The 60,948-nt window shown below is 37.3% G+C and overlaps 2 protein-coding genes and 1 non-coding gene across 3 annotated transcripts; 1 reads left to right on the top strand and 2 right to left on the bottom strand.

Moving 5' to 3' along the window:
- Positions 1-730: 730 nt before the first annotated feature.
- Positions 731-837, bottom strand: LOC145007775 (small nucleolar RNA R71). Its single transcript, XR_013663141.1, has one exon. It is a non-coding gene; the product is annotated as a small nucleolar RNA R71 (small nucleolar RNA).
- Positions 838-1,912: 1,075 nt separating this feature from the next.
- LOC145006752 (uncharacterized) lies at positions 1,913-2,290 on the top strand. Its single transcript, XM_078965806.1, has one exon. It carries the CDS (start codon positions 1,913-1,915, stop codon positions 2,288-2,290), a length of 378 nt encoding a protein of 125 aa, XP_078821932.1.
- A 14,328-nt stretch (positions 2,291-16,618) lies between these two features.
- LOC145003882 (F-box protein At5g03100-like) lies at positions 16,619-18,229 on the bottom strand. Its single transcript, XM_078962787.1, has 2 exons — positions 17,125-18,229; positions 16,619-16,972 (listed from the first exon to the last, which is right to left on the bottom strand). The coding sequence occupies exons 1-2, from the start codon at positions 18,124-18,126 to the stop codon at positions 16,886-16,888; spliced, it is 1,089 nt and encodes a 362-aa protein (XP_078818913.1). The 5' UTR covers positions 18,127-18,229; the 3' UTR covers positions 16,619-16,885.
- Between the last annotated feature and the right edge of the window lie 42,719 nt (positions 18,230-60,948).

Below are 60,948 nucleotides of genomic sequence, written 5' to 3'. Positions count from 1 at the left end.
TTTTGTTGTTTTTACATGTGTTTTTCTATTTTCTTTCAGGTATTTTATGACCCGAGGATCGAATTCATCTTTGGTACCACTTCTTGAAAATCCGAAATCAGCTTCGAGGAAGGACAATGATAAGACCGTTGAAGAGACTAACCCACCAAAGAAGTCACCTCTCAAGGACATTAAATCTGTTTTTGGAAAGAAGAAAGGAAAGAAAGTGGGTGAGTCTAGCAATCAAAGGAGCGAAGAAACTAAGGCATAAAATTTTGAACATAATCCCAATCCAAAAGAAACCAAATACGAAACCGAAACAAAAACCGAAGAAGAAAGCGATCTAGAAGGCGAACCTTACAACAACATGGCTAACATTGTTGATATCACCATGAGCAAATACAAGAAGAGGATGCGTGATGATACCGGGCCGGGACTCATGCAAACCGTGATTCCAGAAACTGCTACCTTCGAGCTAAAAGGCCACATACTCGCCCAACTCAAGGACATCTCATTCTACGGTAAAGATCACGATGACGTATACAAGCATATCGACGAGGTCAACGACATAGCCGACTATTTCAACATTCCCAATGTGCCTCGCGAGATTGTTTTGATTCGTATGCTAGCGGTGACATTTAAGGGAGCCGCAAAAGACTGGCTAAAATCACTCCCTCCAGGGTCCATCACCACATGGGCTAAGATGCGTGAAGAATTTATTGATCAAGTTTGCCCTCTTTCAAAAATAGCAAAATTGAAGAAAGCCATTGCCAATTTTGAGCAACAACCCAGTGAGTCACTATATGAGGCGTGGGAGAGATACAAAGGCTTGTTGAGGAATTGCCCCCACAATGACTTGAACATTCAACAAGAAGTCTCAATTTTCTATGATAGAGTGAACGTGACAACTAGGCAGCTCCTTGACTCCCAAGGACCGCTCACGAAGAAGAACCCCGCAGTCATAAAGGAGCTAATTGAAGAATTATCTATGCACTTTAGAGAATATCATAATTTAAGGAATGATTTGACTCGAAGGGCAGTGAACTCGGTGTCCGACAATATGGCGGCAGTGATGGCTGAATTAGATAGTTTGGACCGAAGAATGACAAAGATGGTTCAATCCATCCATGCCATCCGAGTGGGATGTGAGAACTGTAACGGACCTCACCTTACTAAAGATTGTGATCTAGACGAGCATGGGAACCGAAAAGTGAAAGTATGTTATTCCAATGGTGATAGATATGATGAAGATTGGAGAAAACCGAAAAAAGAGTGGCTACCATACGACGAGTACAAGAGGACGAAGGAGGAGAAATATAGGCTGAATACAAGAGGGTTCTATCAAAAGGAGGAGCCGGTGCAAGAGAAGAAATTGGACTTTGAATATATGCTCACAAGATTTGTAGCTGCATCCGAAAAAAAACACAACGAAACCGATGATGCAATAAGAGAACACCAAGCCATGATGAAAGAGCAACAAGCATTGACAAGGAACCAACAAGCTTCTATTCTAAACATTGAAAAATAGTTGGGCCAACTTGCACTAAAAATCAATCAAGTAGCACCGGGTGAACTTCCAAGCAATACCGAGAAAAATCCGAGAGGCGCTCAAATCAACATTGTAACGACTAGAAGTCGGAAGATAATTATCCCTATGACACCTATAATGAATGAGAATACAAAAGAAGTGCAGGAGGAGAAGAATGAAGACCCAAAATCCCAAACAGTCGACCCAACTCGTCGAGTCAGGGAAACGGACTCGACGAGTCCACAGTCTGAATAGGAAAATGATCCCCCTTTGAAACCTTTTCAACCTCCATTGTCATTTCCAAGTTAGGCTAGACAAGAGAAGCAGATTGAAGATTCTCAAAAGTTCCTGGAACACATCAAAACACTCCAAATTAATATTAGTTTCATCGAAGCAATTGCAAAAATGCCCAAGTACGCAAAATTCTTAAAGGATCTACTCACTAATCGAAAGAAGTTGGAAGAGGTGTCCAAGGTAGTGCTTGATGAGAATTGTTCAGCCACAATGTTGAACAAATTACCAAAGAAGATGGGGGACCCGTGTAGCTTAAATTTGTCATGCCAATTCGGAAACCTAGCTACTAGCTATGCATTAGCGGATTCGAGGGCGCGTATTAATATCATGCCATACTCTTTCTTTAAGAAATTGAACCTTCTGGATATGAAACCAATCCGTATGGTGATTCAGTTAGCAAATAAGATGGTGATATTTCCAAGGAGAATATGCGAGGACTTATTGGTCAAAGTTGATAAATTTGTATTCCCTGTGGACTTCAAGTGCTAGACATGGAAGAGGACCACCAAGTGCTGATCATTCTTGGAAGACCTTTCCTAAACACCGCAAGTGCCATAGTAGACATGAGAGAATCCAAGCTTACCCTTCGGGTGGGAGATGATTCAGTTACATTTGGAGTTGATCGAGCCATGAAGCATTCCAAGTATAGCGATGACACGACATTTTCGGTGGATACTTTGGAAGAACTAATGGAAGAATGGAATGAGGATCACCAAAACGAACCTGCCAATGTCCTTGAAGAAAGTTTTGATGCTGAAAAAGACTTAAAGAAGATAGAACAACTAATCGAAGAAGCTGAATCTGAAGAAATAATCAGAAATGCGGAAAGGTCGACTCGCCGAGTCGTAGGCATTGACTCGACGAGTCCGCTTGAAAAATCACGATCAGACGGGGATTTTGGCTTGGACACAACGATTCCTCTCTATAGACTCAACGTGTTCAGTGTACAAAATACGAAATTAGAGCTGAAAACTTTTCCTAAACATTTGGAGTACGCATTTCTCGAAGAAGGTGATCAAAAGCTTGTTATAATTGCTTCCAATCTCACCAAAGCTGAAAAAGAAGAGTTAGTCCAAGTTTTAAAAAAAAGGAAGAATGACATCGCATGAGAAATTATCGATATAAAAGGAATAAGTCCTTCATATTGCTCCCATAAGCTAATTCTTGAAGAAGGTGCGAAGCCGGTAGTACAACACTAAAGATGCTTGAACCCAAACATGCAAGAGGTGGTCAAGAAAGAAGTTGTCTAGCTCTTAGATGCGGGGATAATCTACTCCATTTTCGATAGCCCATGGGTTAGTATCGTTCAAGTAGTGCCAAAGAAAGGAGGAATGACGATCGTCACCAATGAGAAGAATGAACTTATACCCATGTGAACGGTAACTGGTTGGAGGGTGTGCATCGATTATCGAAAGCTAAACGATGCTACTTGCAAAGACCAATTTCCTCTTTATTTTATTGTTCAAATGCTTGAGTGTATATCGGGCCATAGCTATTATTGTTTTTTAGATGGGTTTTAAGGCAATTTCCAAATCCCCATAGACCCAATTGATCAAGAGAATACCACTTTTACTTGTCCAAGTGGAACATTTGCTTATAGACGCATGCCCTTTGGGTTATGCAATGTGCCGACGACTTTACAAAGATGCATGACGGGTATATTCCATGATATGGTGGAAAAATTCATGGAAGTATTCGTGGATGATTTTTCTATTTTTGGCTCTTCTTTTCATGATTGTCTTACTAACCTCGATTTGATGCTTTCTAGGTGTGAAAAGACCAATTTAGTATTGGATTGGGAGAAATGCCACTTTATGGTGAAAGAAGGCATTGTATTAGGCCATAAAGTATCCAAGGTGGAGACTGAGGTGGATCTAACGAAAATTGATATAATTGCTAAATTACCTCCACTAACTAATGTGAAGGGTATTAGGAGTTTTCTAGGTCACGCTAGTTTTTACCGCCATTTTATAAAAGATTTTTTTTTTCTAAAATAGCTAGACCTTTAACTCAATTACTTTTAAAAGATGCACCTTTTAATTTTTCTAAAGAGTGTCTAGCTGCTTTTGAGATTTTGAAAGAAAAATTAACTAATGCCATTATCGCCCTGGATTGGAACCTGCCCTTTGAGATAATGTGTGACGCGAGCGATTGTGCCTTAGGAGTGATGCTTGGCCAAAGAGTTGACAAGCACTTTCGACCAATTTATTATGCAAGCAAGACCCTTAATCCTAACCAAGAAAATTACACCACAACGGAAAAAGAATTATTAGTCGTGGTGTATGCCTTTGAAAAATTTGGTCCCTATTTAATTTTATCTAAAACTACTGTGTTTACTGACCATTTTGCTATTAAGTACTTGTTTGACAAGTAGGATGCGAAGCCGAGGTTGATCTGAGGGGTGCTGCTACTTCAAGAATTTGGCATAGAGATCAAGGACAAAAAGGGAATGGAAAATGTATTTGCTGACCATCTTTCCATATTAAAAAATCCAATGAGGGAAGAGATAGACGACAAGGGTATTGAAGATAGCTTCCCGGAAGAGTACTTGATGGTGATTATGGGGAAAGAACCGTGGTATGTTGATATTTCAAATTACTTGGTAGGAGATTTTCTTCCAAAATGGCCCACTCATCAATAGAAAAAGAAGTTTTTCTTAGAAATTAAATATTATTTGTGGGATGAGCCTTATCTTTTTAGGAGTTGTGCAGATGGGAGTATTAGAAGATGTGTATTTGGTAAGGAAATTTGTGACATTCTAGAGCATTGCCACAATGGGCTAGCAGGGGGACATCATGGTGTACAGTTCACTACTAAGAAAGTCTTTGATGCGGGGTTCTATTGGCCTACCATCTTCAAGGATGCTGCTAAATACGTGAAGGAATGTGATGCTTGCCAAAGAAAGGGTAATATATCGGCAAGGAATGAAATTCCTCAAAGGAGTATTCAAGTTTGTGAAATCTTTAATGTTTGGGGTGTGGATTTTATAGGACCATTTCCTTCATCCAAGGGCAATAAATATATACTTGCGGCGGTGGATTATATGTTAAAATGGGCAGAAGTGCAAGCATTACCGACTAACGATGCTAGGGTGGTGGTAAAATTTCTATACAAATTATTTTCTAGATTTGGAGTGCCAAAAGCTTTGATTAATGATAGAGGAACTCACTTTGCTAATGATCAACTAGCAAAAGTGTTGCAAAAATATGGTGTATGCCATAGATTTTCGACACCATATCATCCACAAACAAATGGGCAAACCGAAATTACCAATCGAGCACTTAAAAGGATTTTGGAGAGATTAGTGGGTAGCAATAGAAAGGATTGGGCGGATAAATTGGATGATGCACTTTGGGCCTTCTGAACCGCATTCAAGACACCCATTGGAACCACACCCTATAGGCTAGTATATGGTAAAAAATGTCATTTACCCGTGGAGCTTGAACATAAAGCCTATTGGGCTTTAAAAACATGCAATTTTGAGCCAAATGAGTTGAGTGCCAATAGAGTATTGTAAATGAATGCTTTGGAGGAATTAAGGAATGAATCTTACACTAACTCATTGATTTATAAAGAAAAGACCAAAAGATGGCATGATGCAAGGTTGAAGGGTAATAAGGAGTTTGAAGAAGGGCAAAAAGTTCTTTTGTACAATTCAAGACTAAACCTTTTTCCAGGAAAATTGCGCACTCGTTGGTCCGAGCCTTTTACAATCAAGCATGTATATCCATACGGGTTGATTGAGTTATGGAGAAAGGATGGTTCGAGCTTTAAAGTCAATGGACATAGGATCAAGAGATATAAGAGGGATTGCCTAAGGATGAAGGACTAGAAGAGGGGTTGGACTTGGAGAAAGTCGCTGCAATGTAGAGTGGGAAGGTGTCCAGCTAAAGACTCCATAAAAGGAAGCGCTTACGAGAGGCAACCTGCTGCTTGAGTTTGCTTTCTTTTTACCTTTCCTTTTCGTTTTTTTTCGTGTTTTATTTTCTTTTGTGTGGCTTTCTTCAACCTAAATCTTCTTATTCGTCTAAAATGATTGCTTGAGGACAAACAAGGTTTGAGTGTGGGGTGTGGTGGAAGTATTTCAAAAGGAGTGAAAAAATTTCAGAAAATTTTCACACAGAGTAAAAGTCTCGCCGAGTCCATTTGAAAATGAGACCATTAAATCATGATGCTACTCGCCGAGTCAGGAACCTACTCGACGAGATGCCCTTTTAACCGGAAAAAATAAATAATTTTAACCTTTGTAAATTAGGTTTTTTACCCTAATAGGTAAACTTTATTCATTCCATCAGCCACCACAACCGACTCGACGAACAAGTTCCTCTCAAGAAACCATCTTCCAATTTTGTGCTTTCTTCCAATTTCTTCCAAAAGGTTAGTAGTTTCACCCATAATTATGTTAAAGTTTTGATCTTTGGTGGTGTGATGGCCATAATTTGTTAGAATCCCGATTTTTGAACTTGACATGAAATTTAGGGTTTCGATTTTGGTTAATTTAGAGTGTTATAGTTGATTTTTTTTGTGAATTAACACTTGGAATACAACCCTAGACAAACCCTTGAAACAAATTTCGAGTATACATGGTTGATTTGTTTCGAATCAGGTCTGATTTCCGCGAACAGTTCATATGACTCGCCGAGTCTATTCATCGACTCGACGAGTCCATGCTGCAACTGTCCAAATTTTTAATTTTTAATGTTTATGTGGTTTTTTGGTTTTTTTTTTGTGTTGATTTTACAGAAAATGTCCAGAAAAGGCCAGAGTTCTGGAAGCACTCATGAGTATATTCCTTGGTTGAATTTTCCACAAATAAATTAAAAGTCAACATTGATTCGGGCAAAGAAGAAACTTGAAACATTGAAGAAGAAAGAAATTTACGTCCTGAACGAGATAGATTGGGAATGGATACAAGTGGGTCTGGAAGAGGAGTTGACTCCGTATTTGGTCAAAGCTTTTGGACAAAATGAGGCTTCAGTCACATACAGTGGGTGGAGAAGGTTTTTTAGGATCCAAGAGCCAGTATGCCAAGAACTCTGCTGGGAATTCTTTTCTATCATTACCTTCCAAGGGGGTAATGACTACTACAATCCAAATGTCCTCACGTTTGTCTTGGTGGGGAATTCCGTCAGTGTAATATCGTGGAGCTAAGTTGGAGAATGGATATTTATGACCAATATGTGGTCATGTTTGGGGCCTTTGGTACTTTTCTAGACAATTGCCATAGGGATTTTCCATAGGGGATGACTAGTCCGGGTTGGTGGAACACGATTTCCAACAAATTTTACATCCTGTCTTCAGTTCAAGAGGGGAGCATAAGATCCCCCATTCACCGTTTGATTCGCCACTTGATTGATAGCACAATTAACATGAGGAAAGATGACGACAAAGTCCCGACCCTTGATATCTTCTACTTGTGGTGCATTATTATGCCAAATAAATTTTGCAATATTCCTTACTGGTTGGCAAAGTATTTGGGAGAGGGAGCAGTAAAAAATAAGACAACTTCAAAGATTAATGGTGGAATGTTTGTGACCCGCTTGGCAAGGTCGCATGGTGTGTTGGAGAGAGGAGCCGAAAATATGCTAACTATGATACCCACACCTCCGTTTAGTGTTATGATTTATAGGAGGGCAAGAATCATAGAAGATTATGGTGGTGGTCATCTGCAATCCCGGGTGATGATACATTTGTGGCACCCGAAGAACCGGGTAGGCGGGTTAGGCCAAGACAAGATCGTGCACATGAAGACCCACCGGTAATCACGGTGGAAGAAGAATTACCAATGGATTGGTACAGTGTGGAGTTGATTCGGTATCAAGATGATATTGGTCAAGGTATAAACTACAATTATATGGCTCTTTCCCGTATTATGAACCACATGCACATTCAAACGATAGATGGACCCTGGTACTCACATATTAGGAGTCGGGAAGAGAGGTGGAATGATAGGCAAAAAGGAGTAGGAGGAAGCGGAGGTGGGGATGGAGATGATGAAGAAGATGAAGATTAACTATCATTTTTGTTTTTTGTTTTTTTCATTTGTGTGTTTCAAGACAATTTTTATTTTGCTTGGTTTGGTTTGGTTTGTTTTTCTTTTGGTTGATGTTTGAAACTTGTAGTAATTAGGATTTTTAGTTGTTTTCCTTTTTTATTACATGTGTTTATTTTTGCTCTTTTCAGTTTAAGGGTGAGGGATGAATGCAAGAATATATAGTCGAGGTTAACCAAGAAAAAAAATCAAGTCTAGGCAAGAGAAATAGAAGTTTTGTGTCCGAGTATGAGTCTGATCATGAAAGGGGTTAAAGAGTGCCTATTTATCGAAGAAAAAAAAAATTGAAGGGGAGTATCATTTTGATGTTGCCCAAATACACCAGAACCGAACCTGAAGTAGAAAATATTTTTTTTATCCATACAACGCCTACTCGTCGAGTACACATCTAGAACTCGACGAGTCCAAGTGAAAAACGTAACTTTTTCTGCTTTTATAACTATAACTCGCCGAGTCAGTACATGGACTCGACGAGTTTCTCAACTTCTTATTTTTCGCTTGCTGACTCGATGCCCTTTGATGCTAGTTTTGGCTATATTATTTCAAGAATATTTTATGAGCATTACCAAGAGCTTGTTCTTTTATATTTGGAGCTGTACAGATGAGATTTGACTCCCGAGGTTTGGATGACTTGTTTCCATTCCTAAAGTCAATTGAAGATGGAACTTTAAATGAAGAAGATCAACCTCGCTACTACTATCACAGGGGAGTTTGTTCCATTTTCACTTTACTTTTACATTTTTATCATGCATAATATGCAATGGGGACATTGCATAAATTAAGTGTGGTGTTGAGGGCTGGTTACATATTAGTCAAATTTAGAATTTTAGTTAATTTTTTTAAAAAAATTGCATAAAAATTGCTAAGGTTAATTTATGAAATCATGGTATAGTAATTAGGATTCATGTTAGTATTGTGTTTGATGATTTTATGAGGACCCAAATGTTTAGTTGAGTCTATATATGTTATAATGCATTTGAGGCCACCTTTATTCTAGTGAAATCATGAGACAAAAACACAACCCTGCTTAGTTTGAAGGATGCAACATGTTTAGCATCCTTTACCAGAAATGTATCTAGGAAAACTTAAGTAGTCATTGCACATGAGACTAGTACCTTAACCAATAAAGGATGAAGTTAAGCTCCTTGCTTAAGGATGTAGGGTTTGAGTGAAAAAAAGTGAGGTACATGTAAAAAAAAAGAGAGAATTTACCGAAACGTTGAAGGAATTTTCGAGTTATCAAAGTATAAAGTATGAAGATCAAAATTCAAAAGTTGAAGATACCAAAAATCAAACAAAGAAGGTGGTAAATTTAAAGAGATCAAATATCAAATAAGTGAAGAATTCAAAGAGCTCCATTGTGGTATCAAAGTTGTAATTTTTCTAGAATTTATGTATGCTTGGTGGTTTAACCAAACATGACTTGAGGTTAAGGAAGTTTTCCGTGGATAAGTTTGGAGGGATGTATAAAATGAGCATTGTTCAAAAGATGTGGGCGAGTGTTTATGAGGATTGTTAGTATTTAGAATTAGGGGGGTCTTTAGGAAAAAATTTAGACACAAATGCATGTGTTGCAGTCTTGGTATAATGAGTGAGTTTGATTATAATTGTCTTATGTGACACTAGTGTGTTAATATTCAGTTTTGCTTGGGGGCAAACAAAAGTCAAGTGTGGTGTATTTTGATATGTGCATATTTAGTTATATATTTTATCTGAAATTTTAATACTTTTTGGCTAATTTATCCTAATTATTGAACAAAAGTTGCTTAATTGTGTTTAAATTGTATTTTTAGCCTAAAAGACATGCTCAGGTTAAAAAGGAAGCGAGATTAGCATACGAAATCTCGGGAAATAAAGAAAGAAGAAAATGAAGCTAAAAGAGTGAAGAACTCGGTGAGTTGGCCATCGACTCGCCGAGTAGACATGAATATTCGCGAACTATCAGGTGCCTTACCATGCATGGATTTTAAGTGATGGACTCGCTAAGTCGGTCTATGAACTCGATGAGTTGCCCCTGTTTTCAGAAAATTATATAAAGGCCATCAAGCCCGAGACAAAAACCTCTCTATGGAACATTGGAGCGACTAATCTGCGAAGAAAAGGATTCTTGGAGCTCTAAAACTCGAAGATTGCACCCTGGATACCAATTTGGAGGAGATCTAAGGGAAAAAATCATTCTCTTTTCCTTAATCTTTTGATTAGACTTTGTTTCAATCATTAGATTTAGTTTTTGAGATGTTTTCTGTTGTAATTATGAGCTAAAACTCATAACTTCTGTTTAGGCTAGATGAGTTTATAACTATGGTTTGATATTATGGTTGGATTAATTAGATTTGGTGAACTTGTCTTGTTGAGCTTGTTAAAGACCCTTATGTAACACCCGTAGATTATGGCTAGTCAATTTAGAGACGATAAGCGTCAAAAATGAATTTTTGATGAAAGATTATTTAGAATGAATAATCTTAACCAAATTATAGTATATGTTACAAGGATTCCGTACATATAAAGAACGCCGAAATCCGAGTTATAATGAAGAAGTTATGACCCGTCGAAGTTTCGCGACAGAACCGGCACGACACATCACGACGTAAATAGTGAATTTAAGTTAAAGAGATATTTGGCCTAAGCGATCTAAATGAAAGTTGTAGAGTTCGTTAAACCGTGAGCGTGCATAAAAAAGAACGTCCAAATCTGACTTTGTATGAGGAAGTTATGATTTTTCTAAGTTTCGACTTAGCGGTATGCAACCCGAATACTCGATTTGAGATCGAGTGGTTTTTAGCCGACACAATCTAAATGAGAATCGAAGATCTCGTCGATAGTAGTCCAACGCTAAAAAGACAGACGAAAACGGACGTCGGATGAAGAAGTTATGAATTTATAACAGAGTTTTCTTGTCCCGGCTTACTAAAAATAAATAATAAAAATAAATTCAAAATTAACCGACAGAGTCTAAACAAAAGTTGTAGAGACTAGTCTCACCTACGCGTGGATATAAAGAACGTCGAAAATGGAGTTCGTATGAGGAAGATATGAATTTTTAAATTTTATTAAATAATTAAAATATTAAATTTAATTATAAATTTCGATATTATCCAAAAAGTGGGGGGGGGGGGGGGGGAGCGACCTTATCCAGGTTACGCCCGGCGTAACTAAGGATTATGCCCAGCGTAATTCGGGTTTTCAGCTCCTATAAATAGATGTCGAGTGCAACCGAGTTATATTGCTCATTTCACCCTTTCTCTCGCGTTTTTACCTCGTTTTGCGTGCAAAAAATACCCCGAAGCCCCGATATCTTTCCCGAGACCCGAAGCAAGTCCCGAAGCCCCGAAGATCCCGAGAAGTGAAATTCCTGAGCCGAAGCTCTGCCCGCGAGAAGCCAATTTTTGTGAAGATCTTCCAGAGATACCGAAGAATACTATTTCTACAAGCCGTAGTGCTGTCCGATCATCTTCTGATCATGTGAGTGTATAGTTACTTTCTTCTAACACATAAATATAAATTATTAGCTATGAAATACGTGCTATGTGTTATATATTATTTGTCTATTTAAGATGGGCTTGGAATTGATGTTTTTATACGGGTGTTAAATGATTTAAACTGTGCTTGTATTTATATCTACAAAATTTTTGGGTAGAACATGGGTAGATGGAATCGTTGGTGACGATGCGACTTCGTACCTATTAAGTAAATCCTTGATGACGATGCGACTTCGTGCCTAATGAGTAAACCCTGGCGACTATGTGACTTAGTGCCTATCGAGTAAATCTTGACGACGATGTGACTTTGTGCCTATTGAGTAAGCCTTGGTGACGATGCGACTTCGTGCCTATTTGATAAACCTTGGTGACAATGTGACTTCGCGCCTGCTGTGTAAACCTAGGTGACTATGAGACGTAGTGCCTATTGTGTAAACCTTGGTGACTATGAGACGTAGTGCCTGTTGTATAAACCGTGGTAACAAATGGAATTTATGCCAGTTCCTTAGGTAAATCCTTAGGAATGAATGAATAAAGGATAGTTGGTTCTTAGGGTAAACCCTTGAGAAAATAAAGGAGATATGGGGATGGTTATTTAGGTTGATTGTTTGATAATTGAATATAATAAATGTATTATTGTGGGTTGAAAACCCTATATGCTCACCAGGCTCCCAAGCCTGACCCACTCAATTTTCTTTGCATTACAGGTAATGGTACAAGGGTATAAGTTGGTGGACTTGACGAGAGATTTTGGATTATAGATCGGTAGTTATAAATAACTGTTGTAAGGTCTATTTTATAGTGTTTATGCTTGTGGTTTGTATCGGAACATGACATCCCGAGGTTTTATTATTTAATGAAAATACATTGTCTTGAGAAATGTTTTGATAAATTTTATCATATTTTGTTTTGGGAACAAATTCCACAGCTCTTTTAATCAAAGGATTACTCTGATTTTATAAAACAAAGCATAAATAAATCGGTCTTTTCTGGCTGTGAAATTGGAGATGTCACACCTTATGTGTTGATTATGATTATTTTTCTGTTAGTAGTCAAGTTATTGAGTTGCATGAATATCATCTTAATTGCTTGAATCATACGGATTTGTGAAAACAATATTGTATGCCTAGTATTAGTGATTATGAACCTAGGATTAACTAGAAAAATAAGTAAATCAATGTGTAAGCATGTGGGATCAACATCCACACATGAGTTAATTAAATTGATAAATTTTTAGTTAATATTACAAGTATTACTTGATCTGAATCTGTAATATTGGAAACTTGTTAGTTTAATCAATTAGCCACTTTTTGAATTAATTAGTTTACTAAGGATTAGTAATAATGAATATGAACCTAATCACATTAAATCGGTAGCCAACGACAAATTAATCCATTCCACTTGCCATGAAATCAACCATAGGAATAAATGATTTGAACCTGAACAGAAGTCTCTTTTAATATTGAATGTAGTTACCTCTTATTTGCATTAGTTGTTAGTTATTTTAGATTGAGTGTTAATCATTTATTTAAGTTTCTAGTCTTGAAAAACTAGAGAAAACCCTTCTTTTTATTATTAGTTTTAATTAGATAATTTTAGTAGTTAGTTTGATTATTACCATTCCCTGTCTTCGATACCCTGGTTGCTTGAATTAAACTGCTATCGGTAGGTACACTGCCTGCGTGTGTTTGTTTTTAACTGAGTTTGTTAGGATTAAAACTAGATCGTTTTACACACATCAATTCCCATTCATCATATGTCCTAAGATCAAAGGATTCCAACACTTCATCCTTTAGGAGTTGGGCGATGCATTGTTTGTGTTTATGAGCCAAAGACGACAATGCCACCAACATGCCTTGTCCATACCATTAGACGAATCAATATGAAACACATTATTACATATATTATCAATACAAATCACAGTTTCATACGCAACATTACAAGGTAAAGTTTTAAAAATAAAAACACCATTATGAAAAGCATAAATATATCCAATATCATTATCAAATGAATATCTAAAACCTTTTCTGAAGAATGCATGAAATGAGATAATGTTTTGCGGCGTATGCAACGAATAACATCAATTAATCAAATTAACCCTAATACCACTACCGAGCACAAGTGCATAAGTCCCAATCTTGGTAACGGGTGAAAATCACCTATTCTCCATGATCAGGTTCATCCTTCCATGCTCCACCTCCTCTCTTTCTCTTAGTCCCTGCAAATCAGAACTAATGTGGAAACCACATCCTGTGTCAAGGACCCAAGAATGAGAAATTTGTGTGTTATTAACTTGAATAGTGTAAATACCTGAAGAGGACGCCTTGACTTTACCATCCTTCAAGTCTTGCAAGTATTTCCGACAACTTCTTCTCTAATGACCCTTTTCGCCATAGTGGAAGCAAGTGGCCTCCTTTGGATCACTGATCGCAGAGACATCAAAGTTGGGCTTCGACTTGGACCCACTGCTAGACCCTCCAGCATGGGCCTTCCTTTTTATGTTGGATTGAGAAAGAGCCTTCCTTTTTTTCCCTTTTCCAGATCTAATGGTCAGGACATAAGCACTTGTTTTAGAAGGGCATGATTTTTCTTCATCCTTGACTCAGCAGTTTGCAACAAGTTATGGAGCTAGATCAATGTCGTCACCATGTTTCTCAAATGATAAGTCAAGACGAACTACTCATAACTAGGAGTCAAGGAGTTAAGGACCATGTAGTTGCTCTATGTACCTTTGCATCTTTTGTACTTGAGCACATACATATTCTCCCTCCTTTAGCTTGCATGCCATTAGAGACTTGACCACTTCATAATGCTCTTGTCTTGCCTTTTTGTGGAACTTTTCCGCAAGGTTTAGACTCATCGTATATGGCCAGTAATCCTCATAGAACTTGGCCAACTCAGATATCATAGTGGCCACCATGATGCATGCAACCTTTATGGCATCACCAGAATGTTTGTTGTAGGAAGCAATTTCCACAGGAGTAACGGTGAAATGATCGATCTCGAAAAGAGACTTCTCAAGGACATATTCTTTGCCTTCATATCGAAGATTCATCTTCAAGTTTCTCATCCAACCCATGTAGTAAGGACCAAAGAGCTTCTCTTTCGACATAATCGAGAGTAGGAGAAGTTTGAGTTGGAGGGGCCGGTTTGAGAGCAACGAGTTCACTATTTCCAGACATCTATAAAAAGAGACATAATTTTAGCGAGTGATATAAATCCTTAATATTTAACCCAAAATAAATATTCAAGGTTAGGATCTAAAATACAATTCACAACAAAGAAGAATGATATCGTAATCTAATTGCAAATTTATTAAGGTAGGTAATACAATTTTACCAATTTCAATCTAATATGAAATTCCTAGATCGTTTGAGATTCATTGAATCTTATCAATAGCATGTTTAATATTTTCTTTGTTCCTTTTTTTTTTTTTTTTTTTTTTTTAAATTTCTTTATCATTTTAAATATATAATAATAATAATAATAATAATAATAATAATAATAAAACAAATATCCTCACCCCTCCCCCTCCCCTTCCATGTCCCCAGCTTCTGCAACAATATTCGAAAGCACCACCACATGTCACCTCCAGCTCCTCCAGCACCACCACCTATCAGCACCAACAACTACGCCACCACATCCTATCACCGCAAACATCTTCCCCTTCCTTTCCCCGGTTTTCTTCTATCTTCGTCTCCATCTTCTCACCTATTCCTGACATCCATCCAAAACCCCAAATTGGTGAACCAAAATCAGACACCAAACCACTATCCCGTATCTTCGTTCTCCCCATCCGCCTTAAGAACACTAGAGACCATCACCAATTTCAATCTATCTGTCTCTTGGTGAAACCCAATACCATCCTATTAATCAAATTGATCCACCCACTACTCCCATTGAAAGTTATTTCTATGAACCATATCCATTACCATCGAAACAAAATTTTAATATTTGAAACCTTAAAATACCAACTAGATTCTTTTTTTGGAACGACAAATCTATTCTACTCCTAATTCTCCACCTATGTCCCTCACGGGACTTGAACCCTCGACCTCAATGAGGGAGAGCAACACCGGATACCGATACCGCTGGGCTAGAAGCCCTTCTCACTACAATCAAAGTCACAACATATCTTCATCTTCAAAGTTGAAACAAGTACTAATTGAAATCAATTCCAAGACGAATCCATCGAAATAAAATCAAACCTAATATGACCTGAGACTCAAAATCAAAATCGAAATCGGAATCAGAGTCAATTTCTAGATTTGATGACGATGAAGAAGGAGGAAACACAAAATCAAAATTGAAATCAAGTATTTCTCTTTCTGTATTGTGCGACATCTCCATCTTATTTGGTATCCTTTTTCCTTTCATCAAGTTTGTCTCCCTTAACCTATTTCTCTCTCAATATCGTGTTACATCTCCATCTCACTTGGATTCTATCTCGATATCGCATCTAAACAAATGTAGGTGTGTGTGTTTTGGGTTAGAGAGAGAGAGAGAGAGAGAGAGAGGCTGCATGCACGAAATGCCGATCAAATCTGTTAAAGGAAGCCTAATCAAAGTTGTGTTGCCATCTAGCGAATGTTTAGATTGTGAACAGTTCAGTATCAAGTTTGAAACGTAGTGGTCGGCCTTCTAGAAGCTTCGCCAGAAGCGACTAGTCGTTGGTCTGCAATATAAACCCCGGTCCACAAGCACAAATCTTGGGGGGGGGGGGGGGAGAGAGAGAGAGAGAGGTATTTTGCAGCGTAACTAAGAGAGGTAAAGATGAGATTTTTTTTTTTTTTTTTTTTTTTAAAGTTATAAATAATAATAAATAATATTAGATTAGTTAAAAAAATAAATATCCAAGGGTGTTATGGTCATTTTAAATGTGGCACGGACTACATTCGTAACAAAAAAAAACATAGCAGGGACAACGACATGTGCAAGTTCTAAGGAAACGAGAAACGGTCCGAATTAATTTTTAAAAATAAAGACTAAACGTGCATTTTGAGACCTTCCCGAGGGTGACCAGTGTAACTTACCCCGCTTTTCTTATTCTGTAAAAAATACCATGATAGGCCTAGATCCCATGAGCCCGGAAGAATTTTATGAAAGAGAATGTAGTTATGAGTAGGCCCATAGACACAGAAACCCAATAGAATTTCATCGAGTAAGTTGTTTACCGTAGAAGAGAGAAAAACTTACAATTCACAGTTACTTTTTATTAATTTAAAATACTGTAGTTTTTTAATTTATCAACATAATAAGAGAAAAAAGTTTATCTATCATAAATGATTTAGAGAAATATTTATTTGAAACTTTTATGAAAAAACTTTTTACAAATATAGCACTCTCAAATGCTTCTTTAAAACCTTGCTAAACAACTTGATAATCAAATGTTACAAAAGATACATTATATATAATCCACCCAAGTCCAACATCACAGCTTATAGCATAACAAAATCCAATTCTTGAATTGCCATTCAAATCAAATATCATAATCAGTAATCAATGCGAATTGCTTGAGCTTCGATTAGCGACAGAGTTAGGGTTTTGTCTATTTTACAAAACAGAACGAAAACAATTGCTTCCACACCACTTTGCATTTGATGGAATAATGAAACCTTTAGCTTTCAAACGAGAAAGAGCCTACCAACATAAAAAATACAAGTGAGAAGACAACAGAAGGATACTTGAAGCATGTATATATCAAAGGACAACAAATAAACTACTACTACAACTAATGAAAGATCATAAGAAATTTTCAAGCACTTAAGTTGTGAAAGCAAAAGAAATTTTACCTCACAACATAAAACCCCAATTTTAAGCTCCTTAACATGGCCAAGTTTTAGTATGAGTCCTTTAAGCATCTCTTCTTCTGCTACTTCAGGTGTTGTCTCCCAATGTCCGAGTTTTTTATAATTGTAATCTAAGTTAGCTTCGACTAAGGAGGACACATTTCCCAACAAAACCTTCAACAACCACAGATTTCCTTGGATTGTTAGTGATTGAATATCAGGAGCATTGATTTCAATAATATCCAAAGCATAATCAGATCCATCCTCAGGATCAAAGTATCCAGAGAACACTAACTTCTTAACGCTCTTTGAAGTGACATCAACCCGATTATAACCATAGCAACCCTTCAATACCAAAGTTTCCAATTCAGGACTACCTGATAACATGTTTTCGATCAAATCTTCATCTAATTTCTCATTACTAATACGCAAACTCCGAAGATTCTTCCAACTAATCGCCCCAGATGGATTCAACACGCAGCCTGATAATCTCAGATGAGTAACATTCGAACTGAAGAAAAAATTTTGATCTAACTGAAACTTAGCTTCCAAACCGATAACACATAACTCCAATATAAGCTGTTCAACGTTACAGCTCATAGCATAACGAATCCAGTTTTTGACTTGCGACTCGATTTCAATGTCGTAGTATATACACACAGCGAATTTATTGAGCTTTAGTTGGCGACGTTGAGTTAGGGTTTTGTCAACGAATGAAACGAAATTGGATCTTGAGGTAGGGATTTGGCGATATTGGGTTAGGCGATCATCTGAAAGCTTGAAAATGAGAGTAGGTGTCGACATCCAAAGATGTTTCCATCGCTTGGAGAGTGTACCTGTTCTAATTGCGTCTTTGGTGGAGGGTAAAAGAGATAGGATTTCAAGAAGTAAGCAATCTTGCAACGCACTGATTCGATCTTCTCCCTCTTCTTCAACGATTTCTTCAAGCTTTATCCGTTCTCGGGAAATTTGAGGCTGTTTTTGTCCTTCTTCCACCATTTTCATGGCGTCAAACAGAGCTCACGTCGCTTTTCCCTGTGATGAACAAAACCAGAAAATGTAATTACCAGGGGAAATGATGTTTTGCTTTGAACTTCTAGAATTTACATTTCAGTCCTTATGAGAAAAAGATTACACTATATAACTAATAATTTATTTAAACCACATCATACAAACCATGGTATTTCTTTATTGGAAAAACATGATAAAACGATAATAAAACCTACCATTCTTTTAGAAACAATATAACTAATAAATAATCCAACAAAATATCATTCTACAACGGCATATAATAATCATGAATAAAAACACCTAGTATTATGAAAGTGTGTGGTTTTTTATGAAAAAAATCTATTTAGTGCTACCTAATGATTAAAAAAAAGTAAATTTAGGTGATTATGATATAACGAATCCTATCATGCTTTTCTAATTTAAGTTAGAGTATCCGTTGTTTAAATTTTAGACCATGTATACTCCAGATCAAGCACTACAACTTTAATTACAAAATATATTGTAATTGTATGTTGTGACAATCATTTTATTTTACTTGTATTATTTAAATCACTTGATATATTCATTCGAAAATAAACTACAATAAGGTTTCAATAAACTATTGTAATCATCTAAAATTATCTTATAAAATCTTATATTTTTAATTCTCTATTAAAGTTTTATTTCTACAGAATTAAATCAAGCATATTTTTTCCGGTCAAAGTTTAATTTTTAGCAAAAAAGTTTTATTTTCTTACTTTAACCAAACCCAAAATCAAGTTACGACATACAAAACTCGGATTCGACTACAAGATTTTTTTTTCTAAAACTTTAATTCAACTTAATCATGGTAATCAATCTTTTATTAGGACTAAGACAAACATGATAAAAATCCTGCATATTAAAAAAAAGGGATAATGACTTGAAAGGGTAACGAACTTTCGACTTTTGTCACATTTAGTCACTAAACTTTTTTTCGTTATCTATTTGCCATTGAACTATTGAAACTGTTCACATTTTACCCTTATGACCGGCTATAAGGGTAAAATGTGAACAATTTCAATAGTTCAATGGCAAATAGATAACGAAAAAAAGTTTAGTGACTAAATATGAACAAAATCGAAAGTTCGTTTCCCTCTAAAAAGTTCAATGACTAAATGTGAACAAACCTCCTCTTGTATTATGTTTTAGCAAATTATTTATTTTTGTTAAATTGTAGCAACATTTGTTGATGAAGAAATCTATGAAATAAAAAAAAACAAAACAAAACCCTGAATATATATTTAAAACAAAAACAAAAAAACCAAAACCGAAATAAAAAACCAATGGTTTGACATTTTCCAAAATAAAAAATCAAAATTTCCAATCTGATTTTGGTTTTACAAAAAAATGAATCATTCTCACTGATGTGAATTATGACCATTGGTTTGGCATGCGAAATTTATGACATCCCATGAATATGTAGTTACAACATCGTCTGAACTCGTAATTCATAGTAAGGGGTTAGAGTACCATCACATGAATACGTAGTTACAACATCGCCTGAACTCGTAATTCATCACCTACATGTTATGGGTCTGCTGGTGTTTCCATTGGGTTGTCTAGAATAGTCCGTAGTCGCCATCTATACTCTGGTAGATGACTATATCGCCACATTGCTGGTTAAGGTTATGGTATCTCCTTTCATCCTACATCACATATTCATCATAATCTATTTACCTAATTATCACCACCTTTCTATCATCACTTATCTCTCATCATTTTATTTCATCACACACCAACTATTTCATCTACCCATGTTTCATCCGCAACATATTTGTAGATATAAAATAAATATACCATTTAAATCTTTTAAAACATGTATAAAATCGTTTATCCAGCATAGACAGCAAGTATTTAAATAATATGCACACATAACACGTAATTTATATAAAATACTTCATATCTAGTGTAAGATGAAAGTAACTATATATACCATAAAAATCCCATAAATGCTTCCTAACTTCGAACCCCAAGGTTTACTCTACTAAAACTTCATATTCTCGGCTCTCTGAACCTAGAAGGGTCCAGATCTATCACACCAAAAAGCTCAAGATAGCTCTTCCTCTCACTCTACACACTCAAGCTTGCTAGGGTTCTCACTTATGGGAAAGGTAGTCGCAATTGAAGGCCATAAGTGCCTTTAAATATGGCTCGGGCCCAAAGATTTAGGGTTTCTGCCAACAACGCGGACTCGTCGAGTCGCCTCACCGACTCGTCGAGTCCATTCATTAATCCGAGTCATCAGTCGCGACCTTACTCGACGAGTTGAGGCGTCAACTCGTCGAGTCTCTCTTCTTAATTCAAAAGAAAAATACTTAAATGATGATACCTGGAAATCCGGATGTTACATTTTGTTTTTTTTATTTCATAGATTTCTTCATCAACAAATGTCGCTACAATTAAACAAAAATAAATAATTTTGCTAAAACATAATACAATAGGAAGTTTGTTCACATTTAGTCATTGAACTTTTTAGAGGGAAACGAACTTTCGATTTTGTTCACATTTAGTCACTAAACTTTTTTTTGTTATTTATTTGCCACTAAACTATTGAAACTGTTCACATTTTACCCTTATGACCGGTAACAGCCGGTCATAAGGGTAAAATGTGAACAGTTTCAATAGTTCAATGGCAAATAGATAACGAAAAAAAGTTTAGTGACTAAATGTGACAAAAACCGAAAGTTCGTTACCCTTTCAAGTCATTATCCCTAAAAAAAATCACAGTCAAGCATTTCACCAAACACTTACTGTGCAGATAATTGGCCACGGTTTACCTGTACTGGTGATGAAACCCTGAAGAACCAGATCTCTTGAAACAAATGTGCTCATCCTTGTAAGACAATTTACGATAATCAGTTTTCCAAAGAAAACCTAATTCGTGAAAATTGCTATCAAACCAACAAACAAACCACATTACCATTATGTAAGAGTATGTTTTCAAAAGACGATGGAAAGAAAAAGTAATTCATGAGAAACGCAAAAGGGAACATAGGGCTTACAACTAAATGTCGGACAACGTCTTCAAGGAGAAAATAAAGATGTAAGTTTCAAGGAGAAAAGCAACGCTACAAATCCCAGTTAATCTTAGAACATGCGATGTCCTAACCGCAACCGTCACTACGATGCTGAACATTGATGCATCGTTTGCAGAATCACCAAGCTTTGCGAGTTGCGACGGCGCACCCGAAACCTAAGTAAGGCGGAAGGAAGCAGAGATAATTTTTCTGGATGTATAGTTGTGACGAAATTTAAGGCAATCAATAACTGAGAGATAGGAGCTGAGATCCATGAAATCGGGATAATCGAAGGCGATAAACGATAAGAATTCAGAAATTATGTTTAGCAAGAGATATGATCATGATGCGGATGTGGATTCTTTTAGTGGGCGGGAAAACGATTCATGATCATGATGTGGATGTGGATTCTCTTAGTGGGCGGGAAAACGATTCATAAGATGGCTGAAGATTTGACACGTGAAACAAAGAAGGTTTAGAAAGAAGATATGTGGCGGTTTAAGAGGCTTTTATTAGGGATAGGGATGGGAAAATTCCTCAAATAACTAGGGGAAGGATTTAACCATGAAAATCTGACTTTTAAAGAATATCACGAGATCCGTATAAAGGGCTTTGCAGATCCCTTTAACCCTCTGTGGAAAGGGGAATAGTAACGAAGAAATTAGGTGGCATGACTAAAAGACCAAAAATCACGTGGGTATCATAGTTTTGTAGAGGTGGCTCTGCGGAAGTCCTTGCTCCTCTCTGGAAGTGTAAATTCTCTGAGGAAATGGTACTTGCTCCTTTCCGACGGATCCGCAGGCTACACTCCGCGAAAATGTTGATTTCTCTGCGGAAAAGGTAGTTGTAGTCGTGTTTAAGCATTAATTGATGTTTTTATATGTTTTTTCAAGTTATTATCGTTTTTATGACTTTAGTGACCAAAAACATTTTTTTTTTCATTTTTATGAATGCCTTAATCACTAGAAGTCGTGTAACAACCCAAAATCCCAATAATTTTTTTTTTCATTTTCAAAAAGGAAATTACATTCATGAATTGTTTCCAAAATCCATGAAACAATAAACATGTTTAATTATCAGAGTAACAATCTCAGTGAGTGCGGAAAACAGTGGGGAGTGAATGTTGCGTCATCAAGTCGGGTATTTCCCTTTAGTCTTGGAACTCTAGAAGTACCTGAAACCACAATACAAATTGTAAGCAAAAGCTTAGTGAGTTTCCCACAATACCACATAACATACATACAATTGCCATGGGCTACCCCCATGGTCTAATATCCAAGTGCCATAGGCTACCCTCATGGTCTTTTATGCTATGGGCTACCCTTATGGTATTTTATACAAGTGCCTCGGGCTGCCCCCGAGGTCTTTCATACACGTGCCACGGGCTACCCCCGAGGCCTTTTAGAAAAGCAAACACATATACACTTATCATTTCGCTTGTCAAGTAATGAGTCAACATTGGTACCTTCGACCCATTGATATAGTGAGAAGACTCACCTTGGTCTGTTGGTAAATATTGACTGCTCGACTACCAATCCGACAATCTCACACTGAGTTTACAAAAATTACCCTAATTAGAATTAGGTCACAAACTTAAGACATGGGCCAAAACCCTAAGTCCAATTCCTAAAATAGGCCCCATTTCGCCCATTCCATAATGGGCCTATACATATTCGGCCCATCTACAATAACGGGCTCCATGGCCCAAATGGCCCAAACCATGACATGTAAGGCCCATAATAGAAAACAGGGCCCACGTATCGTTAACAGGCCAAGGCTCATAACTAGTTAAGGCCCAAAAGTCCTAAAAGCCCAATACTTATCCAACATCCCACTGGGCGTACGCACGACGTAATGATTAGTACGCTTAGCGTACTCGGTCTTCAGGCAATACGCGCAACGTACATCTTATTACGCCCAACGTACCAAGTTGTTAAGCACATTTAGCCATCAAGTGTTGTGACAACCTGAAATTTTTATCTTGTATAGCCATTTAATTCAATCAAAGTCAGTCTCGTTTATGCTATCTTTTAGCATTGTTTAGAGTCTGTTTGAGTGTTCTAAGCCTAATACATTTGAGGAAGGAGTGTTAGGATGTATCTTATAGATTTCAGTGTGCAGCATACAAGCCAAAAAACTCAAAGTATTGGAGTTTACGGCCGTAAACATCTCCTTGGCCGTGAACTCTTCCCCTCATATATGATATTCCTTCATTTTCACCTTTTTCTCACACTTCCATCTCAAGAACTTGATTTCCTCTTAAGTATCATCAATAACTTTCATCTTGATCTTCAAAAATGTAAGCCGATCTTCCATTTGTTTAGTTGTTATCCTTCTTAATCTAATATCACCCTTTGATTTCATCCAATGAAACTTATCTTTTTTGGGTAGATATTCAAGTATGCAACACTTTCACTAAGAACACCAAGAACACTTACTAGTTCTTGGACCATGAACTACTTAGAAGCCTTCAAAAGCGTGAGTATCCCTTCTATCTTCTAGTTAGGATTGATAAGCACATGATTCATAGCCTTAATACTTCATGTATTGCATGAACATCAAGAGTTTACGGCCGTAAACCCTTGCATGGCTGTAAACCCTTGTTTTGGTGCATATATTGGCCAAAAACTCATCTTAAGTCCAAACATAGGGTCATGAACACTTAGTGAATGCTAGATAGGGCCCTAAACACCTCTTAAAGTCATGCTCTAAGGCCCTAAACTACCCTTGGCCGTAAACACAACAGGTGTGGCCGTAAACTCCATTTGATTCAATCATATGTGATTAAAACACTTCAATCCAAGTGTTTCCTAGTCCCTAAAGTGTTTTCCTTGCATGATTAGTTGTATATACACTAATTATGTACATATATGTATCATTATATGCTTAATAGGATCCGTTTGTGCTCGAGGCTTCACTTGACACTTAGCATCCTATATCGATCTTACATTCGTATCACTTACTACAGGTGAGTTCATACCCCTTAACTTATCTTTTAAATGATTTTAAATGCTTTTATGGGAGGAATACAAGTAGAACTATTATAGTTATTATATCAATCACTTATGATTAATAACTATCAAACAAGTGGATTTTCTTATACTTCAAACTATTTTATTAAGCAAACTATTTCAAAACATTTTATAGACTAGCCATTTAAATGGTTTAAAACTCTTTTATATGCAAAACTCTTTATTAAACTCTTTTAACCTTGTATATTGTCAAAATCATGTCTATATAGATATAGTTATATAAGTAAGATTGAAAGGGCTTAGGTGTGACATCCCCTAATTTCTCGACCAGAAAATATCGATTTAATTTATGCTTTTTTAAAATAAAATCAGAGAAATCCTTTTAAAAGATGTTGTGGAATTGGTCCCCAAAAAACATGATAAAGGTTTAGGAAAACCTTTCTTTAAGAAATGTATAGTTTCATTTCATATCAAAACCTCAGGATGTCATGTTCCGATACAGATCAAAAGCATAAACAAGACATTATAAGCCTTTCATCAGTTATTTACAACTACTGGCCTATAATCCAAAAATCTCTCATCGTCCTCCGACTATGCTCGGGGTCCACTACATGTAACATAAAAATATGAGTGGGTCAGGCTTGGGAGTTTGGTGAACATATAGGGCTTTCAACCCACAATAATAATAAACTTATTAAGTTCATCAATCAACAATAACCCTGATTACCTGTTCCCATTATCCCCACTTCACATCCCTAAATACTTATCACAAGGGACCTAGCCTCAAGAATATCATCGTGATGGACACTACTGTTAAGGGGGTTCCTCAGCCATACATGTCATAAAGGAAACCATGAGGGGGATGGAGTACAACGAATGAATGCCCAAGTTCATTAACTCCTACAGGTTGCGGGCCTCCCAACGTTCGACTAGGCTGTCTAGAAAGTCTGTGGTCGTCATCGAAACTCCGCTAGATGACTGGATCACAATCACATCGAGGCCTCTCATCAGTTTTATTTCATCACACATCACTATCTACCCATGTTTTACCCAACATATTTGTAGATAAAAAATATATATACAATTTAAAACTTGTATAAAACATCTATTCAACAGTCACCTTAATTAAACAATTAAAATAATTACACGTAGCACGTATTTTATAGAAAATACTTCATATCTAGGTGTAAGATGAAGGTGACTATACACTCACATGATTTGATGATAATCGGGCAACAATTCGTTTTCTAAAACGTTCGTTTCTAATAAAATCGGGAGTTTTATTGAGAAACCGAGCTCTGCAAAGGTCGGGCTTCGAAACCAAAAAGATAAATTTTCCGGGCATCTCAGGCACTTTGTGGCGCATTCCCGGGGTTATAATCGATACTGGGGATTTGGGGAATATTAAAATGAAAGAAATATGAAAAAAGGAGTGAAAATGTACAATTTCTTAAAATTATCCGAGAAGGCTTACAGCCTTCTATTTATAGGGGGAGGCTTCTGATCGCACGGTTGGAAAGAAGCCACGTGGCAGCAGATCCGAAGGGTAGGTCACGTGGTCTACGCATGCGAGGGCCTCACTGGAGGGTTCTGATTGGACCAAGGTTGAGTCCAAGGCTTCGGACGTGGCACCATATGCGAAGCTCGGATGTGTCATAGAGGGGTACGAGGCAGCTCCTGATTGGCCGAGCCTTCGGTCCGAGAAGAATGTGACACATGTCGATAGGTGGCCTCGGATGACACACCAATGTCGGATACGTGGCGTGTTTTGAGCAAGGGTGATGTGGCCGAAGCCACCTATGCGGAATTTCTCGATTTTTGTGCAAAAACTTCTAAAATCCATAACTTTCGCATACAAGTTCCGTTTTTGACGTTCTTTATATGCATGCGTAGGTAAAATTACGCTCTACAACTTTCGTTTAGACTTCGCCGGCTAGTTTTGACTTTAATTTTTATATTATTATGTTTAACAGACCAGGACAGGAAATCTGTTAAAATTCACAACTTTTTTATCCGACGTCCGTTTTTGTCTGTCTTTTTACCGTTGTTCTACTATTGACGAGACATTCAATTCTCGTTTAGGTTGTGTTGGCTAAAATCACTCGATCTAAAATTCGAGTTTTTAGCTGTCTACTGCTAAGCTGGAACTTCGAAAAATCATAACTTCCTCATACGAAGTCAGATTTAGGCATTATTTTTATACATACTCTCGGTTTAATGAGCACTACGACTTTCGTTTAGATCACTAAGGATAAAAATTAGTTTATTAAAAAACTCACTTTTCACAACATTCGGCACCGTGCCGGTTTTGTCGCGAAACTTCGACAGGTCATAACTTCTTCGTTATAACACATATTTTGGTATTCTTTATATCCCCGGAATCCTTGTTTCGACCACTACAAATTTATGTAAAGATATCAGGCTTATCTCGCACTTTAATTTTGACGTTTATTTCTATTCTTTATTTATTACACATTTATAAATAAGTAATAAGCATATAAATTCACATAATTCACATAATACTCAAATATTTCGTCTTTATTATCTCAAAATGTGGTACAATAGTTGATCTAGACTGTTACATCGTATAAAAATGCTTAGCCTTGAAACCCGGGCGTTACAATTCTCTCTCCACTTAGGATGATTCCGTCTCGGAATCGCGTATCAGCAAACAAATGTGGGTAGCAACTCATCATGTCACTTTCTATTTCCCAAGTGAGATTCGGCTCGTTCGAATGTTTCCATCGGACTAGCACTATGTCGACCATCTTGCGTTGTAACTTCTTAGTCTTACGGTCAAGGATTGTCTCCGGTTCTTAAATCAACCTCTTGTTTTCATCCAACCTTAATTCAGAAATAGGAATTATGTCTGGCACATCTCCCGTGAACTTTCTCAAATAACACACATGGAAAGTGTTATGGATACCATCTAGTTCTTCGGGTAATTCGAGCTTGTAAGCTTGGTCCCCAATCTTCTGAAGAACTTTGAACGATCCAATAAACCTTGGACTCAACTTTCCTTGTTTTCCGAATCTTATAAGTCCCTTTCACGGTGAGACTTTAAGCAAAACCGAATCCTCAACTTCGAAGGTCACCCGTCATCTTTTCTTGTCAGCATAGCTCTTTTGACGATCTTGAGCTGCTAACATCCTTTCCGTAATCACTTTCAACTTCTCAATAGTCTCATGGACTATCTCGGGGCCCATAAACTGCTTTTCCCCAGCTTCCAACCAACATGATGGCGTTCGAAATTTTTCTCCATACAAAACGTGATAAGGTTCCATCTTGATGCTTAAGTGGAAAACTATTATTATAGGAAAATTCTACTAGAGGTAAGTGTTCATCCCAGTTACCTTGGAATTATAGGGTACATGCTCTCCGCATATCCTTCGATGTTTGAATTGTTCGTTCGCTTTGACCATCAGTTTGCGAATGGTAAGTTGTATTCAAACACAACTTGGTACCCAATTCCTCTAGTAGACTCCTCCAAAACCTTGAGGTAAAACGACTGTCACGATTGGATACAATCGTTAACTGAACACCGTGAAGCCTCATAATTTCCTTCACGTAAGAATTCACAAGTTTATCCATAGACCATTTCTCTTTGGCAGCTATGAAATGCGCACTCTTAGTGAAGCGATCAAAGACCACCCAAATCATGTCGTGATCGTTCCTTGTTCTGGGAAGTTTAGTCACAAAATCCATGGTAATATCTTCCCATTTACCCACGGGTACAAGTAAAAGTTCTAAACTCTCATACGGTTTCTAATGTTGTGCCTTAACCCTAACACAAGTTACATACTCAGCCACATACTTAGCAACATCGAGCTTCATCGTCGACCACCAGTTATAGGGTTTTAGATCCCTATACATTTTCATACTGCCGGGATGAATCGAGTACATGGTCTTGTGAGCTTCTTCCATCAAAACATCTCTTACTCCTCCTGTCTTAGGTACCCAAATCTTATATTTGAATACCTTTAGTCCTTGACCGTTTATATCAAACACCAACATTTTACCCAAACGTTCCTCCTTCTGATCAATTTTATCTAAAGCTTCCTCTTGAGCTTTCTTTATACTTTCCACAGTTTTAGAGACAACTTCAATTCTCAACGCTCTTGGCCTTTTCTTTTCAAGATTTACCTTTCGACTGAGAGCATCAGCAACAACATTTGCTTTACCAGGGTGGTAAAGTATCTCACAGTCGTAGTCCTTGAGTAACTCTAGCCAGCGTCGTTGCCTCATGTTCAATTCCTTCTGATTAAAGAGGTATTGAAGACTCTTATGATCAGTGAAAAGTTTGCATTTAGTACCATAAAGATAGTGCCTCCATATATTTAAGGCGAATACTACCGCTGCTAACTCCAGATCATGAGTGGGGTAGTTCTTTTCATGCCCCTTCAATTGCCTCAATGCATACATGATCACTTTATCCCTTTGGGTCAGAACACAACCTAACCCAACTCCAGAGGCATCACTATACACTTCAAAGTCATCAACTTCTTCAGGTAACGAAAGAAACGGTGCTTCACACAATCTCTTCTTTAACTTCTCAAAGGCTTCCTTATGCTTCCTATTCCAAGTATAAGTAGCTCCTTTGTGGGTCAAAGCTGTTAATGGAGTAGCGATCGAAGAAAAGCCTTGGATAAACCTTCGGTAATATCCAACTAATCCTAAAAAGCTTCAAATCTCCATAGGGGTTTTTGGTTGTTCTTCATCACAACTTTAATCTTTGTTGGGTCGACCATTATTCCTTCTTGGTTAACCACATGACCTAAAAATTGGACTTCTTGAATCCAAAATTCACATTCTGAGAACTTTGCATACAACTTCTCCTTTTTCATGACTTCTAGCACTTCACGCAATGCTTTTCATGCTCCTGCTTGCTTTTCGAATAAATCAAGATATTGTGTATGAATACTATCATAGATTTATCAAGGTATGGTTTACATGATGGGTTTTATACATAAGAACATTCCTATGTGCACATACAAACCCTAATGCTTGGATCTAGGTTTCTCTAATTAAACATGCATTGAATCCAAGACTCCTAATGACTAATTAGGTATAAGAACAATACAAAACCAGAGTTAGAAGCATACCTTGAAACACTTGTTTGATCTTCTTGTTCTTGGAGCTTTAGAGTCACAATTGTCACTCCTCTAATGGCTTACAAACACCAACTAGCAAAGAGAATGATTTGAGAGAGAGGAGAGAGGAGGAAATTGGCCAGGGTATCCTTGCTGTAGAGGAGGTGCCGATTTCCCTATCCCAAGGGGTCTATTTATACTTGTAAGGCTCCTAGGGTTTCACCCTTAAATCCTAATTGGATAACTTAGACTCTAAGTAATCCTAATCCTTACCAAAGATAAGCCATGGACGATTTTAGGCTTATCCTAGCCCTAAAAATCATCCAAACCCTATCCCATAAGGATTTACAGCCCAAAGTGTAACTATCAAACAATTGACAGTTTATACCCTCTTTAATTAATCTATTTAAGTCACCAAATTAATACTAATTAATCTATGACTTATATTAATCAAATAACAATATTATTATTCATTATAATATTCTCATAATATATTAATAATTTCTATTCTCTCATAATAAATCATCCTACCAAGTTGCTATGGTGAAGGCAACCCAAAAGGACCATGCACAATCGGGTCAAATACTTGCCTAATATAGTTGCAGCCTTAGACACTATTCCAACAGTCTCCCACTTGGATAAGTCTAGTAACTATATGCACAAGTACAATCCGATTTGCAATCGTAGCTCTCAAAGACGCTGTCAAACTCTGATCTAATCAATCTTGTCCTTCAGATAAGAGATCGTACAATCCTCTGTTAGATATCATGCTGACAATTCTATGGAATGATTAGTCTAGCATTTGGTTTCTCGATCTCTGATTTATTTGACATAGAACTTAATCGAACACATCAATTCAGTTCTGACCGGGCCCGACACATAAGTCAAATCAAATCATCGAGCGACCGAGATATCACTTTTTCCTTCTTAGGATAAAAGTTACAGATAAACTTCGACTTATATGCATTTACTTATTCATTAACCAACTATACACAACAATGCGTTTTATAACATTGAGTTACCAATGTGTTTTCGCATTATCAATGTACAATCAATTAGCAAATAACAAACCATATATCTAGGTTTTAAGACTATATGATATTATCGTCTTGCGATCACCCTTTTTATCACATTCCATAAGGTGATTCCAGCAAGCGCGGGTTTGTTCCAATGCTCAAAACTAGTTCATAAGCACTCATGAACGTTGCAACAATCTTTTGCTATGTCTAAAACCATTTAGACAATCTACACACCTATTCATGACAATATTCATTCATATCTACTTCCGACATATGAACGATTGTGGACAATTTGAACAATTCGATTATTCTTAATAAACTCAATTATTCTGGAAGTCAAAACATGCAAAGTGAAACAATAGTTAAACAATTAACATAAGACAGTAACATTACTTATAAATAAAACTCCTTTATTTAATCATCAAATGTTAATTACATTTATCTATTATACGTTTCCAATACTATCTAATCTATGCTAATATCATCCTTCAGCCCAACACTCCTAGCATGCTGCAAATGCTTAACCCTACTCAGTCCCTTCGTAAGCGGATATGTTGGGTTATCTTCTGATGATATCCTCTTCACTACGAGTTGTCCTTCTTCTACATGATGTCTAATAAAGTGATATTTTCTGTCGATATGTCGTGATCTACCATGATCTCTTGGTTCCTTGGTCAAGGCAACCGCTCCTTCATTATCACAGAAAATCTCGATGGGCTCATTTATGGCAGGTACAACTCCAAGATCACCAATGAAGTTCTTCAGCCATATTGCCTCCTTCGATGCTTTGCTCGCTGCAATGTACTCTGATTCGCACGTTGAATCAGCTACAATTTCCTGCTTGGAACTTTTCCAAGTTACTGCTCCTCCATTCAGGGTAAAGACCCAGCCCGACTGCGAACGGTAGTTGTCCCTGTCGGTCTGAAAGATGGCGTCACTATACTCTCGCACCTTCAATTCATCACTCCCTCCGAGGACTAAGAACCATTCCTTCGTCCTCCGAAGGTACTTAAGGATATTCTTCACCGCAATCCAATGGGCTCTGCCAGGGTTCCCTTGATGTCTACTAACCATGCTCAAAGCAAAGGCTACATCAGGGCGAGTACAAGTCATAGCGTACATGATTGAGCCAACTGCGAAAGCATATGGAACTCGGCTCATTTCAGCTATCTCGGCTTCGGTACTCGGACTTTGAGTCTTACTCAACTTGGCATTGCTTTGTATCGGTAATTCTCCCTTCTTCGAGTTTTCCATACTAAAACGTTTTTGTACATTCTCTAAGTAAGTGTTCTGACTAAGTCCTATTAGTCTCTAACTTCTTTCTCTTACTATCCTTATTCCCAAAATATAGGAAGCCTCTCCGAGGTCCTTCATAGCGAAGCACTTCCCGAGCCAGGATTTAACCTCCTGCAGAGTCGGGACGTCGTTTCCTATGAGTAATATGTCATCAACATATAGAATGAGGAAGCTTACTACACTCCCACTGGCTTTGACATATACACACGATTCATCTTCGGTTCGTACAAATCCAAACTCTTTGACTTTCTCATCGAAGCAAAGATTCCATCTGCGAGATGCTTACTTTAGTCCATAAATGGACTTCTCAAGCTTACACACTCTATTCGGATGCTTCGGATCCACAAACCCCTCTGGCTGAGCCATGTAAACATCCTCAACCAACTTCCCGTTAAGGAAAGCGGTCTTGACATCCATTTGCCAAATCTCATAATCATGAAATGCGGCAATAGCTAGCATCACTCTAATAGATTTTATCTTTGCAACTGGTGAGAAGGTCTCTTCATAGTCAACTCCGGGAGTTTGAGTAAAGCCCTTCGCAACCAATCGCGCTTTATACGTGTGTACCTTTCCATCCACGTCGGTCTTCTTCTTGAAGATCCATTTGCACCCAACGGTCTTACGTCCAGGCACATTATCAACCAAATTCCAAACTTGGTTATCATACATGGATTAGATCTCGCTATCCATTGCCTCTTTCCATTTCGCAGACTTCGGGCCTGCCATGGATTCCTTATAGCTATTAGGTTCATCAAGATTTATTAGTGTACTATCACTAATATACGTGTCCCCTTCGGTAGTAATATGACAACCATACAACTGGGGTTGAACTCTAACTCTTTCGGAACGTCTAAGAGGTAATGATACGTCAATCGGTTCAACCGAAGTTTCCTCCTCGGGTTGAGTGCCAGCGGTAGAGGTTCCTTCATCTATCGACTCTTGAATTTCTTCAAGATCGATTTGCCTCCCACTGTCTCCTTGGCGTATGAGTTCTCGCTCTAGTAAAACTCCTCTCCTCGCAACAAAGACAACATTGTCCTTCGGTCTATAGAAGAGATATCCAAAGGATTTTTGCGGGTAGCCGATGAAAATACATCGCTCACTACGAGGTTCGAGCTTGTCGTGAGTATCTCGTCTTACGAAAGCCTCGCAACCCCAAACCTTGATATGTGCTAACAAAGGAGCTTTCCCCGTCCACATCTCGTGAGGTGTTTTGGCAACCTTCTTAGTAGGGACTCGGTTAAGGATATGGGCGGTAGTCTCTAAGGCATACCCCCAAAAAGAGATAGATAGCGAAGCATGACTCATCATAGAGCGAACCATGTCCAACAAGGTTCGATTACGCCTTTCTGCCACATCATTCAATTGTGGTGTCCTAGGTGGCGTCAATTGTGAAACTATTCCACACTCCTTGAGATAATCATGGAATTCAATACTTAGGTACTCTCCTCCTCGATCGGATCGAAGCATCTTGATCTTCCTACCAATTGATTCTCCACTTCATTTTTGAACTCTTTGAACTTTTCAAAAGTTTCTGTCTTTTGCTTGATTAAGTAGATATACCCATATCTACTATAGTCATCGGTAAAAGTCACGTAGAAGCGGTTTCCATCCTTCATGGTAGATCTAAACGGTCCACACACATCGGTATGTATGAGGTCCAATAGACCCTCACCCCTTTCACACGTACCAGCAAAGGGTGACTTAGTCATCTTTCCAAGTAAACAAGACTCGCATGTGTCATCTTCCCTAAGGTCGAATGACTCCAACACTCCATCCTTTTGGAGTTGGGCTATGCGTTTCTTGTTGACATGTCCAAGACGACAATGCCATAAGGATGCCTTATCCATACTATTGGAAGAATCCATGCATAAAACATCATTTCCTAAGTTATCAACAGTCATAACAGTTTCATAAATTCCATTACATGGTATAACTTCAAAGTAAAAGACACCATTCAGATAAGCTAAAATAGAACCATTCTCATTATTAAAAGAAAATCTAAAACGTTGTCTAAACAAACCATGAAATGAAATGATGTTTCTATCCATTTCTGGCGAATAGCAACAATTGTTCAAATCTAAAGATAAACCATTCCTAAGCACTAAATAATACACTCCAATCTTGGTCACAGGCGACGATCTTCTGTTCCCCATGATTAGATTTATTCTTCCATGCTCTACGTCTCTATTTCTTCTTAGTCCCTGCACATTAGAACAAATGTGGTAACCAAAACCGGTATCAATAACCCAAGAAATATCATGAGATGAATCGTTAGATTTAATTGTGTATATACCTGCGAAAGATGGCTTGATATTTCCTTCCTTGATGGCTTGCAGGTACTCCAGGCACATTCTCTTCCAATGTCCTATCTTGTGGCAGTGTTGGCACTCTACCTCCTTCGGGTTAGGGCATGGCTTAGCGGGATCAACTTTGGTCCCACTAGAAGAGGAACCATCTCGGGCTTTCACCTTGTGATAGTTCCTTGATGAAGCCTTCCTCTTCTTTCCCTTTCCTTGTCCAATTGCCAAGACAGGAGCGGCGGGCGGATTGGTAGTTGGTGCAACAGACTTGTCCTTGAAGTTGCTCTCAGTGACCCTCAAGAGACCTTGGAGTTTTCTTAGGGTGACCTCTTCTTTGTTCATGTGATAGGTCATCCTAAATTGATTGTAACTTGGAGACAAAGAGTGAAGCACCATGTCGATCGCCAAGTCTTCCCCAAAGTCAACGTTTAACTTGCGAAGGCGGTCGACATACCTTTGCATCTTTTGCAGGTGCACGGTAAGAGACTCTCCATGACCCATCTTAGCGGAAATCATGTTAGTGAAAATCTCATAACGCTCTTGTCTTGCATTTTGATGTTATCTCTCCAATAAGTCTTAGTGCATTTCGTACGGATACATGTCCTTGAGATAATCGTGGAATTCAATACTTAGGTACTCTCCTCCTCGGTCGGATCGAAGCATCTTGATCTTCCTACCAATTGATTCTCCACTTCATTTTTGAACTCTTTGAACTTTTCAAAAGTTACTGACTTTTGCTTGATTAAGTAGATATACCCATATCTACTATAGTCATCGGTAAAAGTCACGTAGAAGCGGTTTCCATCCTTCATGGTAGATCTAAACGGTCCACACACATTGGTATGTATGAGGTCCAATAGACCCTCACCCCTTTCACACGTATCAGCAAAGGGTGACTTAGTCATCTTTCCAAGTAAACAAGACTCGCATGTGTCATCTTCCCTAAGGTCGAATGACTCTAACACTCCATCCTTTTGGAGTTGGGCTATGCGTTTCTTGTTGACATGTCCAAGACGACAATTCCATAAGGATGCCTTATCCATACTATTGGAAGAATCCATGCATAAAACATCATTTCCTAAGTTATCAACAATCATAACAGTTTCATAAATTCCATTACATGGTATAACTTCAAAGTAAAAGACACCATTCAGATAAGCTAAAATAGAACCATTCTCATTATTAAAAGAAAATCTAAAACGTTGTCTAAACAAACCATGAAATGAAATGATGTTTCTAGCCATTTCTGGCGAATAGCAACAATTGTTCAAATCTAAAGATAAACCATTCCTAAGCACTAAAGAATACACTGCAATCTTGGTCACAGGAGACGATCTTCTGTTCCCCATGATTAGATTTATTCTTCCATGCTCTACGTCTCTATTTCTTCTTAGTCCCTGCACATTAGAACAAATGTGGTAACCAAAACCGGTATCAAGAACCCAAGAAATATCATGAGATGAATCGTTAGATTTAATTGTGTATATACCTGCAAAATATAGCTTGATCTTTCCTTCCTTGATGGCTTGCAGGTACTCCGGGCACCTTCTCTTCCAATGTCCTATCTTGTGGCAGTGTTGGCACTCTACCTCCTTCGGGTTAGGGCATGGCTTAGCGGGATCAACTTTGGTCCCACTAGAAGAGGCACCATCTCGGGCTTTCACCTTGTGATAGTTCTTTGACGAAGCCTTCCTCTTCTTTCCCTTTCCTTGTCCAATTGCCAAGACAAGAGCGGCGGGTGGATTGGTAGTTGGTGCAACAGACTTATCCTTGAAGTTGCTCTCAGTGACCCTCAAGAGACCTTGGAGTTTTCTTAGGGTTACCTCTTCTTTGTTCATGTGATAGGTCATCCTAAATTGATTGTAACTTGGAGACAAAGAGTGAATCACCATGTCGATCGCCAAGTCTTCCCCAAAGTCAACGTTTAACTTGCGAAGGCGGTCGACATACCTTTGCATCTTTTGCAGGTGCACGGTAAGAGACTCTCCATGACCCATCTTAGCGGAAATCATGTTAGTGAAAATCTCATAACGCTCTTGTCTCGCATTTTGATGTTATCTCTCCAATAAGTCTTGATGCATTTCGTACGGATACATGTCCTCGTAGGACTTTTGGAATTCGGAGTTCATAGTTGTGATCATGATGCAATGTACCTTCGTTGCATTACGCTCGTGAGTTTCAAAAGCGGTCATTTCGGCGGGAGTAGCGATTTCGGGGTTGATTTTCTCGAGCTTCTCATCGAGGACATACTCCTTATCCTCATAGCGAGCAATCGTGCGAATGTATCTTATCCATTCGCTAAAGTTCGTTCCATCAAAGGTGACCTTTTGACAAAGGCTCATCAAAGTGAATGAACTAGCAGCAACGTTGTTAGCGTTCGACATCTACAATAGAAAAGACAAAGATTGATTAGAGTGTGAATCCCTAATTATCACCCAATAAGAAAAATTAGGGCTAGGATCCAACAACAATATTTACACATTAGAAAAGGGATGCCATAATCTAACATGCAAACAATTTGAAGGTAAGTGAATGACGATTCACTAATTCTCCACCATGAAAAACATAACTTTAAGTCCTAAATGTATTGAGAATTCCTAGGTTCGGATGAGATTCATTGAAACTTTTCAATGGCATGTTTAAATCTCGATATGCCCCTCTTGTTTGTGACTGGGATACCGAGGATCACAAAGCGGGTGTGAATTACCATGCAAATTCACATGGTGCCTTCATTGTAACGATCACCTATTCGATGTGCCGGTAAACAACACACACTCCATCAAACTATGATAAACAATGAATCACCCTTTGCCACCTTCGCTTAGAACCAATTAGTGTGCCGGTAAACCACACACGCTCCATTAACTTCTTAGCAAGGTGCAAAGTGTAATTTCATGGGATTGCATCAATTCACTTTTCCTAAAGTAACTAAGATTAGGAAATTTTAAGAAAACATGTAGTTACTTTGTATTTCTTATTATAGTTTTAATGAGAGGATGAGGTTGCCCTATCCTACCCATTCGGCTAACGACCCTCCACCGATCAAGCAAGCGGTGGGTGTGAGTGTACACCCATTAAGCACCATTTTATAGGCCGCAACCTTATACCCAACTTATAGACCAACTTCGTGAATGAGGCCTACTAACGGTAAGACTAGCATTTAAGTTATACATATATAGATATTAATCTTATAATATTATATTAGTATAGGGTTGGATTTTAAACTTGTAAAATTCTAGGGTTTGAAATTTAAATTGTCTAAATTAAACTTTTAATCACAAAACATAAATTTCAAAACTTGAGGGCAAGTTTTAAACATTTAAAACATAAAGGATCAAATAAAAAATAATTCAAATTAACAACTAATCACATAATTATCCATATTTGATTATTTATGGTTTCTTGAAAAACAATTTACCAATTTAATCAAAATAATTAATAATTATCATATAAGGAAATTAAATATTTTATTAATTGATAAATATCTTCAATTAGATAAAAAAATATAGTCATATATATCATAAAATCGGATTTGGGTTGATCTAATATGATAAAGGTAAGTTTCCATAAGATAAATATGAAAAAAAATCCAGATTTTGGCTCTTCCTGACGCTCAGACTCGTCGAGTACCCAAACTGGACTCGCCGAGTCAGGCCAACTCACGGAGTCCAATATGGGACTCGTCGAGTCCATGACTCAGAACACAAAAATCGAATTTTGTAGTTAACATTCAAACAATTAAGCATCAATTTAATAGAAACCAATCTCGGCTTTGATACCACTGATGGGTTTTGTACATAGGAACATTCCTATGTGTGCATACAAACCCTAATGCTTGGATCTAGGTTTCTCTAATTAAACATGCATTGAATCCAAGACTCCTAATGACTAATTAGGTATACGAATAATACAAAACCAGAGTTAGAAGCATACCTTGAAACACTTGTTTGATCTTCTTGTTCTTGGAGCTTACAAACACCAACTAGCAAAGAGAATGATTTGAGAGAGAGGAGAGAGGAGGAAATCGGCTAGGGTATCCTTGCTGTAGAGGAGGTGCCGATTTCCCTATCCTAAGGGGTATATTTATACTTGTAAGGCTCCTAGGGTTTCACCCTTAAACCCTAATTGGATAACTTAGACTCTAAGTAATCCTAATCCTTACCAAAGACAAGCCATGGACGATTTTAGGCTTATCCTAGCCCTAAAAATCGTCCAAACCCTATCCCATAAGGATTTACAGCCCAAAGTGTAACTATCAAACCATTGACTGTTTATACCCTCTTATTTAATTAATCTCTTTAAGTCACCAAATTAATACTAATTAATCTATGACTTATATTAATCAAATAACAATATTATTATTCATTATATTATTCTCATAATATATTAATAATTTCTATTATCTCATAATAAATCATCCTACCAAGTTACTATGGTGAAGGAAACCCAAAAGGACCATGCACAATCGGGTCAAATACTTGCCTAATATAGTTGCAGCGTTAGACACTATTCCAACATTACAAACCCTGTTCATCAAATCCATGAAAGCTGTTGGGGCATTGGTTAGTCCGAATAACATAACCAAAAATTCGTAGTGTCCATATCTTGTTCTGAATGCAGTCTTTTTGATATCCTGCTTTCTCACCTTTAGTTAATGGTACCCTGACCTAAGATCGATCTTCAAGAAATAGCTCGAACCTTGCAACTGGTTGAACAGGTCATCGATCCTCGACAACAGGTACTTGTTCTTTATTGTTGCTTTATTCCGCTCTCTGTAATCGATGTACATTCTCATGATTCCGTATTTCTTCTTTACAAATAACACAGGGGCTCCTCAGGGCGATGAACTAGGTTGAATGAAACCTTTGTCCAATAACTCCTGAAGTTGTGTCATAAGTTCTTTCATCTCTGTTGGTGCTACCCGATACGGTGCTTTTGCTATCGGTGTCGTTCCTGGTAACAAGTCGATACGAAATTCTACCATTCGATCAGGGGGAAATCCGGGAAGATCTTTTGGAAAGACTTCTGGATAATCACACACCACCATAATATTCTGCACCTCCTTCTTCTCCTTCTTAGTATCGATTACGAACGCTAGATATGATGTACATCCCTTGGCCAAACACTTTCTGGCTTTCATTATGGAAATGATTCCAAAGTTTACTTTGCGTTTGTCTCCATACACCATAAACGACTCTTTCCCTGGCGGGTTTACTTTTACTATCTTTTTCCTACACAATATTTCGACATCATTGGCACTAAGCCAATCCATTCCTAAAACTGTATTGAAATCATTTAACTCGATAGGTAATAATTCCTCGTGGAACTTATTCCCATCCAAGTAAATGAGGATGTTTTTCATATGATGGCTAACAGGTACAAACTTGCCACTAGTAATCTCGACTAATAAAGCATTAACTAGTCTATCTACAGGCAAAGGTAGTTTTGTTCCAAATTCATGCGATATAAAGGAGTAATTGGCTCCAGAATCAAACAAAATTTGGGTAGGCAATTCGTTTACGAGAAAGGTACCTGAAGCGACATCGACATCTTCTTTTGCAGCTCCAAGTGTCATCTGAAAGGCTCTCGCCTTCGGCTTTGGTGGAAGATTGGGATTTGCTGCATCCTTCCTCTTTGGACAATCTTTAAAAATATGCCCTTCTTCATGGCACTCAAAACATACCCTCTTGTTGGACGGACACACGTTGGCATAATGCCCAGTCTTTCCAAATTTGTAGCAAGTCACCCGCTCACTACATTTCCCAAAGTGCTTTTTCTTGCACTTCTCACACCATTTCACTTCGGCTCCTCCTCCGAATTTTCTCAAACCAGTCTTCAAGAACTTGTTATTTTTATTGGAACCTGAAGTTCCTTCAAACTTTCTCTTTTCACCAACTTCTGCCCTCTACAGACCCTTCTCTCTGATCTGAATCTCAACATTCTTAGCAGTCCAGATGGCAGCTTTCAAAGTGGTTACTTGTTTAACCATCAGACCAAAATCCACTGGTAATCCGAGGGAAAACTTGTTGACATTAGAGAGTTCAGTTGGAACTAGATGAGGAACAAGCTTCATCTTTTCCGTAAAACTAGCAACGTATTTAGTAACGCTCATCTTTCCCTTCTTCAAATTTTGGAACTCATTATTAATTTCCAGAAGATCTTGCTCTGAGCAGTATTGCAATTTTAGTTGTACCACAAAGTCTTCCCAAGACATCTTGCTAGCTTCTCCCTTGGGCATCGAATCAGCTAGTAACTTCCACCAGCTCAATACACCAAATTTTAATGGAGGAATTGCAAGTGCGGTCTTCTGTTTGTTGCTGCACTCACAACTTTCAAAGATTGTCTCCATTTCGGAGATCCAATTCATGACTTCCACCGGTGTTGGACTTCCAGATAGACACGGTGGTTTAGATGCCATGAAATCTTTGTATTTGCATCCGCGTCTATCAACTCCTCCATCCTGGTTGTTTTGTCTAACTATCGGTGGGCTGGCTTGACCAAGAGTCCCACTGTAGTTCCCTCCTACTGATTTCCCTTCATTCAGTTCGGGCTGTTCAACAGGTATCGTAGTTTCTTCCTTATTCTGTTGTAGTAATCGCCAGGTCTCCTCCATTTGGTGATATAACATCATCTGCATCATTGCTTGTACCCCAGCCATCGTCATTGGCTCGGGTGCAACTCCTACAATAGGTACTTGCTCAACTACTTGGGGTTGAGGTTGTTGATTCCTGTTTCCGTTTGCATTTTCAACTCCACTATGAATTCTTGCCGTTACAATCCATATACCGAATAAGGCGAATTTAGGTCTTTATCCTTGATAGGTATTTAAATTCCCTTATCACTCTGAAACGTTTACATGTTAGTTCTAATATCGTAATCATACGCCTAGAAGCCTACACACAAAGGTTTCCAGATCCGGTCGCCAACAAACCATAGATCCGAACAAATAATGGCATATATGGAAAACATATAACATTTAACACATAAAAGCATCTTAGGCATCTTTCCTAAAATAAACTAGTGCTCGTGTCTAAAATATGGTAGACACTCATCTCACAATCATCACATAGCATTCTAAGTTTAAGTCTAGAAATCCTACAATATCTTAGTTTGCTTAAACTAATGCTCTGATACCAACTGTGACATCCCCTAATTTCTCGGCCAGAAAAGACCGATTTAATTTATGCTTTTTAAAATAAAATCAGAGAAATCCTTTTAAAAGATGTTGCGGAATTGGTCCCCAAAACAAAACATGATAAAGGTTTAGCAAAACGTTTCTTTAAGAAATGTATAGTTCCATTTCATATCAAAACTTCGGGATGTCATGTTCCGATACAAATCAAAAGCATAAACAAGACATTATAACCCTTTCAACAGTTATTTACAACTACTGGCCTATAATCCAAAAATCTATCATCATCCTCTGACTATGCTCGGGGTCCACTACCTGTAACATAAAAAGATGAGTGGGTCGGGCTTGGGAGTCTGGTGACCATATAACGTTTTCAACCCACAATAATAATAAACTTATTAAGTTCATCAATCAACAATAACCCTGATTACCCGTTCCCATTATCCTCACTTTACGTCCCTAAACACTTATCACAAGGGACCTAGCCTAAAGAATATCATCGGGATGGAAACTACTGCTAAGGGGTTTCCTCAGCCATACATGTCCTAAAGGCAACCATGAGGGGGATGGAGTACAACAAATGAACGCCCGAGTTCATTAACACTTACAGGTTGCGGGCCTCGCAGCGTTCTACTAGACTGTCTAGAACATCCGTGGTCTTCATCCAAACTCCGCTAGATGACTAGATCACAATCACATCGAGGCCTCTCGTCACTTCTATTTCATCACACATCACTATCTACCCATGTTTTACCCAAGATATTTGTAGATAAAAATACATATACAATTTAAAACTTGTATAAAACATCTATTCAACAGTCACCTCAATTCAAATTACACATAGCACATATTTTATAGAAAATACTTCATATCTAGGTGTAAGATGAAGGTGACTATACACTCACATGATTTGATGATAATCGGGAAGCAATTCGTTTTCTAAAACGTTCGTTTCTAATAAAACCAAGAGTTTTATTTAGAAACCAGGCTCTACAAAGGTCGGGCTTCAAAACTGAAAAGATAAATTTTCCGGGCATCTCAGGCACTTTGTGGCGTATTCCGGGGGTTATAATCGATACCGGGGCTTTGGGGAATATTAAAATAAAAGAAATATAAGAAAAGGGGTGAAAATGGATAATTTCTTAAAATTATTCGAGAAGGCTCACATCCTTCTATTTATAGGGGGAGGCTTCTGATCGGATGGCTGGAAAGAAGCCACACGGCAGTAGATCCGAAGGGGAGGTCATGTGTTCTACGCATGCGAGGGACTCGCTGGAGGGTTCTGATTGGACCAAGGTCTAGTCCGAGGCTTCGGACATGGCACCATATGCGAAGCTCGAATGCGTCATAGAGGGGTACGAGGCAGCTCCTGATTGGCCGAGCCTTCGGTCCGAGGAGAATGTGACACATGTCAATAGGTGGCCTCGGATGGCACATCAATGTCGGATACGTGGCGCGTTTTGAGCGAGGGTGACGTGGCCGAAGCCACCTATGAGGAATTTCTCGATTTTTGTGCAAAAACTTCTAAAATCCATAACTTTCGCATACAAGCTCCGTTTTTGACGTTCTTTATATGCACGCGTAGGTAAAATTATGCTCTACAACTTTAGTTTAGACTTCGCTGGCTAGTTTTGACTTTAATTTTTATATTATTATTTTTAACAGACCGGGACAGGAAATCTATTAAAATTCACAACTTCTTCATCCGACGTCCGTTTTTGTCTGTCTTTTTACCGTTGTTCTACTATTGACGAGACATTCAATTCTCGTTTAGGTTGTGTCGGCTAAAATCACTCGATCTAAAATTTGAGTTTTTAGCTGTCTACTGCTAAGCTGGAACTTCGAAAAATCATAACTTCCTCATACGAAGTCAGATTTAGGCATTATTTTTATACATACTCTCGGTTTAACGAGCACTACGACTTTCGTTTAGATCACTAAGGATAAAAAGTAGTTTATCAAAAAACTCACTTTTTACGACATTCGGTACCGTGCCGTTTTTGTCGCGAAACTTCGACAGGTCAGAACTTCTTCGTTATAACACGGATTTTGGTATTCTTTATATCCCTGGAATCCTTGTTTCGACCGATACAACTTTATGTAATGATAAAAGACTTATCTCACACTTTAATTTTGACGCTTATTTTTATTCTTTATTTATTACTCATTTATAAATAAGTAATAAGCATATAAAGTCACATAATTCACATAATACTCAAATATTTCGTCTTTATTATCTCAAAAAGTGTTACAATAGTTGACCTAGACTATTACATCGTCTTAAAATGCTTAGCCCCGAAACCCGGGAGTTACATTAGGACTAATAACTCACTTTATTTCTTGTTCCTTGTTTGGTTGTGGACTTAAGGTATCAGTTTATTTGTTTGAGTGGCATTTGAATCTTAGTTATATATTATGTATATATGTATAGATATAAAAGTTCTTACATTAGTTCAACACCTTTGGGTAGTAAAGGTGTACAAACATACTCAATCATTCAAAAAACATTACTAGTAAACTATAATATGTATAGTTTAGGGAATTACTACTCACTATTTCTAGTACAATGAAACATACAGGAGTCACTTCATTCATAAGTCAATACAAACTTACTGTTATGAGAAACAGAAAGAACATACTATGATGAGAAACTAAGAGAACATACACTACACTATACAAAGAGAACATACTATACACTAGAACAGATAGAACATACAATACACTAAAACATACTATACAAACTCAAGAATACTATAACATTAATGTAAGCCACTATTTCATGGCATGACAATCTACTGCTGTGTCACGTTTTGCAACCAGAGTCTCCTGGAGGGAGAGCATGAATTTGCAACCAGTGGGACCTGCAGGTCTACGGGTGACGAATGTCATACCATTTCGACGTCTTTGATCATCCTGTTATACTATTCAATCAAGTATGTTTACAATCATATCACATTTTACCTTAATTAACAATTGGTTTAAGTTAGTTAGTACAACGGTAGTTACTATATACAAAACTACAGTACATCTTTATTTTCCCATTGCATTCTCTTTGTGATCTTCTCACATAAACAAAAATGTAAACTATATTTTGGTAATGATAGTCATACTTGGGAAAAACACTTACTTTTACAAACAAACTACATACAAAACATTTGGGTCTTAGTAGAAGGCTACATTTAAAGTAGAAGATATAGGATTTTCTAGGAGATACAACAATTACATCAAACCCTTACAAACATTTACAAATACTTTCATACAATCAATGACATAAAATACTTACGAACTCACCAGCTTTAATGCTGATCTACTCTTTCAAAAAAGTTGTATTCTCAAGTCACCAGTAGACAGGTACCGATGACCAGGTTTTGAGAAGACAGAGCTTTCAAGACTCGTCTCTATTTTGATTATTCATTTTTGGTGTCTTATAAACTATACATAGAACACACTTGTATTAAATTATACTATTAATGTAATGAATGATGTTGTTGCTTGTTTATTATTATGAATTGTTGTGATACTGTACATGACGTCCTCCGCCCCATAACGTTTTCGCCGTTCCGGTTTTGGGGTGTGACAAGTGCTTAATCCATGCAACCACTTCGTTAACTTCCAGATTTTGGTTATTTAAGGGGTCCTCGGGTATAAAGTTGGCCTTTGCATTCCTTATGGGAGCCTAACATCTCATTTTGTCCATTAAGACTTTCTTTAAAGACCTATACTCATGCATGGTGCCATAACAACCTTCAAGATATCATTTTTATGCCTCTAACACACCAAATGGACTAAGATCTAGCATTACAAGCTTCTGAAGTTGCTCAAACCTAGAAAGGAGAATCCATGGACCAAAAATGAGCTTATGAACAATCCTAACTCTAAGTATCAAAAAGATTAACAAGGTAGGAGGTTTTTACCTCTAAACGCCTCCTAATATGATGTATACATAGGACCTTGAAGCTCAACCACATTCAAGGCTTGCACACCAAGTTCTTCTTCTTGCAAATACACCAAAAAGAGTCACAAGGTCACTTTCAAGCTCAAAGATCACACTCCAAAGCAAACTAGGGTTTTAGGAATGTTTAGAGGTGTGGAGGTTGATAATGGAGATGGTCCAAAGGTCGTAAATGAGCTTAAATAGGGCTCATGCCCGAATAATTAGGGTTTTACTTTTGGCCACGTACGCCCCGCGTACCTCTTCGTACGCTCCACGTACATGGTTCAAGTTCGTGATCCCTCCACTGACGTACACTAAGCGTACATATATGTACGCCCAACGTACAAAGGACCTCTTTTGCAAAATAAACAATAATCCAAGCACTAAAGATAACATACTTGAATATGAGTGTTACAATTCATTTTTTCGTTGTCTGTGTGGAGAGTGTTTTGTAAAAATGGGTTTTATTATTCTGTTTACGGGAGGGTTGTGGCAGCCAGTTAATGGAAATGAGGTTTACGTTAGAAATAATGTGAAAAACTGTGGTTTAAATCTTCCTCTTACCCTTGACCATCAAATATTATTACAAATGGTTAGAAATAAGGGTGGTGTGTTCAAGTCACCTACTATTTAGTTTTGGAATAAACTTCCTCAACACAATCCCCACCACCCCTTTAAAACTTAATTTTGCAGGTCATCCACGCATATTATGCTGCAAAAGATAACACATATATGGGAAAATTTTAAAAATAAGACTGAAATGCCCTTCTTCCTAATGATAACACATATTTTCTTCTAAATTCTATAACTATTTCACATTTTAATGGATTATGTAACTCAAAATCGAAAAAAAAAATTAATAATACTGAATTCTGCCTATAAAATCAAAATTAAAAAAAAATTGAAGATTTCTGTTGAGATGAATGTGTATCTGTAGTAGGCTCCTCTGGGGATCCGTTCTTCAGCCATACACCTCCGGGGAACTCTTTTTCGGAGGAAAACAAACTTACATGGCAAAAAATCAGGATTTACTTATCAATTAAACTATCATACACCCTAACAAACATATAATTATGTAACATCCCAAAAATACAGTCTAAAATTTTCATTTTAATTTAATACCATAGTCATCGAACATCATGTAAAAACCATAAACAGTGTATCTCAAAATATCGTAACAATTGTCACAATATCAGAGTATAAACATCCCAGGCTGAACAGATGGTGTGTGCATTGCAATCTTCCCGAGCTCCTCTTCTGAAAACTGAGTACCTGAAACCAAAACTGAAACTGTAAGCACAAAGCTTAGTGAGCTCCCCCAAACTACCACATACCATATAATAACATATAAGCACATACTGGGCCTTGCCTACTACATCAGAACGAAGTCCAGAACTAACTAGGGTCTCGCCCAATGCATCGAACCGAAGTCCGGAACTACATCAGACCGAAGTCCGAAACTAACTAGGGCCTCGCCCACTGCATTCGACCGAAGTCCGGAACTGCATCGGACCGAAGTCCGGAACTAACTAGGGCCTCGCCTACTGCATCCGACCGAAGTCCGGAACTGCATCGGACCGAAGTCCTGAACTAACTATGGCCTCGCCCACTGCATCGGACCAAAGTCCAGAACTGCATCAGACCGAAGTCCGAAACTAACTAGGGCCTCGACCACTGCATCAGAACAAAGTCCAGAACTGCATCGGACCAAAGTCCGGAACTAAGTAGGGCCTCGACCACTGCACCGGACCGAAGTCTGGAACTGCATCGGACCGAAGTCCGGAACTAACTAGGGCCTCGCCCAGTGCATCAGACCGAAGTTCGGAACTGATTGATCATAGCATAACATAATCAAGGCATATAACATAAACATATATACTGCATACTGCATTGGACCATAGTTTGGAACACATAACACATAACCTGCCTGAATCACAAAGACATCAAGCATACTGAACTACTGCATCGTACCATAGTCCGAAACTACTGCTAACTAAACGGGCCGACATTGTGGCCGTAGACCCATTCCTACTGGAAAACCATAGCTACTGGATGACATATTCCCGATCTGTCAATATCAAAATAACACCCAATTAGTAATTGGGTTCCAACTCATAACCATAAGTCTATACTTGGGTAAAAGACTACTTTACCCCTATCGTAGCTTGACTCAAGCCCAAGGCCTAAACCAGAGGCCCAAAAGTCTAATACTGGACTAAGGCCCAACTATGGCCTAATTTTCCAAATTGGGCCCGATCCTTCATATGGGCCTTGCCCTAAAGCCCAACTAATTACTCTAGTCCATTGTATTATTCTTGGATAGCCCAACACAAAGCCCAAGTGAATATTAGGGTTTTCTCACTTAGCCCATTAAGGACTTAATCCATTAAGTCCTTTACTCAACTAGATAATTGATATGGAGAAATTGGGCTTAATACACAATCCAATCTCAATGGCCCAAAAGTGGGTCCAATAAGTCCAAGACCCATGATACTTACAATTAGGGTTTTTCACTCAAACATGACCCAATAGACCCAAATAAGTCTTTAAGCCCAATTGGGTCTTGCTAGGATCATTAGGGTTTGCTTGTGGGGCACCATCCACTACCGCCTCGGGTAGTGGTGGTCAATGGCGGCTCACGGCGGCGGCCACCACCTTAAGGTGGTGGTTACTATTATTATTTTCATTATTCCATGCTAATTACAATTACAAGGCATTTATCCAAAACACACACACACACACAACCACACCATGGTGGTCGACGGTGGCTCATGGCGGTAGCCACCACCTCACGGTGGTGGTGGTGGTTGTTCTCATTTTCCGGCTAAACAAACCACACCACTCAAACTCAACGGAAAATACACCCACCCACGCTATAATCTTGCAACCAGATCCAACAACCCTCCTAGAAGCGATGGGAGAAGGCAGTGGCAGCAACTAACGATGACTTTTTACGGTGGCAGCCACCACCGCGAGGTGGTGGTGGTGGTTCCCTTGTTTCCCAGCCGAAAATCCACACACACTCGCACTTAATCGGGATCTGGATATTGAAACTTCCTGACTCAGCCACCACGGGTGGCAAGCAACGACCAAGACTCACCACCGGTTCCCACCGATGTACTCGATGTCGGCCACATAAAGAGTGAAGGAGAAGACGTTGGTGGGAGGCGATGATCCAAACCGAGAGCCCCTTTTCCGTTCACGACTTGCACGGTGATGAATACCACTTGCTTTCTCAGTCTCGACGATCCTTTGACATCAACGTTGCAATGAAAACCTTTCATGGTAGTGTGGTGCTCGGCGATGCTGAATGGTGAGGCAGCAGGCGCCTCGCTTGATCGGAACAACGAATGAAAGGTCGAGATGGCGGGTGGAGATTTGACGGATGGCAGAAGGGAGACTCAGAGATGGTGGCGACTGTAAATGAGGCTAGGGTTTGGGTTTGAGGGTGATGATCTTAAGACAGGATTGATAAACCATTGGGTTCAAATCCCGTGCTCATTTAAACTTCAAACAAAATTGACACTTCCAGTCCCTCCTTCTTATAACTCTTCAAAACAAATCTTAATTTACATTTCAGCCCCCAACACTCCCAAGTCCTTTCAATTTAGGTCCTAAAAATTACCAAGCCTCCCCCATTTCTAAGATTTTTTTTTAAAATTTGAATATAGAACTAGCACTTTTAATCCCCCAACTTCTAAAATTATAACAATTAACCTTCGAGACCAATGTCTTGCTATATAATTATTGATTTTAGGGCTACTATACACTCATCAATTTATTTATTTATTTATTTAATAAGTGGGGTGTTACAAATTAATTCAATAACACATTTTTAAATCAGATACCACACTTCTATTGGCCATTGTACTTTCTTACAATTTCAAAACGAGGAAAAAACTTACATGTGTTCCATAGCCATCGGATAAGACATCCGAGTGTAGTTGTTCCACAATCCGCGATGGACGCACCATCGGAACAATCGATTCAAAGTGTTTAGATTTACCTCCTTCCTCGTTCCGCATCTAACTTCCACAATTAGGGTATTAGGAATGGGTTTTTTTTGCCATTTTACGATTTTACCCCTAATTGGAACGATACTCGGTGTATAATAGGGATCCGTAGAGGACTAAATGGATCCGCAGAGGGTTAAATGGATCCGCAGAGCCCTCTCTATAGATCTTATGATCATTCTCCAAAACTCAGAATTTCATGGTTAAATTCTTCAATCCCCCCCCCCCCCCCCCTTATATTTGGTTATTTGACAAATTTTCTCTTTCGATATTCAAATCGTTGTCTAGTGCTTGACGTAAAGCCCATGAAATGATCTATTTGCATTAGTGAGAAACTTGTGAAATAAAATATTTTTCACATAACAAGATAAATTCACAAATAATTTAAAACATGTAAATTTCCGACAAATGTTAGAAAATCTTACAATGATTTAACAATCGAAACCAAAGAAATAAACTCAAAGTGTAAATATCTAACTATTTTCAATGTCTAAAAATGAATAATGAACTTCTTAAGTGTTAAGTATGTGTCAAGTATTTTAGACTAAGAAGTCTAATGAGATAAATAAGACCATATAAAAACTAATTTAACATTGTTTATAAGCAATCAAATCTAAGGTGTTGTTTGTTTTTTTAAAGTAAAAATTCATGAAGTCTGCGGACTACATCTACAACCCTCTGCAGTAGAAGATGTGGATCAAACGGCTACGGACTATAATAAGAAGCATGTTTTTTTTTTTTTTTTTTTAATATTTGCATGCTGCTGTAGATATTAAAAATTAAAATAAATTAATTTTATAAACCAAAAATAGTTTTTTAATACCGAAAATTTAATAATGTATGTCATTTCAGTAAGAATTTATAATATTTCAGCAAAAAATAATTGTATTTCAACAAAAAATAAAGATATTTTAGCAAAAAATAATGATATTTCATCAAGAAATTATCATTATTCAATATAAAAAAAACGGAAAAAAATTCAACAAGAATAAAAAAACAAAAAAATGTAAAATAAGATTTTTACAACATATAATCAAGACTTCATATTTGGCTCTTTCAAAAAATCAAGACTTCATCAAGAAAAAAAGAAGAATAAGATGTTGGAAGAGGCAATACAAGTGTTGCATCAAACAGAACACGCACATAGGTTTTTAACTCTGAAGACTTCTAAAAAACAAACAGTTGTGAGATTAAAAATGTTGCGCGTATGCTGCGCCGCGTAGCAATAAGAGGTCTGAAGAGGTTTTTTACAAAAAGCAAACAACACCTAACTCTACAAATGACTAGTAGTGTTGTATTGTCGAAATATGAAATCTCCAGGCTTTCATTAAGCAAATGGATCACGTGTATATACAAAATAATGGAGTATGTGCTCTATATGAAAAGATGTCTACGATAAAAATTGCATTATATCTACCCTAATAAATAAACATCATTTTTACTAAATATCAACTTAGTTGAATTTGACACATATCATATTCTAGGATTTTTAGAAATATCTTTTTTCTAATTGTCATTTTCTTGTGTTTTCCATTTTTATTTAATTGCTACATCATTATATTCATTAATGATAATATCAATGACAACTATAAATTTGTTCTTTCTTTCTTTATTTTGCTAAATGTAAGTTACTATTTATAAGAGTTTACATTCTAATTACAATGACTGATATAATTACTAGATTATAACCCGTATAAAACGTGGGGAACATATAAAAATGTACATATAAAGGTTTTAAAAGGTTGGCACTATAAAAAAAGATAAAGTAACAAAAACAAACTTAGCATTATGGGTAACATTGAAATGTTTGAAAAAAAACAATGAAACACCTGAATATCTATAATCGTTGAAGGACCTCTTTGTAAACATAACTTTTTGTTTTATTAGTTGGATGATTTTCATCGTCATATATGAGTACCTTTAATCCTTTTTCACCTGTGACGCGAGAAACAAAAAACATGTAACTGACAATGAGTGAAGACATGCCTACGTAAGTATAATCTAACATTTGATAATTATTGACATTCACTTTTGTTAATGGCCATAACAAAATAAATAACTATGGGGAATTGGTTTCGCTGAAAACAAAATGAGATTCTTTTATTAGATAGAGTTAATTTCATGCAAGGTATATGTGACATCTCCCAAATCACGGTCAGAAAAGATCGATTTAATTTATGCTTTTAAAATAATTTTCAGAGTAATCCTTTGATTTAAAAGAGTTACGAAATTTGTTCCCAAAACAAAATATGATAAATAAAATTTATCAAAGCATTCCTTAAAGAAATGTAGTTTCATTATATATAAAAACTCGGGAAGTCATGTTCCGATACAGACACAAAAACATAAACAATAAAACATAGACCTTACACAATTATATACAACTACTGGTCTATAAACAAAATCATCTTCACAATTTCTCCAACTTATGCTCTCACGCCACTACCTATAATTCAAATAAAACTGATTGGGTCAGGCTTGGGAACCTGGTGAGCATATAGAGTTTTCAACCCACAATAAATAATTATATTTAATTTTACCAACCAAAAATAACCCGATTACCCATTCCCGTTATCTTCACTTTACACTCCTATGATAACAACAATTACAAGGGACCTAACCTAGTATTTCATCGGGACGGACATTACTACAAAGGGGTTTCCTCGACGATAAATATCCTAAAGGCAACCATGAGGGGGATAGAGTACACCGGTGAACACATCGTTCACAAAACCTACAAGTTATGAACCTGCCTGCGTTCCACTAGACTGTCTAGAAAGAGTCTGTGGTCGTCATCCATAATCCGCTAGATGACTTGATCAACAACAACATCGAGGCCTCTCATCATTTTATTTCATCACACATCCACTATCTACCCATGTTCTACCCAATAACTTTGTAGATATATATATATATACAACATAAAACATGTATAAAACATTCAATCAATACTCATTTCAAATAACACATAATACAAAAACACATAGCACATATTTTATGGAAATACTTCATATTTATGTGTTAGAAGAAAGTAACTACACACTCACTTGATCAAAAGATGATTGGACAACACTACGACTCTATGAGTAGTATTCTTCGGTGAAACCAAGATGCTACCTTGAAAACCGGGTTTCTCGCGGGCAGAGTTTCGGCTCGGGAACTCTATTTCTCGGGTTCTATATGGATTCAGGACTTGCTTCGGGTCTTGGGATGATACCGGGTCTTCGGGGCATAGCTTGCACGTAAAACAAGGTAAAACGGGAGAGAGAGAAGAATTTGGCAAAATGGATCGGCAGCCCTCGCATGCCTTTTTTAAGGGCTGAACCTCACACGTACGTTGGGTGTACGAAGCTCTACGCGGAGCGTCGTTCGGATCAGGGTTCCAGGTGGTGAGCTTCGGATGGTGCAACGTGGTCGCTTCTGGGCTGAGGAAAGCAGTTGTACGTTGCGCATAGCTATCTCGAACGCAGGGCATACCTTGGTGTCGACATGTACGTGGGGCGTACTCCTAGGTACGCTGGGCGTACCCTTCGGATCAGATCGGACTCATCAGCTCTTTGGATATTATCCGAATAAATAATTAAATTTATATATTTTAATTATTTAAAAACTTCAGAAAATCATATACTCCTCATACGAGCTCCGTTTTCGACGTTCTTTATATCCACACGTAGGTGAGATTCTGCTCTACAACTCTCGTTTAGACTTTGTCAGCAAATTTTGACTTTATTTTTGTTATATTATTTTTAGTAGGCCGGAACAGGAAAACTCCGTTATAAAAATAATAACTTCTTCATCCGACGTCTGTTTTCGTCTGTCTTTTTACCGTTGGACTACTAACGATGAGATCTTCGATTCTCGTGTGGATTGTTTCGCCTAGAAATCACTCATATTCAAACTTCGGGCTGCATACTGCTATGCTGAAACTTAGAAAAATCATAACTTCCTCATACGAAGTCAGATTTGGACATTCTTTTTATGCACACTCCCGTTTAATGTATTCTACGACTTTCGTTTAGATCACTAAGGCTAAATATCACTCTATCATAAATTTACTATTTACGTCGTTCAACGTTGTGCCAGCTCTATCGCGAAATTCAACATGTCACAACTGCTTCATTATAACTTGGATTTCGGCATTCTTTATATATTCGGAAAACCGTGCCACGACCACTACAACTTCATGTATCGATATCGGGCTTATCTAATATTTTTACTTTATCGCTTATTTTTATTCTTAATTCATCTAAGCCACAAAATTAAGCATAAAACACATAATACTCAAATAATACATTTTTATTATTTCAAAATGAATTACAAAGGTTAACCTAGACTATTACATCAACATTAATTCTTAGCCCACAAAACACGGGTGTTACAATTCTCTCCACCTTAGAATGATTCCGTCCCCGGAATCACACATCAACAAACAAATGCGGATAACGACTCATTTGCATGTTTCCATCGGTGAAGCACTAATTCGACCATCTTGTGTCGCAACTTCTTAGTCTTTCGGTCAACGATTGCCTCTGGTTCTTCAATCAACCTTTTGTTTTCATCAATTCTTAACTCAGAAATTGGAATTATGTCGAGAACTTCTCCCGTGAACTTCCTCAAATAACACACATGGAAAGTGTTATGAATTCCATTCAGTTCTTCGTGTAGTTCTAGCTTGTATGCTTGATTCCCTATCCTATGAAGAACTTTAAACGGTCCAATAAACCTTGGACTTAACTTTCCTCTTTTATCAAATATTATAAGTCCCTTCAATGGCGAGACTTTAAGCAAAACCGAATCTCTAACTTCAAAGTCATCGGTGTTCGCTTGTTGTCAGCGTAGCTCTTTTGACGATCCTGAGCTGCTAACATTCTCTCCCTAATTATTTTCAACTTTTCAGCAGTTTGATGGACTATTTCAGGTCCCATAAACTGATTTTCCCCAGCTTCAAGCGAACAAGACGGCGTACGACATTTTTGTCCATACATAGCTTGACAAGTTCCCATCTTTATGCTAGAGTGGAAACTATTATTGTAGGAGAATTCTACCAAAGGTAAATGTTCATCCCAGTTACCTTGGAATTCCAGGGTACATGCTCTCATCATATCTTCAAGCGATTGTGTAGTTCGTTCGCTCTGACCATCAGTCTGTTGATGGTAAGCTGTACTCAAACACAACTTGGTACCCAATTCCTCTTGTAGACTTCTCCAAAATCGCGATGTGAAACGGATGTCACGATCTGACACAATCGTTAACGGAACACCATGAAGCCTCACAATTTCCTTCACGTAAGGATTCGCAAGCTTATCCATAGATCATTTCTCGTTGGCTGCTATGAAGTGCGCACTCTTAGTGAAACGATCAACGACCACCCAAATCATGTCGTGACCATTCTTTGTTCTGGGTAGTTTAGTGAAAAAATCCATAGCAATGTTTTCCCACTTACCCATCGGTACAGGTAAAGGTTCTAATCTCCCATATGGTTTCTAATGTTGTGCCTTAACTCTCACACAAGTCACACACTCAGCCACATACTTTGCAATATCAAGCTTCATTGTCGGCCACTAGTAGTAGGGTTTTAGGTCCCTATACATTTTAGGTTATCGGGATGAATTGAATACATGGTTTTGTGAGCTTCTTCCATCAGAAGATCTCTTATTCCTCCTGACTTAAGTACCCAAATACGATCTTGGAATACCTTCAGTCCGTGACCGTTTGTACCAAATACCAATGTTTTGTTGGATATAGTGTCTAAGTCCATAACTATATTTGGTATGTACTTGACCCGACCCGGCATAGTCCATTTGGGTTGCACTTCACCTGAAAAATTTATGGATAATCTTTTGAGAATAGTATAAGGTATGATTTATTAATAAATTATAAGTTTTAATATATTAATATAAAATTATATTATTTAATTAGTATTGATCTATGATTAATCTAGAATTAATTTAGAGATCAAAAGTATTACTAATTAAATATGGGCTCTTGTATTTATATAGTGTGAGCTAATGCTTATTTGGAATGGGCTAGGCCATGGAAAGTCCATGGATACTCCATGGAGCTTCAACCCATGGATCTCATGGAAATGAAAAGACATGGGTATTAGGGTTTACATGGATGTAACCCAAATCCACCACACTATATAAAAGAGGCTTTGGTTCTTGAAATTACACGAGTTGTGGTGAGTAAGTAAGATGGCTAATTTCAAGAAGGTGATTACAATTCTCTCAAAGTTCTAAAGTTTGTGGTGATTTGTGATTTCCATTTGAGGTATCCACACTATTGGTGCTAGGTTCTAAAACTCCAAGCAATCAACTACAACTACAAGGTAAGTAATTCTACTTGCTTTATTTGATTCAAGTTCCCCATGCCATTCTAGATAGGATAAGAACCTTGGAAAATTAATTATTTGCATGTATCTTAGTCAAACATAGATCCAAGGTTTCTAGGGTTGCATGTACACCTTAGGAGTGTTAGAATGCTCAAAACCCATTAGTGGTATTAGAGCCTAGGCTTGTTTGTTAAATACTTGATGCAAACTTGTTTTTTAAAAGCCAAAAACTGTCCAGACAAGAAAACTCGACGAGTTCTGGTCAAAAACTCACCGAGTTTGTTTGTTATAGCATGAACTCGATGAGTTCCTAGGTGAACTCGACGAGTTTGTCACCCACTGAGTAGTTTTTGGAGCTTGGCTGCTGGAAATGGACTAGAAACATTACCCCAAACTGTTTTAGTGTTGTAAAACTTGTTTTAGATGGTGTAATGATTGTTCTAATCCATTTACAATGGCTAATATCACTTTTTCATGATTATGTGTTCATATGTTCTTGAAATATTGATATGAATATTCATGTTCTTATGAGTTCTTGATAGATCATAGGAGTTACTTATTTATATGATTAATTCATGATCTTTATGTGTTTAATGGAGTCCATAACTTGTCCTCAAGTTATGGATAACCAAAAGTCTATATGTGTTAAAATCCATTAAAATAACACATAAGTTATAAAATGAAGTGTCTTTATTTTTAATAACTCATAAGTTATGAATATGAAAAGTTTTGAAAGTTTACAAAAACTTATCCTCAAGTTTTGGAACAATTAAAGTCATGATTAAAACTTTAGTTCCAACCCTTAGAATTTTAAAAGTTAAAATTCAACCTTTATACTTTATAATATTATAAGTTAATAATATATATGTATAAGATCAAGTCGTCTTACCGCTAGTACGCCTCATTCACGAAGCCGGTCTATAAAGGGGGTATAAGGTTGTCTCCTATAAAATGGCAAATTAATGGGTGTCCACTCTCACCCACCACTTGCTTGATCGGTGGAGGGTCGTTAGTCGAACGGGTAGGACAAGGACTTTTAAATTCTCATTAAAAGTATAATGATAATACTTAAGTAACTAAACCTTATTAAATTCCCAATCTTAGTTATTTTAGGAAAATGTGAATAAGGTGCTAATCCATGAAATTACACTTTACACTTTGTTTATGTCGTTAGTGGAATGTGTGTGGTTAACCGACACACTAACTTGAACTTAACAAGGTAGGTAAAGGGTGACTTAATGTTTATCATAGTATCGATGGAACGTGTGTGGTTAACCGGAACATCGATTGAGGGGTAATACATTAAGGGTACCAAGTAATTTGCATGGTTACTTCACACCTTGTTTTGTGATCCTCGACATCCCAATTAAAACCTAATTAAATATTTCGTTTTTCATGGTGGAAATTGGTGAATCGTCATTCACCTACCTTCAAATATCTTATAGCTTAGATAACGGCATCCCTCTTCTAAGTTATAAAATATTGTGTTGAGCCCTAGCCTTAGTGTTAGGTGCATTTGATGTACCCATTTTGTAGCTTTATTTCATAAAAGTACATTGCATATAGGCTCAAACTCATGCATTTTGCATGTTTTTCGGGATTTTTCATGATGCAATTTCATTCAAATATTTTTGTGATATTTCAAGAACTTTTGGAGGTAGGATATTGTTGGAGGAGGTAAATAAAAGTTGCGGACAAAATTTTAGGACTTGCAGAGCACCGAGGAGCAAGATATCAAAGAAATGAGGATTTTGGCTTTACAGACGTTTACACGGCCGTGTAAATGGAAGCCTTGCGTTTACGCGGGCCGTGTAAACGTAGATTTCTGCGCAGTATATTTTTGCGTTTACGCGGGCCGTGTAAATGACAGTGTTAATTTACGCGGGCCGTGTAAACGTAAATGCGGGTTTTAAAGCAGTTTTTCACCATTTTTAAAGGGGGGAACCGATTTTTTACTTAAGGGGGTCGAATTTTGGAGTAGAGAAGGCGATTTCTTGAGGATTTTGGAGTTGATTAACAATTGGGAACATTTGATTTCATTTTGTAAGAACTTTAATTTCATTTTCTAGATTTGTGATCTTGTTCTAGTTATGAGTGGCTAGAACCCTAGTTTCTCCAACTTTATGTATTGACTTTTTAGTTGTGATTTCAATCATGTGATTTGATGTTTACTTCCAATTCCTACCTAGTGAATTTGATTTTGTTTCAATTGAATGTTTGATTCTAATTTTAATTCTTATTGGCCATTTGAATTAGGGTTAGGTCATTCAAGTTATCTAATTGCAAAATCCGTAATTGTTTTGTGAATTGGACTAAGTAACAAACACTAAATTGATTTCCATTGAATGAATTTAGTGTAAATCTTATTCACATACTCTTAAACTCCCAAACTTGTGAGGAGTATTGGGTGTTGTTGGGAACATTCACATAAATCTTATTGCAACCTTTTGATTTCTATCTAAGAGCTTGTTTAGACTTAAATTAGAAGGTTAGGTTATTTTCAAAGAGCTTGTTTTGAATTTGACAACTTGGTGAATGGGAAGTGTTAGAACTTGTTAACACTTTCAAGTACCAACTTAGGTGAAATTGAGTAGATATTATTTCATCATTGGAATCACATTGTTAAATTGTCTTGCATAGAGTTGGAGTTATCACAAATCCTGAATTTGTTTTATTTAATTGATCATTTACGTATTGCTTTATCCACTTTTTTAAATCATTGCATACCAACCCCCCATTTATGTGACCATTATTGTACCTTCCGCAAAAAGGTATAAACATTTGTTCCGTGTCTCTGTGGATCGACCCTGCTTACCTTGTATTACATTTCTAGTACGAAGTAGTAGTGTTTAAGGAGTTATTTTACCCCTTTATTTGTTGGGTTTGACACGCCCAAACAAATTGGCGCCGTTGCCGGGGACACGGTGTTACTAATTGTTTATGCCAAGCATTTTGTGAGCAGGTGCTTTTAAAAAAAAAAAGTCAGGTAGAAGATAAGTTTCAATTGAAGGAAGTGACGAGAAGGTTAATGTGTTGTAAAGGCCCACCTACTTAGAACAAAGCACATTCAGGGGCCAAGTCGAGCCAACGACTTAAAACAAGGGCAGCTAACCGGGAGGCAACCCAGGGTTTTTTTTTTCCTTTATTTTAACACTTTTTAGTCTTTGGTAAATTTCAAGTTTTTGTTAATGTCCCAAATGGTTTTAAACTTATTTTTTATGCCTAGAAAATGAATCTCCGACTCCAAAAATACTTCATGGATAGCATGGGGAGGATGAAGAGTAGGTTCGCACCACAATTGTGAGGCACCAAGAACGATTTGGTAAATTCTTTCCATATCTTTAATCGTTCATATTTTATTTAAAATTCAATTTGTGTGCATTTGTGACTGTTTTGGACCCATTCCCAAATCAGCTACCATCCTCCACCATCTGACTCTCAATAGGCCGACTATACCTCTCTCCAAGCATCGAGGACGATGCTTATTTTAAGCTTAGGGAGGGGCATCCATCCATGCATTATCCCGTTGCATGTAGGTTGCATGTAAATTTTGTACATATTGCATTGCATTGCATTATTTTTCTTTGTCATTTTTTAGAAAAAATTTCAAAAACCAAAAAGATTTTCTTTCTACTCTATTTTTATTATACTTTTTGCATTTTGCATCTAAATTTTTGCATTTTCATTTAACTTGAAAAAAATCCATGCATTATCCCGTTGCATGTAGGTTGCATGTAAATTTTGTACATATTGCATTGCATTGCATTATTTTTCTTTGTCATTTTTTAGAAAAAATTTCAAAAACCACAAAGATTTTCTTTCTACTCTATTTTTATTATACTTTTTGCATTTTGCATCTAAATTTTTGCATTTTCATTTAACTTGAAAAAAAAAAAGTAAACTTTTTTGATCCAATTTCAAGCAGCCAAATCTTCTCAAAACAGTTGAGATGGTAAGTGAGTTGTGTGCCTTGAGATTTTACTTGCTATTTTTATTAAAAAAAAAAAATCTAAAAGCAAGTTAATCACACACGAACACACCTCCCGAAGCTACTTGTGCAAAACAGAAAATGAGAAGATTGTCAACACTGGAGGCATAATAGCAGGTATGAGTCGATTCTTTGGGACATATGACCGGTCTTATGAGTAGTAATGCTCAATTGAACTTAAAATGCAAAATTCAAAAGTTTATAAAAAGAATGCGAAATCTTAATGTCCCGCCTTCCAGCGCTCTTAAAAGTCATTTCTACTCATTCCCTTTTATATACCCTGCTTTGGGACACAGCTTTCAACTATACTTACGGGTTTTTGCATGTTAACATTTAGTCCCCCGAAAAATGTCTTAGAAGTCCTCACGGTAATAGACCGTGAGATGTCCCACAATAGAAAAGTCAAGGACGGAAATATAAGGAAATTGGCCAAATAAACAAATTAATAAGAGTGTTATGTGTTAACTTAGTTATTTGTATATGTGTTATATTTAAAAAAAAAAAAAACTAAACTATTATTAAGTTAATCTGTGACCTTTGGGATTCGAACAAGTAAACTCTGAGGGGTGTTCTACACCTAATCACCTAAAGCTAAATTGTTTGGGATTGATTGGGTTGAAAGTTCGCTATACGGGTTCCATAGAAAGTCATGAACTTAATAATAGTAAATAAAGCTAATCTGTGGCCTTTGAGGTTCGGGCAAGTAAACCCGAGGGATCTCTTTAAATCTAGCACACTAAGGTCATTTGATTTGGATGTGTTGGTTGAAAGCCTGCTACACGGATTTCAAAGAAAGCCATGAGCTTTATTTATATAAAAAAAAAGTTTAATTAGATGTTGTGTTTAGGAAAAATAAATGGCTGTCAAAAGATTCCCTTGGACTTGGATTTGAATTTATGACATTGGACTGAATGTTAATTACTTCAACTGGTGTAAGTCGTTTGAAGTTTGTAACCAATCTGGATAAATATTAGGGAATTTTTAGAAAAGATTTTTCAGAAAAAGATTGTTGCCAACCAACAAATAGCTGGAATGGGACATTGTTATATATTATGAAACAAAGATGGTTGAGCATGTTTTGTCACATATAATTTCACGAGAGTAAGACCATAATTTGTTCTAAGAATTGACTTGATGATATTGAAAAGGAATAAGTGTTGTGATCTTTGATCCTGTTGAGTTGTATTAGGGAGTGGCCAAAGTCTTATTTCTATTATCATATAATATTTTGAGACTAAAGCCAAGTTGACTCAAGGCATGATAGGTACATTCTCTACTATAATACAAAACAGGGTAACTAGGTTGGATCTTTTCATGTTTGTTTTGATTTCATGCATTAAGTTTTAAATAGTTTTAACTTTAATTTTATTTTCTTCTATTCTATTTTATTTTCTCCAGTTTAAATCTTCTTGTTCTTTCTTGAGGACAAGAAAGGTTTAAGCTTGGGGAGATTTGTTAGGTGCATTTGATGTACCCATTTTGTAGCTTTATTTCATAAAAGTACATTGCATATAGGCTTAAACTCATGCATTTTGCATGTTTTTCGGGATTTTTCATGATGCAATTTCATTCAAATATTTTTGTGATATTTCAGGAACTTTTGGAGGTAGGATATTGTTGGAGGAGGTAAATAAAAGTTGCGGACAAAATTTTAGGACTTGCAGAGCACCGAGGAGCAAGATATCAAAGAAATGAGGATT

Source organism: Lactuca saligna, chromosome 7, assembly GCF_052625555.1.
Source record: "Lactuca saligna cultivar CGN05327 chromosome 7, ASM5262555v1, whole genome shotgun sequence".
NCBI lineage: Eukaryota > Viridiplantae > Streptophyta > Magnoliopsida > Asterales > Asteraceae > Lactuca > Lactuca saligna.
This window is presented reverse-complemented; position numbering and strand designations above follow the sequence as displayed.

Coding starts and splice junctions, on each gene's coding strand:
- LOC145006752 (XM_078965806.1), top strand. CDS start 1,913: ATGCCCAAGTACGCAAAATTCTTAAAGGATCTACTCACTAATCGAAAG.
- LOC145003882 (XM_078962787.1), bottom strand. CDS start 18,126: ATGAAAATGGTGGAAGAAGGACAAAAACAGCCTCAAATTTCCCGAGAA. Junction 16,973..17,124: donor TTGGGGTTTTATGTTGTGAG/GTAAAATTTCTT, acceptor TTATGTTGGTAG/GCTCTTTCTCGTTTGAAAGC.